Below are 72089 nucleotides of genomic sequence, written 5' to 3'. Positions count from 1 at the left end.
TGATGATGAGCACTGGGTGTTGCATATAAGTAATGAATCACTGCATTCTACTCCTGAAAGGCAATATTGCACCTTATGTTAGCTAATTAGAATTTAAATAAAAATTTGGGGAAAAAATAATCATCTTGTTTTATTAACATAATGCATTTATTGGGCATCTATATATGCCAGGCCACGTGCTGGGTCCATGGATAAGAGAAAAGAATAAGAGAAGAGTCTTTGTCATTTAGAAACTTTCTGTTGAGAAAGGGGAAAGCACTGAGATAAAGAATTTGAACTCACAGTAGCAAAGCAAGAGGGAACAAATAATTGGAGAGAAAAATAAATCTTCAGCCTTAAAGAAATTGTTATTTGAGACATGGTCACTCAAGATAGCAAATGGAGATACGGTAGCTTGGCTGGCTAACGTATCATAAATGTCCAGGATAGAGATGGAAGGAAGCTAAACTGTGAATGGTATGGACTGAAAGAATACACGGGAATGGGAATTTCTCTGCTCTAAGTACAAAACAAAATGGTAGAGGGGAAACTGAGTGGAAGAAAATCTATAGTCTTTAAAATGCAACATTGACAGCAAGCACATTCATTTGTTTTGATTAACAAGTAAATATTGAACACACACTGTGCTAACCCCTGTGAGAGGCCCTGGGCTCACTAAATAGATGGGAACAAACCCAACAGACATGCTCTCCCCCTCCTGCCCCAGCGCGCCCCGCAATAAACTGCTTGCTTCGCCACTGTCTGGCCAAAACCAAATTGGTTTTGGTTTTGGTTTTGTTTGTTTAATTTAGGGAATTTTTCCTCCTGAAAACATATTACTAATGTATAATGTTACACAATATCTTTTCTAGGATGAAGCAGGGATGAATAAATAAAAAATACGATGAAAATCAATGAGAAGTTTTGACTTAGGTACAGTAACTTAACGTGCAACTTCAGAAGCACATGTTATCCTTACAATAAGGGTTGGGGTTTTTAATAGCATTTATTAAGTTTCTTTATTTAATTAAAAATATAATTAAGCAGGGAAAAAATGGCCCACAAGCCTAGGGGCCAGATAACCTCTGAGGTAACGGTTCATTTTCTTAATAATATTACAGAAAACTAACAGGTTTTTGTCACCATGTAATAAATGACCACAAACTTAGCAGCATTTAACAGCACCCATTCATTAGCTCACGGTCCCGCAGGTCAGAAACCCAGCACTGTATGGCTGAGTTCTATGCTTAGTGTATCCAAGGCTAAAATCAAGGTATCAGCTGGACTGAGTCCCTGTCTGGAGGTTCTGGGGAAAATCTGCTGGCTATCAATCAGGGACGGCTCTCAGCTCCTAGTGGCCACATCCCTTACCATGTAGTCCCCCATCTTCCAGCCAGCAATGGCACATTCAGTCCTTCATGTCCTTTGAATCTCTGACTTCATCCTTTTGTTCTTCTTCTCCCCCTCTCCTTCCACTTCTCCTCCACCTCCTCCCCCTCCTTCTCCTCCGTCCCCCTCTCCTTCTCCCTCTCTCTCTTCTTCCTCCAGCCAAAGAAAACTCTCTGCCTTTAAAGGGCTCCTGTGATTAGATCAGGAACACCTGGCTAATCTCTCTTCAAGTAAGTTACATCATATAACATAAATAAAATCACAAGGGTGAAAACCATCACACTCACAGATCTGCAGATTGCATGCATGCCAGGAAAGTGGGAAATCTTGGATCTCTCTTAGGGTTTTGCCTACCACATAATGAAACATGGGGAGGAAATTCAAATGATGTGAAAAGGTCCATATTACATGGAAATTGAAGCTAGCCCTTTCCCACTTCTTCCAACATCATACTCCGCTGCTAACCACGGTCTACGGTTTTCCTACATATCCTTCTAGGAAAAAATATAAGAGATATATATGCATCTCTATATTTGTTCTGTATATTCAAGTATCCAGGATCTTACTGCACCTAGCTGTTCTCACGTACTCTCTCTCAGCACTACTTTCTTAGTGGTAAATGGGGATCTACATTATTCTTTTTCAGCTACATAGGAGATTTTTCTTTCTTTAGTAATTACATAAGATAAGCAAAGGGATCAGCAGTGAATCATCCCTAAGGCCAAGACAGATTATTTATTATCCCAAGGATTTTTAAACCGTAGAGACAGTTTGCGTAAGATCCATTGTTGTGCCTGAAACGCTTTCTTTTCTTAGAGCAGATGGGTTCTCCTGGAGTCCCTGTTTTGGAAGAGAGTCAACTAATTTCTCTCCAAAGTAAATTTAAATAATCACTTCTGGAGGAAATGATCTGTTAAGACACAAAAGAATTTTAACAGAATTTTCTCAAATGTAAAGGAAAGGCCCAAAAAAAGAAGAACAAAGATGAGGAGGGAAAGGAAGGGAAGAGGGAAGGAAGAATGGGGGAGGGAGAGAGGAGAAAGAGGGAGAGAAGGAATAGAAAAGCAGAATAAATCAGTTGATTTTAAACTGAAGTTGGGAGTTCGTCTATGCTTCAGGACAGGAATAGAGTTCCGCCCTCTGACCATTACCTGCTCTTTTCTCCACAGCAACACCAAAGAAAGAAAAGACTGTTGTATTTCTTTTGCCTGCAAAGGATGTATTTCTTTCTAATTATTGTCATTCTAAAGTTCTTAAACTACAATGTTTGATCTATGGCTTTAGAATACCAATTGTTCATATCTGTTTCTTCTAAGTACAAAGAGACAAAGAGACTTCCACTACCTTTCATAGTTCTTTGAATGGGACTAGACATTAAAAAAAGAGATTTACATTACTAGTCATAACTTGCAACTCCTGAAGTGCCCACAAAACTCACATATTCAATTTTTCTACTGAAGTGACAAGTTGCTCTGCTTTCATCAATTTCACTGAAAACGCAGTAAGCAATAATAATGGCCCCAATTTCCATGAGCATTTTCTCTGTGGAGGGAATCCATGAGCTAAAAGTTTCTCTTCAGGGCTTGGCCCACTACTCTGAAATGAAGATGGACCTCTAAACATAATATGAACCCTTGTGAATTTGTGCTAATACTTGGAAAATGTGTGATTTGCTCTTAAAATCAGAATTCCTCATCTCCCCTCGAGAGAGATGTCCTATAAGCACATCACTAAAGGTTGCCTACCAGGACATGGAGGAGGGCACTTTCATAGTAACTTGGCAGCAATTTTCAAACAAGCCCCAAGATTGTCTCAGGCAATTGCTAGTGAGATGAATTACAGCAGAGAAGCTATGAATAAATTCCATACTGCCCTTAGACCCAGGCAAGAAGGGACCCTGTCCTCTGCCTGTTCCTCAGAGAGCCCCATGCCCTAAAGTAACTTCTAAAATCTTTCTAAGTTCCCCTCTGGTGTTTGGGACAAGCCAGGACTGGGGTCATCAGACAAGAAAACTCAGGTAAGATCAGGGCCTTTGTAGGCCCCAGTCTCCATTTTTACCTTTCAGAGTACTAAACCTCTATCCCATACAAGGGGTAAACCAGATGCCCCAAAGGCCTTCAGGAGGGAAATTGGCAGAGCATTTATTTTATGAAGGCGGGAGCGTCCTCTGGAGATTCGTCCTCTGGAATAGTGCTGACATGCTCACTTAAGGAAATTCACATTTCTAAGGGATACAGACAAGTTCAGGGCTCTGGAATACGGATGATACCGCCAATCCCTGGGCCTGAGCCACCTGCGTGACCTGATACAAGAGTTCTTCAAACAGAGATGCCACCTCCAGTCTGTAGCACCAAGAAACCAAGATGGCGGCAGGTGTCCTTTACCCAGAGTCATCATTCCACTTCCTCCTCAGGTTCCACATCATGTATCAGGCTGTTTGTCCAGGGTTGTCTCACTTGTCTCCTCCAAGACCTTTGGAGACCTTTGTTCCCCTGTGTCCAGTGATTCCCCTGAGCCATGTTCTCTCTTGCCTTATATCATGTGTTGGTGTTGTTCCCTGCCAGGCTGGTCTTAAGGCATGCTAAACGAAGGATGGACATTTCCTGTTCAAATGGGACCACTCTCCTTGTCCCTATGGATCTCGCTTCTCCTCTCCATGAGGTGGAAGTGACAGAAGGCAGGAATACAGACAAAATTGAAAGAGATCATACTCTAGGAAAGCTGTGGTCACCTCCTAAGAGTTCAAGATAAGACATAATTGGAAGATGTTTCATTCTATATTTATGCTATAAAATTTTGAACACTAAATTTTTTAAGTTTACTTATTATTTATTTTTGAGAGAGAGTGAGAGTGCAGGGGAGGGGCAGAGAGAGAGGGAGACAGAGAATCACAAGCAGGCTTTGCGCTGTCAGCACAGAGCCCCCTGTGCGACTCGGACCCACAAGCCATGGGGTCATGACCTGAGCTGAAACCAAGAGTCAGATGCTTAACCAGCTGAGCCACCCAGGCATCCCTTGAACACTAAATTTGACATAACCATAAAAAACAACTTATCATTCCCATTTTCCTGCATGTAACCAGATAAAACTTGAATTTGTGGTCATCATCAACAAAGCACAATAACAACCTTTGAGACAGTCAGGGGAAACCGGTGTTCATATCATGATGAATGATATAGAATCATGAGTAATGATGTAACCAGCATTAAATAAACGATATTAGAAAGTACAAAGGCAAGAAGATCTATATTGCTTCAATTCAGACACGATCTGAAGAGTCATGGCATTGTGAATAACAGCTTTACTACCTTTTTCTCAAATGGTGAAAGATATGAAATTAGCCAGGAATCATTCATTTGACAATAAAAAACAAGATACAGCACATAGCTACAATGAAGAATATTTATAGACAATGATTAGACAGAAAAACAAGTGTGTAAATAACTCTACTTCATCCATTATTCTGAAGGTTTATTGAAAATTACTGTCATTTACATAGGCCCATGAATTTTATAACACTTTTTCAAATCAAGTTTTTTTTATATAGACAGAGACCCTACAAAAAAGATTTGCCTGGGGCCTTTTACATCCTAAAGATGGCCTTGAGGAAAATTCCTGAGGAAAGGTAGGAGGTAATTTACCAACATACAATTTCATCTTTTTTCTCAGTACGGATATAGTAGGTTTCACATCACATGGTTTGGGATTCTGCATGTTGTAATTTAGCAAATATTTTATATACACAATGAGATCATTGCCATTAAGCACTACAAAGACTTGGGGATTTTTGCAATTTTTTGTAGCTACATACTTTTGTATTTTTCCTGCTGGAAGGTAATTCTCAATTACCCAGTTTGGGCTTATTCACTTAGTAAATTAACTGCATCAAATAAACGCTTTATTTCTAGATTATCTGATCTCCAACCTTGAGTACTGTTAGATGCCTTCACTATATCATTAGTTGGTAGAAACCCAGAGAACGTAAATTAAACATTTTAACTATGGAAGGAAATTTGCTCTAACAATCAGATAAATGCATGCTAACATATCAGATTATTTCTGAAATATCAATCACTTGGATTATCCTTGCCTTTTTTAATGAACATTTGTAATTGAGGTTTAACCATTTTAAGGCTTACTATATATCAATGGTATGTTTTCCCATACATGCCTCATATTTGTACCTATAAAAAAATTACGTATTCACAGGTGATTAACAGTTAATCTGATCAATTATTTGGCCAAACTACTAAAAGAGGTTGATAGTGGAAGTTCTAGTTACAGTTGAAGAAATCATGGTTTATTTCTAGAAATGGGCAAGAAAAAATTAGGAAGAGAAAATCAAAGGACAACATTAAATTTTAAACCGATATACTAAACCAACTCAAGAGATGACACAGTCATTCCATAAGCATGTGTCTTTTCTCCTACTAATGTTTTACCCCGCCATATTCTGACTTAGAAAAATGCTACTAGATATGCTTTAGTTAGTCAAAGTCAACATTTTATTCTTATGGAATTTTAAAATTTAAAATTCCATTGAATTTCCTTTCAGTGAGTCTTACAAATATATAAAAAGAATAAAACATTCTAAGAACTCAGCACCTTAAAATGTAAAATTTGAAGTTCATTTTTACATTCCAAAGTTGTGTCTAGTATAAAACTTAAAGACATTTTATCGGTGCCGCCATTCTTGTTTTCAAAAATTAAACAGGTTTTTCATTTAGATAGAGATGATTATAAAATGCATGAGAGCCGTGGAGAAAATAGTAGGGCAGAATTCAGATTTTCTGGAGTAATTCTTTTTCTTTTGACTCACCAAGTCTTGCCTCCCTCCTTCTATCAGACAGGATACAAAATACCTAACTTTTGGAGCTCTATCTATCCATTTCAAGCAGCATGACAATCATATGGTGAGTGAGGAAAGAATTTTTAATAAGGACATTAGCGGCCACAATAATTCCATCTACTTTCTTTGTAATGAACAGCAAGTTCCAAGCTTTTTTGTTTGGAAATTCAAAAACAACAAAATGTGTTTATATTTTCTTAAAAAGCAGTGGATTTCGGGGAACGGAATCCCTGGGAAATGGCTTAAAATGTGAAAGTCCGTGATCTTCACAAATAAACCATAAGTCGTCTTGTATTAAAACCAATTACCTGACTTTTCGGTCCTGACCTGCAAGGGGATGCATCCCAAAGATTAAATGCTAATGACTTTCCATCCTCCAAATCCAGCAAAAATCCCCTGTGACCATGAGGAAGTTGAACCAAAATAATGTCTACATAGAAAATAGCAAGCACCTGCTTGCTTTAAAAGACTGTTTTAGATTTAATGAGAAGATATTGATTATAAATAAGCAATAACATCATGGAAACAAAGAGCCAATTTCTTTAGACCAAAATATTGTGTTGAGAATCAATAATATTCAATTGGGTACATCAGTCAGCCTTTTTAGACATTATGTTTGGTTCAAAGCGAACATATGTTTGGGGGTCTGTGAAGGATTGAAACTTCCCCTGTGGAGTCACCTATCTTTGCCCCACCCAACAGAAATAATTCCTTGAAAATATTTCAGTTCCTGGGTCTTTTTTCATCACCTCTATGTACGCTCTGTTTTTCTAAGCAGCAGGGTCAACCTGGCATTTCCTGGAGGACTGCGCCTGTGAGCTAGAGTCACCATTCTTCCAGCTGCTGAATCCGCCCGTCCTGGTACCACTGGCTGGTAGAAATGACAAGGAGACCTTCCAAATTTGCAAGGTTGTTGTCTTGACTGGAACGGGTTCTAGGCCAACTTCTTTAAAACCGGTACAGATTTTCAGACATTTACACAATCACATTTCTAATGACAAAGAACTCTGAAAATGCCTGTCATTTCAGACATGGATGGACTACTTGATTCCAAGTGAAAATCCTTTCTTGTGTCACCCAGATGACGCCCATGCACGAAGGCGCTAATGGCTATTCTTGTTGGGGCTGCATGTGATTCCAACATGAAAAGCCATGCTTTTAGAAGGAGCACTATAAATAGAGTTAATATTAGATGAACCTACCAAAATGGGAAGAAAGGAGTAGGAATAAGTCACTGAGTTCAAATTTCCAACCTCTGTGGCTTTGACGGTCTGCCAACCATGCTTCTTTCGTGTAAGCTAATGGATAAAGGTCACGCAGAAAACAGTGCCAAACTGAAGGAATTTTTCTTCTGCTGCTGCAAAGGCTTATTAAGGGATCAATAGAACAGGCTTCAATAATCTGGAGACAATAGTTTGTTTTCAGAGGAATTCTGGTTAATAATGATATTGGATTGGCTAATTTATCATGACAAAATAAGTTAAATCATATGGGCAAACTCCGTGTCGTAGGTCTGGACGCCCTACAATCAAAGCCTAAGACAGTAGTTCCGGTGCATGTTTATCGAAGGGGTGCTCTTCAAGAAAAACTCTTCAGGCGAGGGTATGATGAGCAGGAGAGGAAAGATGAGAGGGCTGAGCAAGGGTGGGGGTCCCATATACAGGCTAGTCTTGACCTGATTTATGGGATCACACCACAAAGTGGATCAGCGCTCTCTCTTTGATGCAAGGGGGCCAACCATTTGCAGCCCATCTCCGTCATTTATTGGCTGCTCCTGGTTGGAAGATCATAACCCTTTGGGAGATGCAGCTGCCAACAGCAATTCTCAGGAGGTGGGGGTGACAGCTATGGATCATTAGCCGCCAAAACTCACAACAGTGAGAAGGGCGTAAGAGCCTGATAAAGGAATACGGGCGGGGCCCCCATGGCGTCTACTACACTCACTGACTGTGATCCACTCCGAGGTTAGAAAAACACCTAGGACTCTGGCAAATTATACTCAGGCTGGAAAGGGTCACCTCTGGTATCAACAGGTGAAGTCATCAGGATGGAACAGCTGGCAATCTTACCCAGCCCCTTTAATTGTATTATACCCTATGACTTGTGCTTCCTTTGCTTGTTAACAATCTACAGCCTCTGACATAATGTATCCTTAACCGGTTTTGGTGCTCTTAATTCAGAATTATTCCTTCTTCCCGCATGAAAGAAAAGCTGCCAAGTTTTGAGAATATCCATTAAGTTGAGGGCACAAGGCAGAATGTTAACATTCGACTCAAAGAAAAAAGCCATAAGACTCTATAAATCACAAAACACCATTCTTTTTTTTAATGGAAGGATGAAGTTTTCGATTGAGAGATTTGGGAGGAATAGAAAGATGTTTCCTTCCCTCAGGTATAAGTTTTATTTGCATTCCATGAGTCCTGTTAACATGGACATCCTTCACCCAGTAAGAAATGTACACTTTTGCTGTGGTTTGTGACCCCCATTTTTCAATTACAGGCACTAGAAATTCCAAACATGCTGTGAGTCATTTTTACCTTCTTTCTTCCTAGATATTGTGCTGGAGATGGAGTGACTTGCATTTTCATTGTTGCTCTGTGGTATATTGAAACAGTCAAAACAAATCTAAGTCTTTATTATCCAACAAGCAGATAGGAAATAAGAATCCAAAGACCGGATAGCAACACATTTGGCAATCTTTCCTCGGATGGGTTTTTGAAAGCACACATACACACACACACACACACACACACACAAACCCTCAAATGTATTATTTTGTCCTTCCAACTTTTCTCCACTCCGTTTTGAGGTGATTAATTTCATCTGGATGTCTAGAGAACAGACGGCTTTATATTTGAGTCCATTATAAAAAGAGAGAAAGAAAGAAAAGATTTGCCTATCTCTATAGGAAAGTCTATCTCTTTCTCTATTGACCTAATCAATAAGAGAAGGTATTACATATAATAGTTTCAAAATCTTAACTAGAAATGCCGGTTTGGCCACAGAAGTCTTTGTTAAAAGGGCATGTGGGAATTCACGGGGAAGGTCGTCAGTATAATAATCCATCCAGGATGGTTTGCTTTCTGTACCTCTGAGTCTGGATATTTGTCCTGGATTCTGCAGCCAGCCAAGTCAGTGGGAAATTTTTTTCTGAAGCAAACAAATCTCCCTGTTTCATACTGATCCAACCTAATTCTAGCCACCCAGCCTACACATTATATATTTCCTATTTTGAGAAAAACATTCCTGGAACAAGGAGTGGGCAGTGGACTCAATTCTATTTTCCACTAAATTAAGACACCTTACAGATAAGGAAAGTCACATTTTCTGTGGCAGGGAGGAGGCAGAATACTTGCTGCGGTGAAAAAAAAATCACAAACCGAGAATCAGAGGATAAGAGGAAAATGGCAGATTGACTTCCGGTTAAAGGACAGCTGTAAGCTATTGCAAGGCTCTCTCTGGCATCCCTCCCTCATTCCTCGGCTCCACCCATATCCATAAAGAAATAATTTCCCAAAAGTAAAATGAAATTCCAGCTTTACAAGGGCTTCTAACCCTGGCCTCATACCATCAAGACAAGACCCTCAAATTATAATTAGCTTTCATTGACCCTTCTTCAAACATCTTTTAGCCTGGGAGCAACAAACGCGGTCAGTCAGCACGACCCAGTCGCTGCTATTTTTATCAGCGCTCAGTGGCCATTCTTGTGGCCACAATCGTGTTTTCTGACCTTCTCTAGATGGGGAATACTGAGGATCAGCATAGTTTTGTTCATACTCCGATCCAGTTGATATGTGATGTTTGGGGATTCGAATCCAGACTTGAAGAGTAAATGGCAGCCTTTGGCTTTATTATTGGACCACAAGAATAAGATTTTATTTTTAATATTTGTTATTTCATGGGGGATCAGTGACTACATTTATGAAATGTAGTCATAAAATAAGTAACAAGGAGAGGAATATGGAGAAGAAGAAGTAAAGGAGTAAAAACTTCTCATTAAAATTTTGCAGAGTTTACAGGAGGCTAAGATTAGACCAGTTTTCTGAATTAGCACTAAGACAAATTTACCTCTTTAATGAGCCAGAGCTCAGTCTCACAACAGAAAATTTTACCTCTTCGGAAATTCAACTGGGGAAAATGCAAGTTAGGTGGACACAAGTGCTACAGCCAGAGGAACTGCCTCTTTGCTAATAGAATGAACTGACATTTATTTCGTTTTTAAAGGTGTCAGGCAATGTTCAGAGTTCAGTGCTAGTATGAAGTGTTATCACTTCCAGAACAAAAACTAGTCAGTGGAATTAAAGCCCAGCTGGAACATATACTAGCAGTGGGCCCCCAGAAAATGTATTTTTGGGTTTTTCTCCATGTTTTGTTTTTCACTTGTAAAATGGGTGTTGGAAATAATCCCCATGTCACAGGTTGTCATAAGGTTAAAGGAGTTAGTACATGTAAACCATTCGGCATAGAATCTGGCACATGGAAAGAGTTTAAATGAATGTTGGCTATTACGATTAATCACTTACTAAAGACAAAAAAAAAGTGAAAGTTTAAAGGTTCAATAACTGTCTCAAGGTCACACAATGAATACCGAGCAAAACTCCCATTTGAATTCAGATGATCCATCCCCAAAGTCCACGTGTTTATATAATAAACCTTCACACCTCCCTGACAAGCATATTCCCCAGGACCCAGTGTGATTTGAACTCAGCCCTTTCCGACAAGGCAAGAGCCACACAGCCACAAGATGATGATGGATTCTTTTGGCCAAGAGCTTATGGCAGATCGTGAGTCTAAGTATAGAACTATTCGTCACTACAAAGCGGACAATACCACAAATTTGAAGGCAGTGTTAATTCCTCGATGGAGGAAGGGTCAGTGCAGGAAAATTTGTTGGCTGAAACTAGATTTCTCAAGCATTATCATGAAAGTAAAATATATCATGAATTAATAGCTTCAGTGAGGGCATAATGTTTCACCCAAAGTGAATAGAAATTACCTTCTGTGGTAGAAAGGTACGCAAGTTCCAAACTAGGAAATGCGTTGTATATTCATACTGTGCTAGACGCTTTCTCATAAGGTATCTCACTCAGTCTCCGCCAAAACTTCATGAGTTAGAAATTATAAGCTTTGTTTCATGGATGAAAAAATAGAGAGGTTAAATGACAAGGTCCCAAATGGCAGCCCTAGAATTTGGAACCCTGTCTCCAGAACCTAGCGTTTTAACCATGAAACAGACACTGCTTTGTTGCTTGTTCTGTGATGATCTGTTTGTGTCTAAAAGTTGCAAGTAAGGAGTGTTATAAAAGAGGGTCTCTCCTTATACAATAGTATTGCCTCAGCATGGCTTGTCCCACAGCCAAAAGGCTTAAGAAATGTTATTTTTCTTTCTAACCACATACTTGTAGAGTGCTTTGGAATTTTAAAAGACTTGTGCTTCTTTTGTAAAACGTAGAGCTAGGGAAGGCATTACTATACCCACTTTACTGATTGAAATACTAAGACTTGTAAAGAGTAACTCTCTCCACTCAGAAAGTTTTTAAGAGGTGCCAAGGGCCTCGCCCTCTGGGCTTTTTGCTGTACCCCTTCCCTACTTTTGGCAACACTGTCCCAAATATGTGACCAAAGGATCTAAATATACAATTGTTTCTACAGATATAAATGATTTTTATCACAAGGCAAATACTTCAGATGTCTGTACAGCCATACCAAAAACATTTCCGTGGAGACAGAGGTTTGAACGTATGAGTCTCCTAAGATTGGTAGATCTTTGGGATCTAACTAAAGATATTGACTGATATCTCTGGGCTCTCGTTCTCCTAGAGCAACCACAGAAATCATGTGGTTTACAGGATCAAGACACCTTAGTGACGGAAAGTGCCTGTAAGCTCTTGGTGGGACGCCATGAGGCATAAAAGAGTGATGGTGGTTGTAGGAGGTGTGGTAATAGAAACAACGCATTCTTTTTCTCTTGGCTATGAAGAGATTAAAGAAAAAGAAAAAAAAAGAAAGAGAGAAAGGAGAAGAAAAATGAAACAACCAATGTCTGCCGCACAGCACCCAACAGCAATCACCTTAGCAGAGCTAGTTGTACGGACGTCAGCCTTAGCTCCAAATTGAACATTCAAGATCAAGAGAGGGGAAAGACTAGATTGCAGAAAGAAAAGAATAGTTTTGATTGTCCACACACATTTATTTATGCAGGAAGGAAAATGTCTTGGCTGCCATCTCTAGATGGAAGAGGGCCATGTGCCAGTTGAGACCTCCTGTCTCATAATGGGCACTCAAGAAAGGCTTCTTGGATGAGGAGCCTGGGGCTCTCAAAGTGATGGAGATGACATCAGTCCTATCCTGGAGGGACTTGCAATTCAAGACTTCTGACATTAACGCAGACAAAAATGGACAGGCAATCCAGATAATGCACTGAGAACTTGGAGCAATCAAATAAATATGCAGCTTGATGTTTGTTTGTTTTTTTTTTTATTTTTCACATCACGTTGTAGTCGCACACTGCTCAATTCCCAACCACCCCACGAGCAGCCTTAGTTCAGACTATTAAAATGAAGTCACAATCCATTTTGAACAACGGCCTTCAGTAATGTAAATGTGAAGCCATTTTTGACTGGAGAGGAGTAGAATGTTTTTAAAGAACCATTAGAAGACATTTGTGAGCGAATCTTGCATAAGATTTTCCTTTCAATTTTTCTGAAAGGTAAGGAAGAGCTGCAGTTAAACTAGATTTCACTTGGATATAAATTTGATTATTCTGGCTAGCTCAGAAGAGATCTAATGATTCTAATGGGTTCTTAAACTTCCCTAAGTAGTTCTCCACACTTGACTATTTCTAGGGTCACAACAGATTCAATCATGTGCATATGAAAAAGGAGTCAAGTTGGGGGTGGAAATACCCCCATCATTTTGCTTCCTGGCATTCCCCATGAGCTGATGTTATACCTAATACACCTTTATGGCCCTTTCTGTTAACTTTCTGTAATTTCTCATTCTTCTACTACAGCCTTTATATGACACCTTTCAATGGAAACCCACAGCACAATCACTTAAGATTATTCTCTATTGTCTGAAACTCTTCTTGTGAACGTCTTCTGGGACGGCTGCACAGGGCCTACTTACATCTCAGCGCAAAACCCTAAAACATGAGAAGAGAAATGAGCTTGTAAATGCAGCCTGGAGAGGTCAGACTAAATATTTTGTTAAAGGTGGTCTCAGGAGTGATATTTGTTCATGAGGCAGACATGCACATTTCCACTAAGAATCAATAGTGAACCCATTTGTACTACGCTTCGTGTTCAAAGTGTTTCTGTGCGTTTATCCCACCTTGTGCGCTTTCTCTCTATAAATAAATGCCGGTGGCTGTCTGAGTTTCAGGATGCTTCTGCGGGTTGTGTTGTTATCCTTGCCTGAGAGTGGAGCTGAAAAGACCAATGCATCACTACCCATCCTCCACACCCTGTATTCAAGCAAAGGTCTTCCCAGTATGGCAGTACTAACTGCGTTTTGTTTCTCTGCCTTTAACTCCACGGTCTGTCTGCTGCCCTGAAGCCTTTGCTCAGAACAAGCCACCCCATTTCTGTGGGCTAAACCTTCAGGCCATGCCTGCTGATTTTGTTTTCCAGCATTCCAAAGCTCTGCCGACCATGTGATGGGACTCCTCAGGGCCTAATATATTATGCCTTCTGCCTGGCTCCTTTACATCTGTGATGCCCCCAGCACAAATCGTGGGATTGCTGCCTCTCTCTCTCTTCCATCCCTGTTCTAGCCAATGGAACAGTGTTAGAGCAAACAATGCTTCAATAGAGAGGGTGCAGGGCAAAGTGGGAAGATCGCGGACAGACTTTTGTTAAACTCCAGGCTTGGCTATTTACCAGGCACGTTAATCAACCTCTTTAAGCCTCGGTTATCTTATATGTAGAAAGAGTATCAAAATGTCTACCTTGAATAAATGTTATAAAGGTTGAAAGAACACCGGGCCAAAGCCTGGCTCATACTGAGTATACTATGACAGAGTCATTGTTACCCAGTTCTGATAAAAAGGAACAAATTCTAGGAGCAGGTATCACATTACTGAGGAAGCTACAGTAACAAACATTCAGTAGACCCCAGATAATTTGGCAGGGATCTTACACCCATGCTCACTCTGTCCACCCAACATGTGAAAAACAGACTGGCCTTTTTTGTTGGCTTTTGGGGTTTCTCCCTGTCCCTTAGTACATCCTTGGACAGTGTGTTAGCTGCTAGTAGAAGCCAGTGACAGATTTATGACAGTGTGCTGCTGATGGAATTCTTTGACTGGGGCAAGATGGAATATGACCCCTCTCTCCTTCAAGTTTCACATCAATCAGTGGTCCTCTGCCAGCCCTATAAAGAGAATCTTCATTCCTTTTTGCCCTCACGCTTCAAGAAAAGATGAGGCAGCAATCAAGTTTTTGCCCAGAAAGTTCACAAGGACTTTACAGCACCTACAACAAGAGCAGGCACCTGGTAGGCACTCCATAAGCCTTAGATGCAAAGGAGAAGGAAGGATGACTTTGTGTGATACTTTATGTCCTAGTGAAAGAATTTCCTATGGACCTGGAACTTGGGTGGCCCAAAAGTCCCTCTTTGCATTTTCACGTGTTTGAACGTAACTCCACAAGATAATATTGGAACTCAGTCTAGCTCCATTTCACTCCATTGACAGGTCACTGTCGATACTTGCATGAATGATAGCACCTGAGTCAATGTCAAGACACTCGCATTTCAAACTAAATCGGGGCCTTAGTGGTTTGCCCTCACCTATTTTTCCTGCATACCTACAACACTGGCCACGTAGCAAAGCTCACGTCAACTTTTCCACATTTCATTCTAAAGACATATTGTTTCCCATGTGCCTTTAAGGAATCATTCTTGATCTCAGCCATAAAATTGGAAAGCTGCATAACTGACAAGATGATCCCCGAAGGCAGCTGAAACATGGGGTAGATTGAAACCGACAGTTAATTTGTAGCAGTAAAAAATAATGATATCACCATAAAACAAGTTTAAGATTAGACTGGGCTCAAACACTCTGTGCCCACAGAATATATAGATGGGTATGGTCGAGCTTAAATAACAAAGCAAAACAAACCTGAACCTCCCAGCATCACCAAGCCCAATTTATTTGCTTTTTCATGGTACGCTATCACCATCTGCTGGCTGCAGCTGATAAAATGCCCAGCATTCCTTAAGTCCTGGAATATTCTAGTGTGCAGCTACTGTTGTTAATTACTATGCACCAGAAAACATATTTTTTAACCTAACAATATCATTGCAATGGCACAAATAAATCAGATCTTCCTAGCACACCAAACAAATGAAAGAGCCCAGAAAGCTTGTTACTGCCAAAGGCATCCTGGTCCGCTACGCCTAAAAGCTGCATTTGCTGAGTGCGTAAGTCCTAGCACATTCCTTTTTTATTCCAGAGCTTCCTCCTGACACACATTCACTTTCTGACTTCCTCCTCCCCAGCTGCCTTCTCTACCAGGCATCCTACACAGCACTGCAGTGATAGGCAAAGCAGCAGCTCTCAGCTAAAAACAGCCTCCTCCTGGAGATCTCAAAGGAAGAAAACCACTGACACTTGGCTTCTTTAAGGAAAGCAAAGCTCCAGTGGGCCTCGGCAAGAAAGAAAGGATACCGTTGGCTCCCAAGACTCTGAGAGCACTATTTTTAGCATGGTTTCCTTAGGGTTACGTGCCTGTGTTGTGCGCATCTTCCTAACTCAGCAACAAGTTTGGAGGGAGAAAGAACAGAGTCTGTATAAGCGAATAAAATCTAGCAAGCTCTGGGGACCCTGGGTGGCTCAGTCGGTTAAGTGTCCGACTTCGGCTTAGGTCATGATCTCACAGTTCACGAGTTTGATGCTCTGCTCAGGCTGTGCTGACCGCTCGGAGCCTGCAGCCTGCTGCGGATTCTGTGTTTCCCTCTCTCTCTGCCCCTCCCCTGCTCATGCTCTATCTCTCTCTCTCTTTCTCAAAAATAAATAAACATTCAAAAAAAATTTTTTTTAATCTAACAAGCTCTAAAACCCTGCACATTTTATGTGTTCAGTCTTACCATTCCAGGCCCTCTGTTATGTAACATCCCAGGCTTCTGACTTCTCAACCATCCTGAGAATAAAGGCTTTAGGAAATAGTGCTTCTTCATCCTGACTTGTCTCTGTCTTCTTTTATTTGGCTTATCTGAATTTAAAATTTTTATTCAATAAGCAAGCAGGAGTTGTGCATTATAACCACTTACAAAAATCCTTCAAATGTCCATCTACTTACAAAGTTTTTGTGACGCTCTCATTTTTCTAATTATGATGCAATAATTGTTCTCCGACAAAAGAGCCAGTTCTGACCGAGCAATGATGCGACTGCATCACAAGATGCTTTCCTGCAGAGGAGACCACACCCCAGTGCGACAGCAACAAGTGACCCCCTGCAGCTCTGACATGCACCCACGTAGGACCAGGCTATCCCAGGTAAAAGGCCATAACGACTCTCTACATGAGCCACACTGGCCCGAATTAAGTACCTCTTGAACATAATCATCCTTGAATTTATCTAAACAGTTACCTCCCTCTCCTAAACATTCTAAGATGTAAACTTCAACTCAAAGGCATTCTACGTTTTCTTCCCGATGCTGCAATTTCAGAAAGGTACCACTTACGGGTTAGGTGGTTTCTATACAACAAAGTTAAGCCCAAAAGCAATATATCCTTAACAAAATTATCCCCTGAAGTGTTTTTCCTTTGTACACATGACCAGGAAATATATTTTAAAAGGTCCAATGTCATCAAAATATTTAACCTCAAATCACCTTAAAATAAAATTTTAATTTTGTTGTTAACAAATTTCTTTCTTACTAAATAGCAAAGGATTTTTAACAAATAATAATACCCATTGTGGTCAAGGAACAGGAACAGTTACTCTACACACTGTTTTCATGAGTGCAATTTGGTACAACCGTTCCAGAGGGTAACTTGGCATTGGAAAGCCCTTAAAAAAAAATACGTACTCTGTGGTTTACACATTACAACACTAGAAGTTTATCCTGAAAGAATAATCATTTCTGATGACAGTTTTTAGTATTCAGATATGGTAGGCTGTATAATGTCTTTCCCAAAGATGTCCGTGTCTTTATTCCCAGAACCTCTGAATATGTTACTGCACATGGTGAGAAAGATTTTGCAGATATGACTAAGGATCTTGAGATTATCCTGGACTATCTGAATGAGCCCAGTGTAATCATGGGATACCTTATAAAAGGGAGGCAAATTGAGCCAATGATATAGAAGGTAATGGGGTAATGAATGCAGGGGTTGGAGTGATGCTCTTTGAAAATAGAGGAAGGAGCCATGAACTGAGGAAAGTGGTGATCTCTAGAAGCTGGAAAAGCCCGGCAAACAGACTTTTCTCCAGAGCTTGCAAAAGGAATATAGCTGAGCTGACACCATAATTTTAAGACTTTTGATGTCTAATATTACAAGATTTAAAAAATTGTGTTCTTTTAAAACACGAAGTTTGTAGTAATTTGTTATAGCAGCAAACACAAAAAGAATATACCAGATATCAAGCAATAGAGAATATGGCCAACTTAGGTTTCCAAAAGCTTTATATTCGAGGGTCTGAGTTATGAAAGAAGTTTTTTTTTTAAATCTTGTGTTTTTATTTTGGTGGTAATCTAAAAAATGTCAATGTAAAGATATTCTGGACCATCTGGTAGACTAACTTATAACTCACAGCTAAGCTATGATTTCAGTGTCCAAGTGTGTGTTCGTTTTACAGTCACATTGGTAGTGACAGTGAAGGCTAACTCCATGGAGTACTCTAAGAACAAAGATGGCGGGGCAGTTCTGAGAGGAAAGGTGGGAGGGCTGGTTATCACCTGGCAAACAGCCGTCACTATCACACTCACACTGTGAGGAGCTCTCTTTGTGTATAACAGGAATAAGTGTAGTAGCAAAGAATTTTTGTTTAAACTTTTGTTGATATCATATTTTGAGGTGTACCATTAAATTGATTGGCCCATGATAATAATAGATCTCTGGTTTAAAATAGGTTTATTATTAGAAGGAAAAATAACGATGATGATAATCAAGATGATTCAGATGATGGTCCATCAGGCTCAAAATCAAATGAACCATGTCAAGAAAGAAAATATAAAACATTTATCATCCTACTATTAAACATCAACTATCCCCTTAAATGACTGTTGGCATTTTAATTATATTGATTTTATATCTAAATTTAAATGTAAATTTGTGTTGGGTTTATAGGTGTTCGCAAGTGAGGATCATGAAGGCTTAATCCTAGTTTTATATTTCTTCATAGATGACTAACAACATAATAAAAATAATCTAAGTCAACCCTGAGGGGAGCATGAGAATTTATTTTTCTTTTGAAAAGGATCCATATATTTACTCAAGTCTGAGAAATGTATAATTAATTATGGTACCTCCCTCCAATGGAATACTATTCAATCATTAGAAATAATGTAGAATATTGTAGAAATAATGTAGAAATAATGTAGAATCACATTTAACAAAATGGGGAAATGATCAGATGTATTGATGAAATTTAAAAATAGTTATCAACAGTAATAGATTCCAATGGTAAAAAAAAAGAAAGTAATTTCTATACATAGAGAAATGCATAGAAGGATATACAACTAAGTGGAAATACATTGCTAATTGTATTTTCCTTATCCTTTTTGATATTTTCAAATTTTTCTACCGCAAACACTTTTATAGGGAGAAAATAGACCTTTGACTGGTATATCCAGAGTTAAAACACTATTCTCTTGGTCTGACTTCAGAGCGTCTAAAAATTGAAATGACAGATGTTTCTCAACACCTGGAAGACAACTTTGCAGAAGATAGCCTGTGTTCCCCTAAAAGAAGAGAAGAGTGTCAATAAAACAACTCAATGAATCCATCATTTGTCCCCTGAACAACTGTGAGAAATACACACACACACACACACACACACACACATTATCATTCTCCAAGAAACCTGTTTACTTAATGTTTAAAGTACTTAGCGCTAAATCATCTTCCTAGTGAGAAGTCTGGAAAACTTTCATTCCTTGGGCTGCCACACATTCTCTTCTTATTATCAGCTAATTATTTTCAATCCATGAGCTTTTGAGAAGCAGTGTATCCCTTCTCATATTTTTCAGTTGACTTCTAGAACTTTTACTGTAAGTTTATTGCAGAGGACGTATTTACCTACATATTTTACATTGACACATGCTTTAAACATCTATTTGTCAAAACTATGGAGTCAAAATTTAACTTCTTAAATTTATAGAAAATGTCTGCCATAGAACTAATTGGCAAAGGTTGTCCTCACTGTCAAACCAATCTACCAAATCAAACTTGCTTTCTAACAAAAAATGTCTGATTTCCTTGCTTATTTTAATGAACACATGAAATCACATCTATGTCTTACATCTCCTATAAATTCAAATTCATTGTGAAGTAAACTGAGACAGGAAGACATGAGTTTGTTGCTGAAATAATGTGGAAATAGGCTGCAGCATGCATCTGTAATTCTTATCAAAGTCTGCTCTGCTTCTCTCTTACAGAAGCCTTCCTCAGGAGCCAGGCAGTCTCAAATATCACTGTTCTGCAATACAATAAGATTAGAGATGGGTCAGACGCATGCTTTTCTTTATAGAATAAAGGAGAGTGATCGTGAAGGGCAGTGAAGAAGGATAACTGGCTTACCACAGCCATTCTCTCTGGGAGATTCGTTTTAGGAAAGAGGCAATGTGGAGACTGAGGATCAGGAAATTGATTCCCTTAAAGGTTTCCTTGACCTTGTAGCTTCCGCAATGTCTTATGTACTTCCAGGTTGGTATGGACTGTTATTTGAAAACTGCTATTTTAAATCCAAATAAAATAAATAAAAATTTTCAATTCAACCCAAACCAGGAAGGGATTCATTAAGTCAGAACACTGGCCTTGCGACTGGAACATAAGAATGTGTAGGAAGGGTGCCTGGGTGGCTCAGTTGGCTAGGCGACTGACTTCGGCTCAGGTCATGATCTCGTAGTTTGTGAGTTTGAGCCCCCACGTCAGGCTCTGTGCTGACAGCTCAGAGCCTGGAGCCTACTTCAGATTCTGTTCTCCCCCTCTCTCTACCCCTCCCCTGCTCACACTCTGTGTCTCTCTGTCTCTCAATAATAATAAATAAACGTTAAAAACAATTTTTAAAAAAGAGAATGTGTAGGAGCACCTCTTTAGTGACTTTGAAGTGTTTTTCAGATGAGATGCACCTTTTGAAGGTAAATCATGCAGACAAAATTCTTACAATCATAAAGTCTTAGGGTTTAACATCAAAAAATGCTTCCAGGGGCGCCTGGGTGGCGCAGTCGGTTAAGCGTCCGACTTCAGCCAGGTCACGATCTCGCGGTCCGTGAGTTCGAGCCCCGCGTCAGGCTCTGGGCTGATGGCTCAGAGCCTGGAGCCTGTTTCCGATTCTGTGTCTCCCTCTCTGTCTGCCCCTCCCCCATTCATGCTCTGTCTCTCTCTGTCCCAAAAATTAATAAACGTTGAAAAAAAAAAAAAAAAAAAAAAAAAAAAATGCTTCTGAACTATCCCAAAATTCCAGTAATTCTTAAAAAAAAAAAAATTGCATTGAATGTGTAAATTGCTTTGGATAGTATTGACATTTTAACAATATTTATTCTTCCAGTCCATGATCAGAGAATATTTTTACATTTTTTTTCATGTCGTAAGTTTATTTACAAACATATTGAGTATGCGGAATTCAAGACTTTGATCCATTTTTCAAAGAGACTGCACCTCTTAAAATGCTCCTTTTCACATCTGTTTAATGGATTAATTAAAACATCCTTATTTCTTCAGCAGTTGGTGCCTTACTATAAAAAAAAGGTGCAGCAAATCCAGAGCCAAAGTACATAGTCATCATAATTAGTAACCGCCACTTGTTTTCCACTGAAAACGGCAAATTCTTCCCTGGGCCCTCCTCATGGTGGCTCCTATGGACCACAGAGGTTGTGAACTTCTGGATGCTCTGTCCCAACACAGCACTGTTGGAAGTTCTGTGAAAGGCGCAGAGACCCCAGACTGTAGAAACGACAGCACCACGCCAAGTCCTCCTCTTTTCATGACCTTGTTCCCTGGTCAATCCCAATCAAAATTGCACCAGCATTCTTCTCAAAGCTAGAACAAACAATCCTAAAATTTCTGTGGAACCACAAAAGACCCTGAATAGCCAAAGTTATGTAGGAAAAGAAAACAAAAGCAGGAGGCATCACAATCCCGGACTTTAGCCTTTACTACAAGGCTGTAATCATCAAGACAGTATGGTATTGGCACAAGAACAGACACATAGACCAATGGAATAGAATAGAGAACGTGGAATTGGACCCACACATGTAGGGCCAGCTAATCTTTGGCAAAGCAGGAAAGAGTAGCCACTGGAAAAAAGACAGTCTCTTTAGCAAATCGTGCTGGGAGAACTGGAGGGCAAAATGCAGAAGAATGAAACTGGACCCCTTTCTCACACCATACACAAAAATAAACTCAAAATAAATGAAAGACCTACATGTGAGACAGGAAACCATCAAAACCCTAGAGGAGGAAACAGGTAACAACCTCGTTGACCTCAACTGCAGCAATTTCTTGCTCGACACATCTCCAAAGGCAAGGGAAGTAAAAGCAAAAATGAACTATTGGGAGACCTCATCAAAATACAAAGCACTGCAAAGGAAACAATCAAGAAAACTAAAAGGCAACTAACAGAATGGGAGAAGATATTTGTAAATGACATATCGGTTAAAGGGTTAGTATACAAAATCTACAAAGAACTTACCAAACTCAACACCCGAAAAACAAATAATCCAGTGAAGAAATGGGCAGAAGACATTAATAGACACTTTTCCAAAGAAGACATCCAGATGGCCAACAGACACATGAAGAGATGCTCAACATCAGTCATCACCAAGGAAATACAAAGCAAAACCACATTGAGATACCACCTCACACCGGTCAGAGTGGCTAAAATTAACAAGTCAGGAAACAACAGATGTTGGTGAAGATGTGGAGAAATGGGAACCCTCTTACACTGTTGGTGGGAATGCAAACTGGTGCAGCTACTCTGGAAAACAGTGTGGAGGTTCCTCAAAAAATTAAAAATAGAACTACCCTATGACCCAGCAATAGTGCTACTAGGAATTTATGCAAAGGATACAGGAGTGCTGATGCATAGGGGCACATGTACCCCAGTGTTTACAGCAGCACTCTCAACAATAGCCAAATTATGGAAAAAGCCCAAATTTCCATCAACCGATAAATAGATAAAGAAGACGTGGTTCATATATACAATGAAATACTACTTGGCAATGACAAAGAATGAAGTCCTGCCATTTGCAACAACGTGGATAGAACTGGAGGGTATTATGCTAAGTGAAATAAGTCAGTCAGAGAAAGACGGATATCATATGTTTTCCCTCATAAGTGGAACTTGAGAAACTTCGCAGAAGACCATGGGGGGAGGGAAGGGGAAAAAATAGTTTCAAACAGAGAGGGAGGCAACCCATAAGAGATTCTTAAATACAGAGAACAAACTGAGAGTTGATGGGGGAGGGGGCGGGAAATGGGTGATAGGCATTGAGAAGGGCACTTGTTGGGATGAGCGCTGGGTGTTGTATGTAAGCGACGAATCATGGGAGTCTACCCCCAAAACCAAGAGCACACCATATACACTGTATGTTAGCTAACTTGACAATAAATTAGATATAGATAGATAGATAGATAGATAGATAGATATAAAGGTCATCATAAATTTGAATTAGTGAAGCTTTATGATAAGTTATGAAAAAAATAACTCTGCAATATCTTCCTAAAATATTATGACATGTAATGGGAATTTGGGGGGAATTAGAGAATGAGTAGAAATAAATGCAAGAGTTACAAAAGAAAAAAGAAAAAAAAGTGTTCTCCAGGACTTAGGCAACTCATCTTTTGAGATGCACATGTAAGTTATGCAGTTATGACCCCCATTTGTCTCCTCCATCCCTGTGCTTAGATTTCCATCACGTATGTAAGGTCTTCATTTGGTTGTAGTCTATAGGGTAGTAATTATGGTGATTAAACTAGTCTTAATTTACCAGCAATTTTTTTAGTGCATACTCCAGGCCCGCATTGTGCTAAATTGTAAGAAATACATTATCTAATCACTCCTTATGCTCATGAAATAGAGAAAGTAACTGGATGTGGGGAAACCAATGGTGCATTGGTATTTCATGATAGCGTGTTACTTCATTTGAACTTAGAATGTTATAACAAACTACTCTCATTCCGTAAATTTGTCTAATGTTAGCCTAACTTCGAAAAACATTTATCTAATGCTTCCTCCCACCCTCCGCCCCACTCTTTAGACTAGAAGCAGAGAGTGTCTCTCTGAATTTGGTAGAAACCACCAGAGGATTCTCTCTCTCTGTCTCTTTGTACCTGCCTTTCTCGACTACCCTGCCTATAATCTTATCACTCTTGCTACTCTCGACACTCTCTGTAGTCCAGCCAAAATGGCCTTCTTCCTCCCCAGTCCCAGATATTCTCACAGACTGATCACTTTCTGGAATGAGCCTCTCCCTCCCATTCCCCTCCAACATTCTCCTCTCCCCTCAGATCCCAGCACTGACGAAAAGAGCCCCGCCCCCCATCCTGTGCTCTTGCAGAGCCTTGGACTTCCAATCTCAGTTTGTAATCATATTATTGTCTCTTCTATTATTTATGTCTGCCTCTCTCACTAGCCTCGAAACTACACGAGGGCAGAGTCTTTGGATACTTTGCCTCCATAGTCTCTTCGGTTCTGGAAGCTAGAAGAAGCTAAAAAAAAAAAAAAAAACAGTTAGCAATTTGTATGAATGGTCTAACCCTGCTTGAGATACTCCAGACCTGGATCCTCAAAATATATTCAAAAGGACAAATCTCTGGAGTATGGTCTTCAGCCCCAACCCTTGCCTTGCTAGGTCCAGGGAACATATGAGGTATCTACAAGGTTCTGGAGACTTTTTCAGACACCTGCCTGGTATAGGGAGCCAATGAAACAGAAACTAAGAACTGGGCTTCCCTAGTGGTTAGTGCTACCCCTGCACTCTCCTGGCCTCAAGGTGATCCTCTCTCTGGGTCCTCTCCAGCTGGGTCTGAGTTTCGCCCACCTGGTTCACTCCTGAACCTCCAGCACCTAGCAGACTGACGGTCACACCGCTGGTCACCAGTAGATATTTATGGAATAAATCAGTGAACGAATCCGTCCTTGACCTAAGCTTCCCCTGAAGCGCAAAGCCCCCTGAAACTGCCCAGTAGCATACGTGTTTGGCACCTACACGCTGCTGGACATCTTTCTGTATTAATCTCACTCCCTTGTTTAAAACGTGCCCATTTAGTTTTCTCTCTGATTCGTCAATTTCCGCACACAAACTGCCAATTCACTCGGAGAGGCAGGCAGCAAAATAACTGAAGTTGACCAAAAAAACTGTCTTTTTCTCATAACCCAAAAAAGCAAGGATGAAACCAGTTGTCCCACTCTTTTCTCAGCCAAATGTGCCTTGAGAGATTTGATTTTTGAGCTCAGAAGCCAGCTCTCTAATTATCTAAACAATTCTAAAAGTACAAAACACCATATTTACATATGCAAAGCAAGAAAGAGGAATTAGAATACTTAATTTATTCACCCAGTTGAATGTTGAAACAACTACTGATTCAGATGCTGGGATCTTTTTTTTACAAATTCGAAACTCCAAAGTGGCTTTATAGTCTGCTTTTTTACGTGGCATCAGGGTCCTCAATACCTCATCTCGGAACAATTGATATGCTAAGAATTTAAGTTTTTAGGTAAATATTTGGAACATGTTTGCAAATTAAGGCTCCATAAGCAAGATTGTTGGCCTACAGGCCTCTCTTGAAAATGAGGTCCTTGGTCTGCAAACATTTTGTTTTAATACCTAGGTGAAGAACAGGGAGGAGGCTGCATTGATGGCTTAATAGCTTTTTCTTCCTGGGTAGACTCATTTAGGATGAAAGTGATTATTTTGAAATCCATTTCATTCTAAGCAAATGTCTCTACCCTGGAAAAATAAAACAGAGCCACTGCTGGCTAGCTCCTGAGAAACTGGTGCCATTTTATTCAGTGTTCTTCCTTATTACTCCCAGTTGTTTAAATGAACACCTATAATGGCCCCATCCCCCTTGTGGTCCCATATAAAAGTGAACTCGCTCAAGGGAAAAAAAAAAAAAAAAGATATTCTAATGAAATTATAACCTTACATAAGTCTTTCTAGGTCAACAATAATGCCCTCCTTTTCTAATTTTATTCCAGTTCACAGCAGAGTTAAGGTCCAGCTCCATCCCGGAATGACACATTTTCCTCTCGGTGGTCTTCCTGCTGTTTCATGCTGAGCATCATTCCTGGAAGGATGTCTCCTGTGGGAGCACCTCTCAGTCCATAAACACTCTAATGAGTACTCCAGCCCGTCCTGATCTACCTTCTCATGGCACGTGAAGTGAAATTATCTGTAAAATAAGTAGAGAGAAGGAATTGAGAGCTGAGAAAGTTTCACTAAATGGAAACATTAACATATAATAATTAACATAATGCTTGGACCTTTGAGTTCTCTTATTTTCCCCAGTTTCACTTTTCCCTGACTATCTAAGAATCAAAGCTTCTTTATTTCACTAAGATTGGCTTAAGAGTTTTGGGGCGCCTGGGTGGCGCAGTCGGTTAAGCCTCCGACTTCAGCCAGGTCATGATCTCGCGGTCCGTGAGTTCGAGCCCCGCGTCGGGCTCTGGGCTGATGGCTCAGAGCCTGGAGCCTGTTTCCGATTCTGTGTCTCCCTCTCTCTCTGCCCCTCCCCCATTCATGCTCTGTCTCTCTCTGTCCCAAAAATAAATAAACGTTGAAAAAAAAAATTAAAAAAAAAAGAGCTTAAATTCTCCTTTCTGCTAGTTATCTAGGGAACCCAAGAAATAGCTAATTGAAAGATTTCACATTCTTTTTTATTCTTTCTTTTTCCAGCTGGTTGCATCATTTTACCCTTGTTCAAGGACTAGCCTCTGAGAGCACAAAGTCAGATGCGACCGCGTGTTGTGTAGCACAACCAGACAAAGGCAGTATTCCATATGGGTTTGGGGGAAGGAAGAGGCAGAAGTCATTATTTACCTGGCCTGCATAGTCTGAGGCAGGAATTTTGAATACAGTTCTCAAGTGTGTCAACTTTGACAAGATACCTAGCTATAAAAATATCTGGAAAATTAAAAAAAAATAAGTCGCAGCAACTTCCTACTTGATATGTCTCTAGAGGCAAAGGAAACAAAAGCAAAAATGAACTGTTGGGACCTCATCAAGACGAAAAGCTTTTACACAGAAAAGGGAACAATCAGCAAAACTAAAAATCAACCAATGGAAGGGGGGAAGGTATTTGCAAATGACATATCAGATAAAGGGTTAGTATCTCAAATGTATAAAGAAGTTATCAAAATCAACACCCCAAAACAAATAATCCAGGGAAGAAATGGGCAGAAGACATGACTAGACACTTTTCCAAAGAAGACATCCAGATGGCTAACAGACACATGAAAAAATTCTCGCCTCTCATCATCAGGGAAATAGAAATCAAAACCACAATGAGATATCACCTCACACCAGTCAGAATAGCTAAAATTAATAACTCAGGAAACAACAGATGTTGGTGAGGATGTGGAGAAAGAGGAACACTTTTGCACTGCTGGTGGGAATGCAAACTGATGAGACACTCTGGAAAATAGTATGGAATTTCCAGAAAAAAATTAAAACTAGAACTACCCTATGACCCAGCAATTGCACTACTAAGCATTTATCCAAGGGACACAGGTATGCTGTTTCGAAGGGGCATGTGCCTCCCAATGTTTACAGCAGCACTATCTACAATAACCAAAGAATGGAAAGAGCCCAAATGTCCATTGATGGATGAATGGACAAAAAAGATGTGGTATGTATATGCGATGGAATATTACTCAGTGATCAAAAAGAATGAAATCTTGCCATTTGCAACTACATGGATGGAACTGGAGGGCGTTATGCTAAGCGAAATAAGTCAGTCAGAGAAAAACAAACATCATATGACTTCACTCACATGTGGAATTTAAGATACAAAACAGATGAACATAGGGGAAAGGCAGGAAAAATAACAAACTGAGGGTTGATGGAAGGGTGTTGGGTAGAGGGATCGGCTAGATGACCAAGGGGCATTACACTTGTCGGGATGAGCACTGAGTGTTCCATGTAAGTGATGAATCATTAAATTCTATTCCTGAAATCATTCTTACATTATATGTTACCTAGCTTGGATTTAAATTTAAAAACATAATAAGAATAAGTAAAAAATTCAAAAAATAAAAAACAAATAAAGATACCTGAAGATATTCATTATTGTAACCCTCAGGAAGATAACAACAAGTTTTATTGGGAATCACTCAGCCTGCCCTAAAGAAGAAGATCAACAGGTTGGTGATCATGCAGCTGATTACAAATAGCATATTCAAAATAATAGAAGTGGTCCCAACACATATTTCAAATTCTCTTTTGCTAAGAATTAGCAAGCACCTGAACCATGGCACCAAATGAAGCATTTCTTCTCCCTCCTCAAAATACCTTCTTGTACTTTGAAAATTGTGCTGATTGCCCTGTGAGGCCCCATCCCAAGATGGCCACTGTCCTCTACAGGTCCTACGTGCATAAATTGTCACTCTTTTTTTTTTTTTTCAACGTTTATTTATTTTTGGGACAGAGAGAGACAGAGCATGAACGGGGGAGGGGCAGAGAGAGAGGGAGACACAGAATCGGAAACAGGCTCCAGGCTCTGAGCCATCAGCCCAGAGCCCGACGTGGGGCTCGAACTCACGGACCGCGAGATCGTGACCTGGCTGAAGTCGGACGCTTAACCGACTGCGCCACCCAGGCGCCCCATAAATTGTCACTCTTAAATGTATTTGAAGGAGATGTGGTTTCAACCAGAAGCTCTACTAAACTCTGGACCTTCCATCAGTTACCTGTTTCCCAGGTTAATGATGTCACTCTACAGCTGTCCACACCTGAGTCATCCATAAGACGGTCACCCAGATTTTCAGAATTTGCCTGATTCTTGCTTTTTGGGTTATCACCTCCGTGGGTAACTGAGGGAATTGGTAAAGGAGGCAGGGGTCTATTTACTCAGTCCTTTCGAGTCACTTTGATAAAATACGAGATTCCAAAATGTGAATTCTGAGATCTTCCTCCCCCTTTCCTCACAACCATCATGCCCTAAAAATGCTGCTACACTTTAACACATTAATTCCATTTTCGTGAATGTACCCTAGAGAAATAAATTTAAAGTATACAAAAACCTTTACGCCCAAAGACACTAGTAAAAATTCATTGTAATAGAAAAAAATAGAAATATTCTAAATAGCCAACAATAAAAGAATGATTAAATAAACTATGAGGTATCCGTTACAAATTTGTTTGCAAAAGTTGAAAACAACATGTAGGTGTGTATTATAACATCGGATATAACATAAGAAATTTTAAAATCTGGGTGTGCATACTGTATTAACTTCCCATTGCTGCTGTAAAAAGTCACCATGAATTTAACGGCTTAGACAATATGAGTGGATTATCTCAGTTGGAGAGGTCGAATGCCTGAGATGCATCTCCGTGGCCTCCACTCAAGGCATCTGCAGGACTGCATTCCTCCGGGGTGTTCCAGGGGAGGATCCATTCCCTGCTTTTTCCAGCTTCTAGAGGCCATCTGCAGGCCTTGGCACAGGGTCCTCTTCTCCAGTAAGCTACCATTTTTCTGGCCTTCTTTTCTGCCCCCTTCTTCTACTTTTAAGGACCCGCATTGGGCACACTTAAATAATCTAGGAGAGTCTACCTTCTTTAAGGTCTGCTGATTGGCAACTCAATTACATCTGCGGTTTTAATTCCCCTTTGTCATGTAATTTCACATATTAGAAGTAAGATGTGGATACCTTCGGGCTGGGTTTGGGCAAGGATATTATTCGACCAACACACACTGTGCAAGAGAAACAAACCAGACAACCAAACAAAACTAAAAACAAAGACGAACAATGACACAACTAAGCGTAGAAACTCCAGATGAAAATATACCAAAATGTTTGCATTGCTCGGTGCGGTGTGGGTTATTGTTTTAGTCTCCTTGCTTTTCTATGATTTCCCGTTTTTCCTGTGATTTATTATTTTCTAAATATTAATAAAATTCTTATTTTGATCATGGGAAAAATAAGTCTCATCAAAAAAAAATTTTTTTTAAGCCCTGTGGCTATAGCGGCCTGGAATTTTACTCTTTTATCTTTTCACATGAATTTTCTGACTTGCAAATCAACTAGTTAAAGGGAATGAAAGAATGGTAAGTGCAAATAGTTATTGATCAGTACAATTCACCCTGAAAATATATAGTAACACCAACCCCATCGACTTAGAGAGGTCAGAATTGCCCGTCGACTTGTGGTTATGTCTTATCTCTACAATTAAAAACCAAACAATTTAAGAGCAAGTATCAATCACATTTTTTATTGTCAAACTGCTAAAGAGACTGTTTAAAAGAGGGTATAATCTGATCCTCATACAAATATAAAATAAACCCGTCAAAGATTTTAACTCGATAATTAATGAGGGGACCAGTAAGATGTTACAACCTGTCCAGAGGAGAATTTAAAGGACCATACATATATGTAATCAGATAAGGAATTCTGAAATAAATTCACAACGGGATGCCAAACAGGTATATTCACAGGGTTATAATCAATTTCTTTCCACCAGACACAATTAACTTAAATTTCCATGGACAAGACCGGTATTACATTATTATTTACATTATTATCAATTCTCTACAACTTAGAGAGTTGCTAAAATAGCCAAAAGACAATGAAAATCAGAGATAACCCAGAAGGTCATGCTAGACAAGACATTCAAAATTCCTGGGTTTTTTTTTTTTTTTTTTCTTTTCCTTTTTCTTTTCTGTTTCTGGCCCATTTCAGTATTCTTCCTCAATTTTTTCTGACAATACAATACCTCACATCGTACCTTGTATGTAGTGGGCACTTGCTATAAATTTGGGTTTTGAATGTTTGATTGAAAGTTCAATTCTGCACTTATTGTCCTAATTGTACTTGGAATGCCAATCATCCTATTCTTTTTTTTCTTTGTCTGAGGCCCCTAGATCATTGCTCTTCTTGCCTAGCTATGCTTAACATAAGAAGAAAAACGTTTCTGCCCTCAGGGTTTAGCTGGACCTATTAGGGCAATATCGCAGAAGGAGAACGAGCACCTGATATTGAGTCTCACCATTAGTTTTGTACAACTATGACAAGAAGTGATCTCAGGCCTTGTTAGGACTGGAAGCGATAGACTCTCTCCCCTATCTTGAGCAGGAACTTATGTGGCCCTGAAAAAGAAAACACTCCAGAGATGGCCAGGTGGCAGTCAGCATTCTGGTCTGGGTTGTGTATCTAGAAGATCACAGCAAGATTTCCCTCCAGTCTTCCAAAGCTAAAATAAGCTATGTGTTTCTCAACGAGCATTAAAGTTTTCTTGAAAAGGCTTCGTTTTTAAAGAATCCCTTCCCATAACGTCGGCAAAAAGCCATAAACATAGATGGACTTTTCCTTCAGGAACTAGAGAAACCAAACAGCTTCAGAACATGGTCTAAGTCCATGACGTTCACCGGATGGGTAAAGAGGCAGAAATTAAGCACAATTAGAATTCCAACTGAAGTCATCAAAATCGGAAGGCTGAAAAGAAATTTTAAAAAATCTATGAAAGATTCCAGCTACTCACACCAACAACTTCAAAAATAATAACAATTGTATTTTAAAAGGCGATGTATTTTAAAAAGGTGATGTATAGAGAGATATCAATGCAATCTTATAACCAGTATCAGTCCTCTAGTACCCTTGGATGCACGGAAAACCAGATCAAACCAAACAAGGTGAGATACCCTACATCTTTCCAATTAAGACCCTGAACAATTTAGGGGCACCTTGGTGGCTCAGTCGGTTAAGCTTCCAACTCTTGATTTCAGCTCAGGTCATGATCTCAGGGTTCGAGATCCCAGGGAGAAAGCCCTGGGTTGGGCTCTGGGCTGACAGTGTAGTGCGTAGCCTAATTAAGTTTCTCTCTCTCCCTCTCTCTCGGCCCCTCCCTCACTCATGCATTCTCTCTCTCTCTCTCAAAATAAACTTAAAAAAAAATAAAACCCTGAACAGTTTAAAGTACAGAATGATCTATCCACATTCAAAACAAAACAAAACTCTTCCATAATCATTTATAATTGCCCCTCAATCAAATCAATCTGTGATTTGAAAGAATACATACAAGGAAGAAACAAGTTTGGCATGGCACCAACAATCGGCCAACACCTTGGCATCCGTTCGTATAGAATCCACCACTAACGGTCATAGTAATTCTTCTCATTACGGTGTTTGCATGCACATAAATCAGATTCAGGTGAATTTACAACGTGCCATGAACTGTCAGACTTAGAGCAGCCAGCAGATTGTCTTAAGTGATACAGGATTCATGCCTTTGAGCAGCACATCGCTCTCAGAGCTATTGGACTACATTCCAGATGTACCTTCCTCAGTATTTTTCCATTTCCATAAACTGATGAGTTTATGTGTGACATTTTAAACTTTGATTTTTTTTGCTGTTGCCTGATTTTCATTCTAAGTGAATCTTGAAACTTAGATCGGGGGAGGAAACCACATGCAGTCTTTTTAAATGAGATCTGATTTTTTTTTCTTTTAAGACCAAAGCACCCTTGGTGCAGAGGCAGCATGTGGCCATGTTCCCTTAGAGTGTCGCCCATTTAACACTTCAAGCTGCCGTCTCTGCAGGCATTTGAGCTTTTTCTCTTCCTCCTGAGCTTACAATTTCCAGGTGCACTTCAAACAGACTGAGAAAGATAGCCCCTTGACTGCATGCATTTCAAGCCTATCTTTCACATAGGATCTAAGCAGCTGCCACATTAAACAGGAAACCCATGGGTCAAAATCCAAACTGAGAGGGAAGAGGTAACAAGCAGACCTGAGCCAGAGGTAATTTATGATTAAGTTAATGAAATTCTAATTAGCCTTTTAAAGCCCCGAAGTGTTTCCTGCAATGGCTTGTCATGAAGCCTTTATTCAAGGAAAGCCAGAGTGCGTTAGATGTGGGTCATGTAGCATATCGTCACATAGATTCATTGTTTATATTCTCTCTTTAACACCCAAGCAAACTCTTAAAGGCAGAAAGGTAATATGAAGCACTGAAGGGAAAAAAAAAAAAAAAAAAGCAGCAATCTGTTCAGACCCAATGTGACCCTTGCTCGGGGGACATCTGGGTAATTGTTCAATTTCTCCTGATTTACAAAACAGATTGTTATCAGCCTAAATAATGTTTAATAAATTCACCAAAGAGCACTTCTGGCCTGCTGTCCAGGTCCTTTTAAGAGTGGAATTGTCATTAGAATTAAGAACATCTCAGAATCAAAAATAGAATGTTATTAACAGTAAGAACCCTTACTTAATTAAGCATGTCTACTCACAGGCATTGAGCAGTGCCCTCTGCAGAGCAGAGGGAGGGATGAAGATCTTCTAGCAAGTTGCCTGTGTGGGAGTGAGTCCCCGTTAATCAGGCGTGCCCAGATCAGGCCTGCGCCAGCGATGGGAGGCGTTGCAGTGTTAATGGAGGGAGCCTGCGCAATCTAGTCTGAAGTGTTATAGCTGGGAAATATATCTCAAGAGAGAGAGGAACAGAGAGTAACTGTGCTTATTTAAAAAAGAAGACAAGAGTCAAAGACAAGCCCATGTTCAGACTCACTTTCACACTTTTAGATTTAATTAGCTTATTAGGATAAAATCATATTCAAAAGGCAACAGCTGAAAAAATCGTTGGAGGCCAACATTCAGAATCCTAGCTCTCCAACTTGGACCTTCCTTGATCTGATTTACTGGCGTCCCATTACTTTGATAATTATCCAAACAGTTTATGCAGGACCTGTGCAGGTAGGCTGATATGCCCGCCTGCAAAAACTGACCCTTGAGATCTTGGGTTTCGTGTCCTTTGCCACTCTGGCCTACATCCAACTGCTTTCCTTTGATTCTGTCATTGGAGAAGATTTCCAGGGTCATCGATTCCCTCCTATTTCTCGGCTCTAGTGCAGTGGTTGCAACATGAGTTTGTTGCAGAGAAAAACAATTTCCTCTGTCCAAATTTCTTCTAGATGGACTAAGAATTAAATTTACATGAGACAGATTAACCAGAGAACATCAAACTTAGTTTTATATGTACAGGGAATCCACACGGACATGAAATTCCAAAGACAGGCAAAATGAGGTATATATATGTCATCCAGAGCTAAGGAGCAGGGTAGGAGTCCGGGATACAAAAGGGAAGAAGGTCATTAGCAAGCAGGTGAGGAGAGATGTTTGGAAAACCAAGGTGCCCTGCTGTGCAGATCAGTTTCTTAGGTAAAAGGTAATCTCTGAATAGCTGTCTTCCTGGTACACTTCTTCTTCTAATCTTTTTAGGCAGTTAGGAGGGGAAGGTCAAAGTTTCTTCCTGAGTCTTTTGGTCCTTGATTGGTTTCAGCGCAAAATAATCTACATGCCTTTGAGACCGTGCATGTTGGGGTGGTCTGCCCTTGGCCCCCAGAAATTAAACTTGAAAAAAAAAAACCTTTCATAATGATACCTAGTAATATTTATCTTTCATGCAGCACTACATAAAACATAATTACTTCTAATACATTGTTTCATTTAATTCTTTTAGGTATCCTTTGAGGAAAGTATCGTTTGTACCTCCATTTTCCAGACGGGAACACTGAAGCATAGAGACTAATAATTTTTCAGGGCTATGTAGTGGGACCAACATTTAAACAAAGGTATTTTGTTTTTTGTTTTATTTTTTTTTTCAACGTTTATTTATTTTTGGGACAGAGAGAGACACAGCATGAACGGGGGAGGGGCAGAGAGAGAGGGAGACACAGAATCGGAAACAGGCTCCAGGCTCTGAGCCATCAGCCCAGAGCCTGACGCGGGGCTCGAACTCACGGACCGCGAGATCGTGACCTGGCTGAAGTCGGACGCTTAACCGACTGTGCCACCCAGGCGCCCCCAAAGGTATTTTGTTTTTAACGTCTTCACTGACGCCCCATAACTCACTATGCTATGTCTGCCTCTCCATTTTCTATGAATTTGAGATGCTCATTTAACTGTTGAACAATAAATAATTTTTACACACCCTGCCCTGGAAATATTACTATCGCCCAGGATCCCCAAGTGCTTAATGTATTTATAACAAGAACAATGACAAATGATGATAATGCAGACTTGCATAGAAAGGACAAATTGTTCTAAGTTGCAGGATGCGTTCATCAACCAGCATGATTAAACTGTCCCCACTTAAAATAATTCAAGTTTTCATTCCTTCATACTCATGCCCACTGTCCCCAACTGTAACCAACATCTGAAAGAGCACCTCCAGTTTAACAAACTCAGGGTTTCCCTGGAAGAAAACTTCCCATGAAAATACATTACAGGAAGTCAAAGAAAACACACGCTATTTTTTAGGACCATGACTGGTCTTTTTCAAATCACGGGGGCATGTGTTCATCTGTTCTATCAAGTGTCCTGAAAAATAGATGGTAAGGTATTAGTAAAAAAAATGTGTGTGTGTGTGTGTGTGTGTGATATGCACACACATATGGGTAAGAGTACTACTTCAACTGTGATTGATAAATTAAAATCATTGTTAATCACTTAAATCTAAATTGCATTGGAGCTGTCAGAATAAATACCCTGGATTGAAGCTAAGAAATCTAGAGCATGTTTAAATTGGGATTTTATTTTTGTTATTTGGGCTTTGAGTTCTTTTGTAGAGCAGAGAGGATCACTCTCCACGAATGTCACTAGCGAAAAACAAAAGGCAAAGTGAAAACCAAGAAATAGATTATCCCTAGACAATATGTTACATCCCAACTCCACCATTTCCTGGACAATTCCCTGAGGCGTGATTAGCCTCGTTTCACAGACGAAGGGATTCAGACTTGGACAGGTTAAGCAATTTCCCAAGGATACTCAGACAGAAGGAAATGAGTAAGGATTTCAACCACACTGTTCTTGCTTCCTCTTCTGTACCTGCTAGCACTTCTCCCCAGAAAGATCATGATGCCTTCTCCCCATCTCTCCCTTTGCCTGATTCATTCTTACTGGTCCTTCAGGACTCATCTTAGATGTTACTTTCTATAGGAAGCCTTCCCTGGAACCCGTGTCTGGATTGAGCACCTCTTGTGTGTGTTCCCATAATACTCTAGGCACACCATCCCCATCACCTCATCTGCATGGTGTAATGTAGCTGCCTATTTTTTTACGGGACTTTCCCCTTCCATCCCCAACCACTGACTAAAGGTACCTTAATTACTACGGACTATGGTTTCTTCAGTGTTCCAACCTCTGGGTTTAGCACAATGTCTAGCACACCACAGGCACCCCGGTGTTTACTTCAGAATAAAAACATCCGTGGTCAGGGGCACCTTGGTTGGCTGAGTCAGTTAAGCGTGCAGCTTCTGCTGAGGTCATTATCTTGCAGTTTGTGAGTTCCAGCCCCCCATCAGGCTCTGCACTGACATCTCGGAGCCTGCTTAGAACTCTCTTTCTCTTCTCTCTTTCTGCCCTTCCCCCATTTGCTCTCCCTAAATAAATACATAAAATTTAAAAAAAAAATCAATAGTTAAATGAATGGAGGTAGACTCCCAAGCCACATACCTTGCTGCCACGGGTTAAGTGGCTTCTCAGCCAGCAATGCGCTGCCTCGCAGATCAAGCGTGTGGCAGCACTGAGCAGAGGGCCCGAGGGGAAGTCGGCACTCAGTAAGCATTCTCAATAGTTAAATCCAGGTAGAGCACCCAAGGGCCTAAGCCAATTATATCAGAGAAGGGCATGAGCTTTCTCATATTTCAAATCAATTAAGACTTTGTCAATAGCCCAGCAGTTTCGTCCTGGTATTGAAAACACAATTATTTCCTCATTATTTAAGTGGTGGCAAAGGATGAACTGCATGTGGCTCACTTAGCAGAAGTACAACTACGATGCTGTTTTGTAAAATTCAGGCTGAGTAGACAGGACTAAAGACCGCAAAGACTAAACAAATGAAAATAAGCTCTCCTTTGGCTTTTTTTTTTTTTTTTTAAATCCCAGTGCTTTGCAAGGCCACAGGTGAGAACAAACAAGGAAATAAAATCACTTTGTTTTCTGTGAGCAATGCCACCAGAGTTCAAGTCTTGTTTGAGAAGACACGCAAGAGTGGTTAAAAGGGGGAGGAAAGCATGGTATTCCAAGGGAATTAGCCCTGATACGGAGAAGAGAATGAACAGAAAGGGGAACATGGGAGAGGAAAACAAGATGATAGAAACTAAGAAAATCTTACTTTTCAGTCCTCTGGGCTTACTCTCTCTCTCTCTCTCTCTCTGTCTCTCTCTCTGTCCTTCTGTGTGGGTGTGTGTGGGTGTGTCTCATTCTCTCTTTCCTCCCCCCCTCCCCTTCTAAAAGAAGAAATAGAATTACTACCTCTAGGTGAACACACAGGTGGTAGGCAGAGTAATGCACCCCCCCCCCCCCACCAAAAGATGCCTATGTCTTAATCACCAGAACCAAGAATAGATCACTTACGTGGCTAAAGGGATTTTCCAGCATGTGGATCTTCTGGGTGGATACAATGTATTTGCAAGGATCCTTGTAAGTAAAAGAGGGTGACAGGAGAGTAACAGAACTATTTGAAGATGCTACGCTTCTTGCTTTGAACACGGTAGAAGGGTCCACAAAGGATGCAGGTAGCATCTAGCAACTCGAAAAAGCAAGCAAACAGATTATTCCTCCACAGGTCTGCCAGCACTTGATTTTGGCCTAGTGAGACCCATTTCAGACTTCTGACTTCTAGAGCTGTAAGAGAATAAGTTTGTGTTGCTTGATGCCACTGAGTTTGGAGTAATTTTTTACAGCAGCTAGAGGAGACGAATACATCTCCCAAATTTGCTTCATGAACCTGAGCCTCTGACATCTGGGATTGTTTGCCCCTGACAATCCTAATTCAACGTGTCCAAAACTAAATTTAGCATCTTCTCCCCAACTACCCTGCATCTCCCAAACTATCCTGCACGGTCTGGTACCCTGCCTTTCTTCCAGGTTGGGGCTAGATGCCTCTGATGCTTTTATTTCCTTCTCCCCTGTTTCTTTTCTTTCTTTTTTTTTTTTTCAACGTTTATTTATTTTTGGGACAGAGAGAGACAGAGCATGAATGGGGGAGGGGCAGAGAGAGAGGGAGACACAGAATCAGAAACAGGCTCCAGGCTCTGAGCCATCAGCCCAGAGCCTGACGCGGTCTCGAACTCACAGACTGCGAGATCGTGACCTGGCTGAAGTCGGACGCTTAACCGACTGCGCCACCCAGGCGCCCCCTTCTCCCCTGTTTCTAATCTGTTTCCGCTCTCGTCAATTCCTCTTGATAAAAGTCTACCAAATAACAACGTTTTCTATCCCCATTGTCATAATTCTAAAGAGGATTCTAATTCCTTAAACAATTATATTCTCAAAAGAATTTCATGTGAATTGTATAGGAAGACGTAGGAATTTATATATCATATATACTTATATATCATCATATATATTCACAATGGGAATAATGAAAGAAGAAAAGAAGAGAAAAGAATCGGGGGGAGAAAAGAAAAGAATTGGGGGGAGAAGAGAAAAGAATCGGGGTAAGAGAGAAAAGAATCGGGGGAGGACCCTTAATGTCTCCCTCATTAACAGTCCCTGACTCAATCATCAGGCAGAAAGAAGGGATTTTCCCACAAGCAGTGAGTGTTCATCAGATAAACTACTCTAAGAATCTTCCAAATCTGAAAATACATGGTTCTTATGGTTAAAGAAAGTGAGGAGGACTTGTAGAGACAAGGGAGTGAAACAAAGTCCTTCCAAAACTATTCCCTAAATGCAGTTTTACTTCATGTCGCCTCAAGCTTTTACTTGAGACACAACCATGATTTTCACAAGGCCCCTATCCAGGATGTGAGCGTGCCATACCTGAGGATTCTCCATCATTCCATAGCATTCAGAACCAGGTTCCTGGATCCCATCAACCCCTAAGATAAAAGGACTCAGCATGTAAGAGTCAGTTCATGGACAGACCAGCTGACCTAGTTAAGGTAATATTTTACCTTGTGAAAGTGGGAGGGAGAATAAAATATTTCACCAAAAGTTTAGTTAGATACAGAAACTCTCTAAAAAGCCCAACTCTCAGAAACCAATAAAAGAGAACAGTTCACTTTCTAATGACAGCTTGTCACTTTCCAAGAGAAATGAGAGGACACTACATCCTGAGTCTGTCCTGACATGTCCTCTAAGTTACTCAATTCAGGGTTTTAGAAAACTGTATATGTAGAGACATATATTCTCTTGTGATCTTTGTAAATATTTTGTTATTTACGAAAGCCGTCTGGATATGTGGTTTCCCAAGACAGATGAAAACAACCAACCATCTCCCAAGAGTCGATCTCCAATAGAAGACCACTGCAGTGGGCATCCCCCAAACCTTGGAAGCACTACCCAAATTTACGCTGTAGTCACTGGATCCTGATGAGCATCCACAGCCCCAGAAGGCAGTAACAATGCCGTGCTACAGTCGGTTAAGCGTCCGACTTCAGCCAGGTCACGATCTCGCGGTCCGTGAGTTCGAGCCCCACGTCAGGCTCTGGGCTGATGGCTCAGAGCCTGGAGCCTGTTTCCGATTCTGTGTCTCCCTCTCTCTCTGCCCCTCCCCCGTTCATGCTCTGTCTCTCTCTGTCCCAAAAATAAATAAAAGTTGAAAAAAATTTTTTTTTAAATAATAAAAACAAAACAAAACAAAACAAAAAAAACAATGCTGTGCTACAGTTCTGGGCCCCAAGCCTTATGGGAAGCCCCAAGCCTTATGGGAAAACCTGGTGAGGACCTGCCCACCGGAACATCACTCATCCTAGATTAGATTCTACCTTGAGCCCGCTTCTCTTGCCATTTTAGCAACGGCAATGTACAACACTTTCTGAAGCCAAGTAATATTTGGAATTTGATCGTATAAATCATAGTTCAGCTTTATAAATTTAACTGTTGGAAAAGCGTGCAAATTAACGTTCTAATAGTAAAATATCTGCCTTTCTCCACCTTCCTTGCCCTTTCCTTCTTGTTCTTTGTAAGAAAGAATAGGAAACAAACTAAGAAATGGATCTAACCATGCTTGTTACTGTCCTGCCCAGGCAAACATTAGGTGAACACAAATTTAAGCAACTCAGCAGGATTGTTATCCAAAATTTCAGTGCCCTTATCCCCTCTAAATGGCTATCCAGAAAGTGGTCCCATCTCAGCCCAAGATGGGGTGTTCTTTCTGCTTCTGCAACTAAAACTACTTCAATAAATAAAAAACACTAATGAAGAATACCGCTGACATTCTATATATTATACCCAGTAACATTTGAAAAACAGGACCCACGCTGATTATAGGAATTATGGGAAGAACTCTTCCCTTCTTGTAAGAAAATCAAAACCAAAGAAAATATTTCATTAACTAAACCCCATTCAGGAGATTTTCTTTCTTGAGAGTATACTTCTGATTGCTTCTATCCCAATCTTAATTTTAATTGTTGAGATTAAAGTCTTTGGAAAATCAGGACAGCAGAAATTATCATTTCAAAAACATAATGTTCACTTGTAGATGAAATGTCTGAAACTAGGGCAGTGAGCGAGTTTGCTAAGACATAAGAGAAGATAGGCTACCATCAGGCTGAAGCAGACAGAATACAGAAATCCTCAGGGACTCACCCGGTGCAATCTTGGTTTGTAAACAGCCATTAAAATGACCAAATAAAGAGTTGTCAAAGACATACCCTCAGCTAAATATTCTGTAAAAACATGACTCTCGGGGTTGGCCTGTGTACATGGATCATAGACATTTAAAGAGATATAAATAACTTCCAGTTATACCATGTGTGGCTGATTCATTTTGTTTCGTTTTGCTGAAAAATGTTATACTCCATTTTATGGGCTTTTTCCTCCTTTGAGGCAGTTTTTTCCTGGTGAGAAAAAGTGGTCTTCTTCTTCCTTAATTCCTGACCATTCTTCTCTCCATGTGGTTTTTATCTTGCGGGCTATTAATATAGCAGTTCACATTAATTCATTGTCTCGTGTTAAAACAATGTCATGGACGCATGCATTGTTACTTTTTAAACGAAGGTAATTTGAAATTGGGTCTAGTCTATGAACATAGGGAAATATTCACAGCATCCTTTAGATAGCTGCCTTAATTAAAACAAACAAAAACAGTAAGGCAATTAAAGAAGAAATGTTTGACCTAATCAACATTTGGGGGTTTTCTGTTTTGTTTTGGGTTTTGGTTTTGGTTTTAAGTACAACTTAAAGAGATGCTCCTGTGTGTCACAGAACTTGACATCACTGGGTGCCACAGTTGCTTTCCTGACCTGAAATTGAGACCTTATTGAGACTATCCACTAGACAAATAGTCTCAGCATAATATAATTGCAGCCAGTCTATGGGCACCTACAGGAACCGAGTCTATAACCCACACCAACAGAAGCGGGAAAAATAAGACAACATCTTTCTAAATACAAGCAAATACACTTGAAATGTCAAGGGTTGAGAAAATACTTCACGGTGAGCCAGATTCTTTGCAGGCATTAAGTCACTCTCACAGAGTGTAATGGGTAGACCCTGAGAAGACCCCAGGTATATGAATGCTATCGGAAGACCAGGGTACATTTTCCAAACTTTGCACCAAAGAGCGATAGTCCCTCTAAGATATTACAGGTGTTTCTTAAAAATTCATCTCAGTAGTCATAGAATAGAACCTCAGGAAATTCTTGCTTGACTAAAGGACTTTGCCTTGACTATGCTGATGTGTGCTGGGGCGAAGAGTGAATCATATTATATACAGCCCTCTCCAGACTTATTCGACCCCAAGGAAGCTTTTCACAGAATATCTATTAGCATCTCACGGGGTCTCTAGTGCTTCGACGAACATGGTTTGGAAACTGTTGCATTTGTATAATGTGACAAAGCCCTTGGAGCTATAGCTATAAATTAAGAGCGGAGAGATGGTCATTCTAAGGCAGTCCCAGTACCGGTGATATCGCCACAGGTAATATATGCCACACGACGACATTAGGTATTTTATTACAGCAACTCTCAGACTTCTAGCAGTCATCAGAAGTGGCAGGTTCGAGCCAAGTGACAAACAATTGTATTCTGTAACACCATTCGGGAGTATTTCTCAAGATCCCTTCACGTCCTGTTCCTCAAATTTTATGCAATTGTACATTCTTGGTGCCAGGACTCTCTGGCTGTACATTTAATTTTTGGTTTTGTTTCAGAGCCTTGTCATTTCATCAATCAGAGCTATTCCATCTGCTGAAATGCTGACAAATCCAGCTGCTTTGTCACTTCTAATCAATTTCATTAATGTTTCCACGTTCTATTTCAATTAGCAGCCTATTCTTTGGACTGTTTGATGACTTGATATTACCTACTGTCTGCAGATTAAAAATCAAATTACAAATTGCTTTGTCCTTGACATGAAAAATCCTTCCTTCTTTACTGAATCATTTCTCTTTGGCACATTTACCCCTCTTAAGTTAAATTACACTCTCCCATGCTGTGAAGTAAGGAGTTCAATAGTTATACAAGGAATGGATCCATACTGGGATGTTCATCTTGACATTCACTTAATCCTTATGCCCTCGTTCAGAATTCAATCTTCTTTCATCTAAAGCTTTTCATTGTTGTGAATTTTTCCAGCCCATTAAACACCTACTTGAAATGTTATTTACTTGGCCAAAACCCTCATGCATTTTTTAATTCATCAGACACAATACCTGTATTGTCTGCTGTCTACAATTCTTGACTTTGAAAACCATTGAAGAGGACCAGTTGGACAGATTCATCCTTGTTACCGATTCCACTACCACATAAGCCCAAGCAATGATGAAGGAGTCATTTGAATGCGTTTCTTCAAGGAGATCTAACTTATCTTCCCTGCCTTTCTCCTCTTTCTTAACGTCGTGAAAATCCTTCTGCGCTGACTTCTTTTAATTGTATAGAAACGTACAGACTTTTATTTTTGTAACCAAATGCAGAAATAGCACAGAATTTTGACTGTCCTTCCCCATGCCTCATGTCACAACTAACAGCATGGAGATTTAGTAGCCTAAAGCTATACAGCAACAGCGCTGTGGGTCATATTTTTAACTTTAATGACAATCTGTAATTGCCTGCAGCCTGCCTTATTTCTGGCCCTGCTGATTTCTTGAGGACCTGTGATAACACAGCTCCAACTTGGCCCTCTAATCTGGCTCGTGCCCTCTTTTATGTGTTTTTTTTTATATTTTTTCAGGGTTATCGGGTCTTACAGGAAAGTAGTCAAGAGTCTACAGCTCACCTTCCTTCTTCAGGGCATTCCAAGGAATTAGAATTTCCTTCCAGCCTGCAAGCTTTCATAACTGTCTGCCTTTTCCTGTGGCTGGAGTGGTGAAGGCTTGAATAGCAGAAGCTTTGCTTCAAATTGAACTGCCCGATACCGGCCTTGAAATCCCCTTTAGCTTTAATCTTTTTTAGACATTTGAAATTTTCAAAATACCACTTGTCAGGATAAGTTCTCTTTTCCTCTAGCATAACTGAATCACCTTTTGATTGTACTTAAGAGATGTTGTTATTTCATTCCTCCTAGAAATGTTACCTTCATTAAATGTTTGCAATGAACATCCATGCGTCCGTTTATTAGACAAACACGGACTGAATACCAATCGAGTGTTAAGCACTGTCTTGGAAGTTACTAGAATTCAACAGGAAACAAAGAAGACATTGTCCCTGTCCTTCCCAAGGAGCTTACACTCTAGTGGGGGCCTACAATGGTTAATGAGAGAGACATGATTGCTAGAGAGAAAGAGAGAGAGAGAGAGGAGGGGGCTGTGATATTACCATCGAACGAAGAATGACAATAAAGAGAGAGGCAGCATATCACCATGGTAAAGAGGATAGACACAAGAGCCAGAACATGGGGTTCAAATCCTGCCATCCCAATGAAGAGCTGTGACCCTGAGCAAGTGATTTAACTCATTGTGCCTCGTTTGTCTCATCCGTGCACTGGGGCAGTCATAGTTCTGCCTCAAAGGTTTGTTGTGAAAATCAAATAAGTTTTGGGGCGCCTGGGTGGCGCAGTCGGTTAAGCGTCCGACTTCAGCCAGGTCGCGATCTCGCGGTCCGTGAGTTCGAGCCCCGCGTCGGGCTCTGGGCTGATGGCTCAGAGCCTGGAGCCTGTTTCCGATTCTGTGTCTCCCTCTCTCTCTGCCCCTCCCCCGTTCATGCTCTGTCTCTCTCTGTCCCAAAAATAAATAAACGTTGAAAAAAAAAAAAATCAAATAAGTTGCTACTGTAAGGCGTTTAAAACAGTGTCCAGCACATACAAAATTGCCACCGGCTTACTTGTCAAATTAAAATTAAGTAGGAAAACACTATGATCTGGGAAGTGTATATTGCTCTGAGAGCCCACTGCAGGGCTGCCTAAGTTAGTCTGGGAGAAGTCATGGAAGGCTTCTTAGAGCAAGTTGAGATCTGAAGCCGGACAGAAGTAGCACCACAAGGGTGGAAGAAAAGGGAACAGAGCGGTATCTATACAGCGAGAACCTGCCTGTCCATTAAGGACAGCTAAAAATAGCAAAGTGACAGTTTAGGGGCCAACTTGAAAAACTTTGGACTTAAAGTTGCAGAAAGCCAGAGGCCAAGAAGGTATATAATAATTATAACGGAGAAAAGTATAAGCATTGTGAGTAAAACAGGACAATAGCCCCAAATGCTAAAATTCAGAAGGTCCTTTAGATACTTGAAAGAGTAAACATAGAGCCAATCAAAGGTAGCGCCGCTGCTTCCCTGATTGTGAACCTCGGGGGCTAATTTCCCCACGAAGTGACACAGATTCAAAAGAAACAGCGGCTTCTTGGGGAAAAGCTGGGACATTCTGGAGCGACATCCCTACTTCCAACGCTGGGGCCACCTCCCCCAGCCCCACAAACACAACACAAAACAAACACAGCGTCGGGGCTAGCTGGAGCAAGGGCTCATTCTTGGGTCAGTAACTCTTTCCATCAAGCCCTCCTTTGCAGGTTCCGGGAACTGACCACGACTTTGCGGTTCACGCAAGCCACGCTCCCCGCAGGGAGATGGATGTCGATGGCTTAAACGCTGCCCTTCCCGTGACCCGAAATAGACTTCAGGTTCCACCTCAGCGCATTACTCTACTTCGACCACGCAGAATCATATGAAGTAACCATTTATGTAAGTCCAAAATGATGGAGTACCTGCAGTTTCATATGGTTAAACCCAATATATGTTACGGGGAATTCTTAGTTCGTTTCAGCGTTTCGCTGAAGGCTAAGCCACCAGGACCGCAAGTGGCTTCTTGGGCTCTCGGTGAACAGTTAAGTAGTACAGAGCCTTCCCTGCATAGTGAAAGTCTCTTTATACACATCCTCCAGGTGTTGGAAAAATTTGTCTTCTTTTAGAGAGCCAAATGTACCTTTTTGTAAATTCCACACGTCGGTACCCGTTCTTTTCCTCTGAAGCTACCTGGAACAAATCATCTTCGCCTCCCACCAGAAAGTCCCGGACATCCCACGCATTCTCCAGTCTTCCTAGCTGCGTATCATCAGCGGGTTTGCCTAGGATGTCTCCCCTACTTTAACTTTAATCCACAAAACAGCACTCTGGATACCGTGTTTCAGCTTGTTGAGAGCTTCCCCCCCCCCGCCAGCTATGCCCTGAGACGGTCTATATAGCTTCTTCTAACTCCTTAGCCCTGAGATACCATACCCAGAGGTGGAGTGTTTACCAAAAAAAGTCTTCTGGTTTCAAGAAAGGCATTATGGTTTTAGCGCCATGATTCTGTGATGACATTGTTGTAAGTCCCTGTCACCGTTGAATCAAGCGGTTGATGGCATAGTGATTTGGGAGGAGTAGTCACTGTGTCTGTGACTGCCAACAACAGAAAACAAGACAGAGGGTGGCTGGACAATAAAGATTTTTTTATTATTATTATTTGAGAGAGAGAGAGAGCAGGGGAGAGGGGCAGAGGGAGAGAGAGAGAATCTTCAGCAGGCTCCATGCTCAGTGTGGAGTCCCACACAGGGCTTAATCCCAAGACCCCGACCCCGGGGATCCTGACCTGAGCCAAGATCAAGAGTCAGATGCCTCATGAAAAGATGCTCAACGTCGCTCCTCATCAGGGAAATACAAATCAAAACCACACTCAGATATCACCTCACGCCAGTCAGGGTGGCTAAAATGAACAAATCAGGAGACTATAGATGCTGGCGAGGATGTGGAGAAACGGGAACCCTCTTGCACTGTTGGAATGCAAACTGGTGCAGCTGCTCTGGAAAACAGTGTGGAGGTTCCTCAAAAAATTAAAAATAGACCTACCCTATGACCCAGCAGTAGCACTGCTAGGAATTTACCCAAGGGATACAGGAGTACTGATGCATAGGGGCACTTGTACCCCAATGTTTATAGCAGCACTCTCAACAATAGCCAAATTGTGGAAAGAGCCTAAATGTCCATCAACTGATGAATGGATAAAAAATTGTGGTTTATATACACAATGGAGTACTACAGGGCAATGAGAAAGAATGAAATATGGCCCTTTGTAGCAACATGGATGGAACTGGAGAGTGTGATGCTAAGTGAAATAAGCCATACAGAGAAAGACAGATACCATATGTTTTCACTCTTATGTGGATCCTGAGAAACTTAACAGAAACCCATGGGGGAGGGGAAGGAAAAAAAAAGAAAAGAGATTAGAGTGGGAGAGAGCCAAAGCATAAGAGACTCTTAAAAACTGAGAACAAACTGAGGGCTGATGGGGGTGGGAGGGAGGGGAGGGTGGGTGATGAGCATTGAGGAGGGCACCTTTTGGGATGAGCACTGGGTGTTGTATGGAAACCAATTTGACAATAAATTTCATATATTGAAAAAAAAATAAAAAATAAAAATAAATAAAAAATAGAGTCAACACAGAAAAAAAAAAAAAAAAAAAAGTCAGATGCCTAACCAGCTGAGCCACCCAAGCGCCCCTTGGCAATAAAGACTTTAAAAATTATTTTACACAACAAGACCACGGAGATAGGTGTTTCGGGGGCTTTGTAATTCAGAATATGGAAAGGCATCTCTGAAATTTTCCTGTTTTCCTTTGTCACCAGATGGCAAGCTCCGACAACCTTGACCTTCCGTGACAGCATCCAAAGGAGAAAGTAAGGAGATGGAGGAGGGAGAGAAACAAATAATGCTTTTTTACCTAATGGCTGCTTATCGGGAAGGACCAGCTTTCCCAGGTGTCCTTATAGCTTACTGATCAAAACAGGTCACACGCCTATCACGCTATGCCACTGCTTCTCCGAGCAGTGGAAACTGCTTCTCCAAGCAGTGGAAACTGCTTCTCAAAGTGTGGTCTTCAGACCAGCAGCATTGGCATCACCTGGACACGTAAAAAATACGAACTCTCAGACCCCATGCCACGCCTGCTAAATCAGAAATTCCAGAGTCAGGGCCTGAGATTCTGGGTTATAACAAGCTCTCCAGGTGATTTTGATTCATGCTAGGGTTTGACAGCCCCGGCCCCAGTCACTGGCAAAGGAAAACCAGATGCTTCACCAACCACTTTTCATCCATTAAAACTGGGCACATCGGGGCCTGAATTAAAACTGGGCTTGTGGTGGCCGAAAGGGAGGAGAGGAGGGCAGAGGTGAGGAGTGAAAGTGGAGAAAAACTGGGAGGAGGAGGAAAACTGGGAAGAAAGCCCCTGAAAAACTGGGAAGAGAGCCCCAGTCCTCACGGAAATGGGGACTAGAGGTAGATCTCAACTCAAACTGAGCCTGTTGCTGGAAAAGCGTGTAAAATCATTGATTTTTGCAGTTTACAGGGAGCCAATGCAACTAATACAAAGCTGGAGGAAATCAGTTTTCTAATGAAAAATAGACTTGATTACTCTACTTCAAATGTAATTTGGGAGAGTGATAAGTACTACACCATGCGCATTTGCCAAGAAGTGATACACGCTGCAAAATCAGTAGTTAATTAGAACTTCAGTGAAGTGCCAGTTTTCATAGGGAGTACGAGATAGGGGAAGGGATGCCATTTAGCAAAATGAAAATTAATGGCTTTGTGCCTCTTCCTACTTTTGAAGAACTGGCTTTACATCTACCAAACGGTATTAGAAAATGTGCAAAGTAGGGGCGCCTGGGTGGCTCCATCGGTTAAACGTCTGACCGGCTCAGGTCATGATCTCACGGTCCATGAGTTCAAGCCCCGCGTCGGGCTCTGTGCTGATGGCTTGGAGCCTGCTTCGGATTCTGTGTCTCCCTCTCTCTCTGCCCCTCCCCCATTCACAGGCTGTCTCCCTCTCAAAATTAAATAAACATTTTTTAAAATTTTAATAAAGAAGAAAATGTGCAAAGTTTACTTTCCAATCATCTGTGGCCACACTGCCCGTATGGTAGCCACTAGGAACATGTGGCTGTTGAGTACATGAAATGTGACTAGTGCTGAGACGTTCTGTAAGTATGAAAGGCACCCCGGATTTCAAACACTTAAAACAAAAGTAAGAATGCAAAAAAAAAATCTCATTAACAGTTTTTATATTGATAGCATGTTGAAATGATAATATGATATATTGGGTTTGATAAAATACATTAAAATTAACTTTACCATTGTTTCTTTTCCCTTTTTTTTGTGCAACTGCTATAACACTGAGAATTAAATATGTTGTCTGCCTTACATTTGGATTAAGTAGTAGCACTGAGAGTTTACATATTTGATGTAGTAAATCTACTTCAGTCAAACTCATGGAAACTTTTTTCTTTTTTTTTTTTTTTTTTAACGTTTATTCATTTTTGGGACAGAGAGAGACAGAGCATGAACGGGGGAGGGGCAGAGAGAGAGGGAGACACAGAATCGGAAACAGGCTCCAGGCTCTGAGCCAGCAGCCCAGAGCCTGATGCGGGGCTTGAACTCACAGACCGGCGAGATCGTGACCTGGCTGAAGTCGGATGCTTAACCGACTGCGCCACCCAGGCGCCCCGGAAACTTTTTTTCAAATATCAACCAAGCAAGTCAAAAGGAAATAGGGGGAATTTGTAGTTGCCCATGACATAGGATCTGAGAAACTCCAGTCAAAAAAACATTCCCATCCACAAGTCCTTTATTACCTCCAAGAGTTCATGTCTTCCAATTAACCACGTTTTCCTTTTTCCTTAACTGTCTTCACTTACTACATAAATATACTTATGAGAGGACTAATATATTAAATATACATAAACTGGGAATGAGAAAAGACTTTCGGAGATCTTCAATTTCCATTTCTTCCCTTTCCTAAAAAAGAAAAAAAATCATCTGCTCAAGATCAAGTGCAGTCAAGATGTTGACCCAGTTCTGGGTTCTCACTTCTCCTACTTCGTTTCACTTTAAAGTAAATAAATAAATAAAAATGTACTTCTCACCCACCACAGATATTCCAATGGTGCATTTCCTGGGGTGGCATTCAGGGGAGATCTAACAGTGGATCTATCTGGTGTGAGTTTTGAGAAAGTGAATGATTCAGTGAATGAATAAGAAATTCTTTTCCAAGTTACTCAGGTAGTTTTTTTGTTTCCAACAATATTGAAGGAAGAATTGAATCCAGTTTTCCACTGATATTTATTAATGTTTCTAAGAAGAAATTGCTGAGTACTTTACTTTTTGCATACAATTCAGAAGCAGTTAAAAAAACGTGATTGACATTGTGATAACAGCATTCTTTCTTTTTTTAAAGTTTATTTATTTATATTGGGGGGGGGGGGAGAGAGAATCCCAGGCAGACTCCAAGCTATCAGCACAGAGCCCGATGCAGAGCTTGAACCCATGAACATTGAGATCATGACCTGAGCTGAAATCAAAAGTCTGATGCTTAACCAACTGAGCCACCCAGGTGCCCAACAATATCTTTCTAATAGCAATTGCTTTATTCACGTGAACAAGGTTTGTCAGCATTTGCATCTATAAAACTAACAAATGGGCTGTTACTGGTGCTGAACCCTGTTTCATTTTTATCACTAAACATTCTACATTAAAGGATACTAAAGTGTCCCTTGGTGGCTCAGTGAGTTGAGCGTCCGACTTCGGCTCAGGTCATGATCGCACGGTCTGTGGGTTCGAGCCCTGTGTCAGGTTCTGTGCTGACAGCTCAGAGCCTGGGGTCTGCTTCAGATTCTGTGTCTCCCTCTCTTTCTACCCCTCCTCTGCTCATGCTCTATCTCTCAAAACTAAATAAACATTAAAAAAAAAAAAAAGGATACTAAGCTAACTGACTTCTTCAAAGCTCCATACATCCCATTTAAAAATTCATTTCTGATAAAATTATATTTTAAAGTTTAATAATTATCCAAATTTATAATATATTTATGTAAACTCCATGCTAATAGTATTTTTAAAGGTAATTCAGCAGTGGGGAAGGATAATTTCAACTTGAAGCCTTTTGAAATTTTTTAAATGTTAAATTTCAGTTGACAACTATTTTCTTGTTGCAGAGAATTATGATGAAATAATCTATAAGCCTAAATTTCTGTGACAGAAATAGAATGGAAGTCAGAGTTCAAGGAAGCAAAGGAAAAAATTGGAATTTCCAACTTTTAAAAGAGGGCTTGTTCATCTGTTTCTTAAATGGATAATGGTAGATAGGAATCAAAGCCCATAGTCTTTGGTTTCATTGGACTCATGGAATAATTTCTTCTCTTTATTTTAAAATAATCAATGTTTGTAATATATACAAAAGTACGTTATTTGAAACTACTGTTTAAACTTATGCCAAAACAGTTTAGATATCAACTTTAAAATGTGCAAAGTGAAACAGAATTTTTCAAAATTATGTTCAAGGGTATAAGGGAGAAAGTTTGAAGACCACTCAGCTCTCAACCCTGCCTGCATCAAAGCCATAAATGGCCAGACTCCACCCAGGAAAAATGAAGTCAGAATCTCTGGGAGCATCCTCCCTACCCTGCCTAAACTCATTATAGTCACTTGAGCCAGAGTTGAAAACCACTGTCATGGAGTGAATTAGCTTTTCCTCTCACCTTCCTCTGGGACAGAAAGGGTCTGGAAAAGCACATGGAATGGGTACAGAACAAGGAAAGGAGAAAATCAAAAGAGGAGAAAGGGACACCTAGGTGGCTCAGTTGGTTGGGGTCCAACTCTTGATTTCAGCTCAGGTCATGATCTCACAGCTCATGAGTCCAAGCCCTGCATTGGGGCCTGCCCTGCATTGGGGCCTGCTTGGGATTCTCTCTCTCTCTCTCTCTCTCTCTCTCTCTCTCTTTCCCTGCCCCTCCTCCACTCATTCTCTCCCTCTCTCTCTCTCTCTTTCCCTCTCTCAAAATAAATAAATAAACTTAAAAAAAAAAGAGGGGAAAGAACCGGGGGGGGGGGGGGAAGCAGGAAACAGAAAGCATTGAAAGTCATCCCATCCCACTCCATCCAACTTTGCCAAAGAATAACCCCGCCTCTTATCAATAATGATTGAGTCAGTACCAGTGACTCTTGGGAAGTACATTTGTCCTTTTTTATTTTTTTGTATCATTGTAATATTTTACAAAATTAATGTTCAATAAGTCATTTAGATGAATTCTTGTTGTTTATCTGATAATGAAACCTCTTTTATCTAATGAATATTGATTCTCACCCATCTTATGCCAGTTCCTTCTCCATCGTCTTCTCAATATTCAGTCCAAAAAGAATGGCCTCATCCTTATTTGGGGTTTAATGTTGCAAACACCAAGGACTTGGGAATAAACACTGTTCTCTAGCTGTTAGAAAATGCCTACTACTTTGCTATGGGATATTTCATTTGAGAAGTCCTCCGTGATGCTTCTCGTACATATGGTTTAATCTTTCTTTTTTTTTTTTAACCATCTTGTAAGCGATAAATTCCACACCTCCTCTGTTCTGACATCACTGGATTCTGACTGTCCACAGGTAATCGGTACTGTTTTGATGCCTCGGCTGTTGACACTCGTGGCGATTTCTTTAAACAGTAGTCACCTGTGGGAACCAAATTATTCTACATGATCTTCAAAGGCTGTCAGAAGATGCTTTCTTGAAATTTTATCACTTCGTGAACAAATGTGAAATCCGTGGTAAAGCCATGGGTTTCTTTATATTTATGATGTTGGAAGCCCTTCTCAACCTGACTACCTACAGTACATATTTGCTGTGAGTGTTTTCTTTCAGTTCATATAAGCACAATGCTGGACAGCAGCCAAATTATTTCCTCACTCGGGGAAAACAATGTATTGTTACGCACATTTTATTGATTTCATACAACATTTTTCAAGTCAAGAAAGAAGTAGGATTCCCAAAAAGCGAACACCATAGTCCTCCTCCTCATCACAACCCCCAGCTAGGCAAATGCTTGAAAGAAATGCCTTAAATATTTTAAATCCAGCTGTGTGAACTTGTCACATGGAAGGCCCCTCCAAATCATTACGCAAACTGTCTGAGGCATAGCTGACACTTTTAGCCCTTACCTGACAAATCTGACAGGAGTCACTGTGTTAACTAACCCCTAACTCATCCTCTGGAGCCCTTCCTCTTCTCTATGAATGGCTCCTGCATTCAAGGCTCCTGGAAAGTTTTCTTCAACCACGATAATCTGGGGATAATCTCAAGCTGTTGGCTTTGTCCGGCTTTTGCTTGTAAAGGCTAACATTTTATGCTGGACTTCACCAGTGAGGGATAAATTAAACAGAAGTAGCAAATTGTTGAAAGCTTTTTAAGGACCCTGAGTTTGATAGGTAACTGTGACCCCAGGCCCCTCACGTCCATCTTCTGCATTCTCTACGTCAAACTGTGGCCAAATCTAATTGAGTTTATTTGTCTCCTTCTACTCCCATGGCCACTGCCCCCTCAGCCCAGGCTCTGCCTCCCTCACCTAGGTTTTTGTGACAACTGCTAACAGATCTCTTTACCCTGGGCTTTTCCTCTCTCTAATTTGATCTCCATATGGTTGCTTATGTTATCTTCAGAAAGCACAGCTCTGATCACAAACTTCCTTTTTCACAACGTTTTGAAGGCTCCTCGTTGCACACAGAACCAAACCCAAAACTTTCTCACTTGGCTTTTAAAACCGTGCACGCTCACCAGATCCAACATTTCTAAAGGGCCTCGTTTTCCAGGCACTCATGCAAATACCAAAGGTTATAAAAAGCAACAAGAATATTAAGCATTTGTTGGTAGTAAGAGATAAAAAAGAATCAAACACGGTTCTTACCAGCAGAAGTTCTCTTCTACCTGGGACACAAGCAAATCCTAAGAGAGAGGCTTATTGTATTCCACTGCTAATTCCCACACACAGTTCCACCCGTTTGTCCCCCACACACCGTTGGCAGGAATCCTCTCCTCCAGCCATTCAGGAAAACGCCTAATCCTTAAAGACACACAACACTCCACTACCTCTGCACGTTCGCTCATTTGGTCCTCTCCATCTGGAAGCCTTCTGCCTCCACATCCTTCCCGGGGGGCATCCATCGTGCCAGCTCTCCTCCAATTCAAACGATTCCTCAGGGCTCTCTCAGAGCCCCTCAGCCAGATTGATACCCCCTCGCCTTTCCCCACGGTGTGTCTGGTGACATTAAACATATATCGTAATAGGGCACCTGGGTGGCTCAGTCAGTTAAGCGTCCAACTCTTGATTTTGGCTCACGTCCTGATCTCACAACTGTGGGGTGGAGCCCTGAGTTGGGTCCCTGCCTGGGCAGGGAGCCTGCTTATGATTCTTTCCCTCTCCCTCTGCCCCTGTTCAGCTCTCACGTGCAGCTGCTCTCTCTTTTAAATAAACAAATAAACAAACAAACAAACAAATAAATAAAGTGTTATATTACTACTTCTTGTCCACTAAATTTGAAAGACCTTAAAAGCATGGATTTTATCTTTTTTTTTCCCCCACTATGTCTCCCAAGGTACCCAGAGCCTTACATATAGATAATCCCCAACAAATAGTTGATAATCGGCAGTAAATTCTTTAGCAAGGGTCCTTGACAAGGTTGTACTTGATATATCGCTTCCTTTTGTTGAAATTCGACGCCATTGTTTTCTACGTCGTATTAAGATTTAGCTGCAAATACCCACTAAAGTTTTTTATAGCTTCTTTAACCAGATTGCGAGGCAATTCTTTTTTAGCCAGCAACATAATGTGGGGAAAGACAATGTTCCTTTTCCTTAATGAGTTCTGCAATCACAGATTTCCTTGGCTATGCCTTTCTTTCGTGATCCTTGATCCACATGGTGATGCTGTAACCATGGTAGACACTGAGCCACAAAGCGGTCCCAATTCTAAACATTGGTTGGCCAAAACAAAACAAAACAAAAGTTCTCATCAAATTAAAAGTTCTAATTAAATGGCGTGGGTAAATTCCAGGTTTATGAACTGTTACCATCTTCTGCTTTGGATAGAGTTACTCTTGGGCTCCATAACACAAAAGCCATGCCTGTGCAATGACAAAATAGTCATCAATGACATTTTTAAAAAATCAATTCTCGGGGCGCCTGGGTGGCGCAGTCACTTAAGCGTCCGACTTCAGCCAGGTCATGATCTCGCGGTCCGTGAGTTCGAGCCCCAAGTCGGGCTCTGGGCTGATGGCTTAGAGCCTGGAGCCTGTTTCCGATTCTGTGTCTCCCTCTCTCTCTGCCCCTCCCCCCGTTCATGCTCTGTCTCTCTCTGTCCCAAAAATGAATAAACGTTGAAAAAAAAAATTTTTTTTAAATAAAAAAATAAAAATCAATTCTCAAACCTGGCGGGGGGGGGGGGGGGGGGCGGTGGTGATGAAATAACCGGAGAAGTTTTTCTTATCTCATAGAGACAGTATGGTTGGCTAAGTGTGATTTTCTGGTCTTCACCTCACTATTTTGTTACCTTGTACATAAGAAACATTTTTTGGATAAAAAAGTACCATATTAAGCTTTGCTCTGTGGCAGTATCGTAGCCAATGAGGTTTATCCGAGGCGCGATTATTGCTAATTGAAAAAAGCACCATATTAAACTCTCTGGTGGGTATAAGAAAGATAAGCTGAGATCTTCAGCCTTCAAAATTACTCATTATTGGGAAGACAAGATAAATACATGCAAAAAAAGTGAGTTCATTGTTGTCAAATATTACAACAAAGCAAAGAGGTCACAAAAGAGCATCAGACTGATTGATTTCTAGGTATGCTCCATAATTAGGACTGTATACTCAGCTAATGGGAAGGTCACTAAGAATTGGGGTGGCCCAGAGGGCTAATGGGAAGGCTAGTTTCAGTGAACAAGAAACTTTAAATGGGATACTAATTTTAAGAATGAAAATAAGCTTATATCTATAATTATTGAAAATGAAGTCACAGATGCTAAGGGTCTAGGTTACTTCAAGATTCCGTAAGCCCCATAGAGTCTGGAAAGACATGCAGGTACAGTCTGTAGCTACAAAGGAAATAGTCTTAACTGTCCTATGATCACAAACACTCGTGGGGTACCGATGATGGCACGCATGATGTTTCTTTGTTTTTCCCAGCTGTTGCCATCAGACCACACCGGCCGCCTCACTGAGCATCCCCTTTACTCTTCCGCTTCCTCTTCCCGTTCAGCCTCTCCCACCACACACACAGGCTTTTTTTCCTCTATTTCCTCCCCATCAGGTGTCAGTTTTCAAAGTACTGAGTTTTGTTTCTAGCTGCATCGTGGATGAGCCAGAGCAGAGCTGTTTAATGGGCCTTGGAGGAGACTTCACTTAGGAAGTTACAAAGTATGCCCACCCCCAGCCTGAAACAAACCTACAAATACATTTCACTTTGGACTGCGCAGTGTAGTAATTTCTTTTAATTAATTTCTATCCTTTCTTTAAAATTTTTTTTTAATGTTTATTTATTTTTGAGACAGAGAGAGACAGAGCATGAACGGGGGAGGGTCAGAGAGAGAGGGAGACAGAATCTGAAACAGGCTCCAGGCTCTGAGCAGTCAGCACAGAGCCGTCGCGGGGCTCGAACTCACGGACCGCGAGATCGTGACCTGAACCAAAGTCGGACGCTTAACCGACTGACCCCCCCAGGCGACCCAATTTCTATCTTTTTAAAATTAGGAAATTTTTAGATTTTTCCCTTAAAAAAACCCAGAATATCCACAATGCCGCAGTTGAGGAATGACTGCTCGCTTTTAGGTGGAGATAAGCTTTTTAGTTTTCCCTGTTCCTCAAAGCTCCCCACTATTTACATTTCCTGTGGTCTTATAAACCTTTTTCTTGGGCATCCCTGCTTCTCAGAGGAGAGCATCTATGTGAACAACAAAACTTTCTTTTGTTATTATCAACCACTTTTAATATTATAATGTAGACTCATTATGCTAAAAAAAAAAAAAAAAATCTGTGTCTCTATTCTGTGTATCTGAAGATGTTCCCAAGATCTGATTCCACGGCAGTTATAAAGTGGACAACTTTCTAAGAGGCACTTATCTGTCAAATCACGAGGGTACCACAGAGTGCTCATTATGTAAGGTACTAATCAATTACCAAAGGTGTGTTAAAAAAAAAAAAAAAAAAGTATCTTCCACAGGAAAAAAACAAATCAAAGCATAGACACTGGAAAATTCTAAATCCATAAATAATTTTACTCTTCTGTTACCTCCAGAATAAATTTCAAATTCTCAGACTGAGAGAATGTGAAGCCCTGTACTCTGTGACTCCCTGTCTTTCCAGAATTAGCTCGCATCTCCCCACTGCCTCCCCAGTCTGAGGCCGCATCATCTGCTGCCTGTTTGCTGCAATAAACTCCCAGAGATTTCTCTCCTTTCCGTCCTGACCCCCCCATACTCCACAGTCCTTCTCCACACAGCAGCCTTAGTGTTCTTCACCACTGGTCATGACTCTTTAGCCACCCTGGCCTTCGTGTTCATCAAACAAGCCTCCCTAGGCCTTCAAAAGGCTTTTCGTTATTCTGGTCTCACATCAAATTTCCCCTCTTCAGAGAAGCCTTCCTGTCCGACCCCCTCTAGAGTAACTTCTCCTCCCAACACTGTCACTTGTCATTTTATTATTTTATTTTGATTGTATAGAATCTCTCCCGTTAGATTACCTCATTCGTTTACTTAGATACATTCTGTTTTGACCCGCTAGTGCGCATGTTCCATTGAGCTTGGCCACCCCATCAGCTCATTCAGCTTTTATCTTCAGGGTCTAGAGCAGCCCTGGGGTGCTGGATAATATGTTTTCTCCCTAAAAATGCCTCCTACTCTTTCCCATCTCTCCATTTTACCTTTGCCAATTTCTCTTATTGTCTAAATTCTACCTGTCCTTCAATATCCAACTCAAATATTATTTAATTCATGAAAATGGTGCTAACTTTGCTGCTTCTCTCCTCCAAATCTTTGTGGGACTCTTTCCGATATGCCATTTAGGAAATTGTCATATATTCGAATTATCCTTATGTCGTCTTATCCCTTCCACAAAATGGCGAGCTCCCGAAGGCCCAGAATCCTGTTTAATCTATTTTTGCACCTCTGGCACCTAGGACAGTGTTTTGCCTTCCATGAAGTAGACACCCAATACAGGTTTTAGAAAAAATAAATTGAACGAATTGATAACGTTTCCGTGAATTCCTACCACTAGAAACATACTATGAGAAATGGAAAAGAAACCCAAGCACCAAGTTCCTTTTCAAGCAAATGGGCCCTCCTCAGCATTTTCTTGGAAGATTGAGAGTATAAATAATTCCCTCCAGATTTTTCTATCACTGACTTTAGTCACCTTGTTTGTAATTTTGAGGGCTTAGAAGCCAGGAAGCTTTTGTGTTCTAGTTCCAAAAAAGAAATTCCTTTTTAAAAAAAATTAGCAAATGACTCATTCAAATGTCATTTAAAAAAATAAAAAAGAAAAAACTCACAGAGCTGTCTCAGTGGATGGAGCCAATAGCAATTCACTGAACTAAATCAACTGAGCTATATTGAAGTAGTCAGTCAAAGATCTGCATTTTATCTTGGCACGAGAACAAAAATATGGAACGCAATATCCAGATGGTAAGTAAACAACATTATTGCCATTTTCAAGCAGGAGAAGTATGATTTGGTTTCTATAAAACAAGGGAAATATCTGGGAGGAAGGAAACTTTATAGATAACTTTGACCTCAAACCATAACCCACATGTTACAGAAAACATAAGATATTGGATCAGTCTCTAACACTGAATTCATCATTTACTAATAACAACAACTAAATTACAAAGTGGGGCACCTGGCTGGCTCAGTGGGTAGAGCCTGTGACTCTTGATCTTGGGGTTGTGAGTTTGAGCCCCACATCGGGTGTAGACATTACTTAAAAATAAAATCTTTAGGGGCGCCTGGGTGGCTCTGTCAGTTGGACGTTCGACTTCGGCTCAGGTTATGATCTCGCGGTCCGTGAGTTCGAGCCCGGCGTCGGGCTCTGTGCTGACAGCTCAGAGCCTGAAGCCTGCTTCGGATTCTGTGTCTCCCCGTCTCTCGGCCCCTCCCCTGCTCATGCTCTGTCTCTCTCTGTCTCTCAATGATAAATAAATGTTAAAAAAATTTTTTTAATAAAATAAAAAAATAGAATCTTTAAAAGCATGAAAAATTTTAAAGATAAATTACAAAGTACTTCATATGTGCCAAGGGGAGTTCTAAGCCCATTACATATACCAACTAATTTTATCAGTACAACCTTGTATTATTACTGTCATTATTGTTTTAGTATTATCATCGTATGCTATATCGTTAGATAGCTATTGTCACATTACCATCATCTCCATTTAGTGGATGAAGAAATGAGGCACCGAAAGGTTCAGCCCCTGCCCAAGATCACCTAGCTGGCCACCAGTGGCTCTGGGATGTGAATCTAGTCAACCTGGCCCCAGAGTCCATACCCCTAACAAGTTCACTGTCCTTCTTCTCCAGGTTGTTCTTTTTTCCCAAAAATATCCTGTTCATGTGAAGTAAACCAAACTCTTTTGATAGGATAATGGATTTGCTAAATCCACCGAAGAAAGTTCTCTATAGAAAACGTCTTTCCCTTCTGACTCAAGACACTATCGGAACCACCCTGGGCAGCAAATCTCAGCACCACGATTCGCTTGAGAACATCCCAGAAGCAGGGGAGCAGCACATATACCTCAGGTTCCCTCCCCCCGCCTCCAGTTTTACTCTGACCAACTTTCCAGCAGCATAAGAAGAGTCTGTGAATATGAACAGAGCCCAGTGATATCATTCTCTTCTGTAGGGCCTTTTTCCAGAAGGGAGAGCAAACGTAAGCCTAATAAGAAAGGTTTTTGGAGAAAAAATATAATACTGTGTCTTAGAGGAACTACATTTCTACCTGAAGAAAGAATGTTTCTTTGGCAACTGCAGAGAGATGCTGACTTCGGCCTGGTGGGTCTTTAGCCCTTTAACAGACTAGCAGCCCTAAAGGTGAGGCCTTGGGCTTCAGAGGCGGGGGTTTCGTACAAAAGAACACAGTCAAACTAGTTTAGGGGGCTCCTGCGGACTTTTTCTAGGCCCCATCTCTTTCTTCCTCGCCAGCCCTTCTCCATTTTCATCTAGACACCCCCACACACTCTGATCTTTGCGCTGGCCTCCCGCGGGATGACCCCATTTCCAAGCACCCTGGCCTTGCTTCTAACTTCAATCCCCCAGCTCCTCGCTTGCTTCCCTCCTCTTCAGCATAAGCAAGGGCAAGGTCTTTTAAATCACACTTGACATGTACATCTTTATCTTCTTCTCTTTGATCAGAAATAAGAATGCTTTTCTACTTTGTTTCTCCAGGGTTTTCTACTCCTTCTCTCTTAAAAAAAGAAAGAAAGAAAACAAGAAAAGGGAAAGAAGGAAAGGAAAGAAGACACTATGTACCTGGTTATTTTCTTGTAGTTTTCAGCCACAAGTATATCACCACTCTGAGAAATATTTTCTTAAACTTAAGAGTTTAACAAAGTGTAAGTGGCTGCCTTGAACTTTAGATGAAATTTTATTACTCTGAGAGAAGTATGCAAATTTCAGTAACAACTCAAGAGAAAAGAAAAATGAAAAAAAAAGCCAGTATTTTTTCAATTATTCCAAAGCAGCTCATATCAAAGTCACTTTGATTTATAAACTTCAAAGACACGTAGATTCCATTTATTGAAGGGCCAAACAGCAACATTGATAAAACCATCCAGTTATTCTTGAGAACAGATTAACCCTGGATTTTAACTACCCTACAATTTCTTAGCATGAACTTGGTTCATATTTGTCATCAATTGGCAATTCCTTTGCTCTTGGATATTATATGCTAACTAATATGAATAGCGCTTTATTCTGACTTGAACATATCATTCTGAGAGTAGGTTCCATCTAGTTTAATTGATCTGAACCTCTCCTAACATAACCATATTCTGTTCAATTTGATGAATGTACATAGGTCAGTATAGTTAATATTTTTCAGAGAAAGTCTAAAATTTGCCCCTCTCCTTAAACCTCTTTCCCTGTATAACTTCTTTTTGCCTTTCCCTACACACCTTCAAGCATAATCCAATGTTTATACTAAACAAAAGCTTTCCTAGCATTACCGTCATTATCTTTACCGGCATTAATGTTATTGTTCATTAACATTATTCATTGTTCATTAACATTACCCTGTTCATTAACCCTGTTTTCCTTCTTTCGAGCAGCACATGTTTCTCTTTTTGCTGCCCCACCAATCCAACGTGCCGTTTTATACCTACTGGCTTCGATTCCCAGATACCACGTCCCATCTCCGTTGTCGCTCACACGCTTTGAATTTATTCTCCAATCATCTCTAAAACTCTGCTGGAGCTCCACAGGCCCCTGTCCTCTGCTCTTCTCTATCTGCAGTTAACTTCCTCATAGATTCATCCAAGCCCATTGCTCTGGTCCCAAACCTCTATATCCCCTACTGCTCTGCACCCCAGCCAACCACAGCCACTCTCTGAGTGGATGTCCAGCCACACCCTCAAACTCGAGAAGTCTAAAATTCCAGTATACATCACATTACTTCTCAAATAGGGTCCCTGTGTGACCACCCTGTCTCAAATATTGGAGAACCAATACTGAGAGACGTTTTTAGTCTTTCCCTGTCTTTCTCTGATTTTCCATCTGTCACCTCTCAGGACCACCCTTTCATTTGGTATTCTATTAGTCACTAAATTCACATACCTCAACACCTATGACTTCTTCCCTGATTTTCAGATTCAATCCCGCCTGAATACTACTGCCAACCTGACCTCGTGAAAAGGATGCTTTCACCAGGCACTCCTTCTTCAAGAAGCTTCAATCGCTCCCCCATCATTTACTGCACTAAGGAACCAACTGTGCTGCCTTATGAAGATTCTCCATAAGCCTGACATGCTGGGGGAGATGATCAACACATTCTCTACTTATCCACAACCTACACTCTCATCGCCGTTAGGCTCTCTCCACACTGCACTCCAAATTAGTGAGGTTTATTGCTGACCCCTTCACCTTTTTCTCCTTTCAGACTCAGCTTACCTTCTGCCATTTCTGAAAGTCTTCTTTGTGTATTCCAGACCCTGACTATGATCTTTCTCCTTTGAATGGCTACTACAAACTTAGTTTGCTTTTGCAACGACACGCTCAAAAGTGGCACAGCTCCTGTTGTGTGTTTCGTGTTGCCCCTTGGACAGCGCTCCACATGTAGCGCTCATGGTGGACCCTCCACAAAGATCTTATAACCAAGGAATGAGTTAATCAGCACAGATTGTCTTTACAAGACAGTGCATTCTGGGCAGACTGTAGAGTAAAACTGTCCACAGTTTTCCTAGCGTTTTCCTAGCTCTACAAGCCACTAACACCCAGTGATAGCTATTCAAAATAAAGTCTGTTTTTGCATTGATGGCCCACCCTTATCCTAACTATAACAGCCTTTGGAGCTGAGATCTCTACCTATCCCTGCCCCATCCTTCACCTTAGCCATTCAGCTCCAGTGTTCTTATTCTCCCCTTTGAAATGAGTTAGCTACTCAAATCAAATCCTTAAGAAGAGTCCAACAAAAGAAACCTAATAAAATCTGATGAAAGGAAACAGTAAAGCTGAAAGCGTATATGACCAAATTAATAAACAGAATCATATTAAAATCATAAATAAAATCCAAGAGCTGGCTCTTTGGGGAAAAAAATTAAAACAAATCTAAAAAGCTTTAATCCACATGTAAGTAAATATAAGAAGGAGAGATAGACTGTAAAAACAGATGAGGAGGTTCTTACAGTTATTTTAATGTGTTATGTTAACTCTATTCCAGCCCTTTGCAACCAGTTTCCAGGAAAGAATTAAGCTGTAAGGCATCCAATGCCGATCATAAATTCACTTCTCTCCTTGGCATCTGGAATGGTAGACATTATGCGCCACCTTGGGAGAACTGAACACGGTCATCCAAATCATTCTTTGGAAGCCCAATTCATTGAGATCTCCATGAAAGGACAATTCTGTGAAAAGCAATATAAGTTACTGAAAATGACTAATGCAGAAGGAAATCATAAAAGATTATGGAACAACTTTAAAAAATTTACCTCCAAAGTGATCCAGAGCAGTTAGTTTTATGGGTGACGTCTTTCAAATCCTTATGCAATATATGCTTCAGGAAATAGGAAAAAAAAAAAAACTGTAATACACCAACAATACTTTTGGAAAGCTATCTGCTGCCCCAGTGCCAAAATCTGATCGAGGAACATATTAAAACCGCAGCCTTGTCTCGTTTGTAACTTTAGATTCCAATAATCCTAACCAACAAACCATCTAGTCAACTAAAGTCTATAGTATAATACAAGGAATGTCCAATAAGCAAAATAGCATATCCTAGAAACACAAATCGAGCTTATTATGCAGTAAACAACTCATCTAATATATTAGTTCAATAGATCGAGTTGGAAAAATGAACACTCAGAAATGTAAATCCATGTTTTAACCAAGAAAGGGAATAGGTCCTTATCATGAAAAAGAAGGCCATTCTTAAGCTAATAGCCAGAGCCATACTAAATGTGAACTACTTGAGACATTAAGGTTTAAAGGATGAATAAAATGACGACACATCATGTTACTGTGAACAGTTGACACAGATCCGGAAGTTCTAGTTAATGCTTTAAAAATTTGAAATCAAAAAAAGGTAAACTTTTAGGATGTAGGAGATAAAATCAGCAGCATTCTCCTGTGATACAATTATATACATAAAAACCCAAAGAGAATCAACTGAAAGAGTCATAATTAGTAAAGTTCAGCAAAGCTGAAGATATGTATACAAAAATAGAGAGCTTTCCAAGACATCAGCTAAAATTGGTTAGTAAATACTGTGGGAAAACATTCCAATTCCCATAGTAACAAAACATACAAAATGCCTAAAACTAATCTTATTGAATAACATCTAAGATTACATCAATAAATCTATAATACTGTATACCAATATATATTTTTAAGGTGCCTGGGTGGCTCAGTCAGTTCAGCTTCCAACTTCAGCTCAGGTCATGATCTCCAGGTTTGTGAATTCAAGACCCACATAGGGCTCTGTGCTGACAGCTCAGAGCCTGGAGCCTGCTTCAGATTCTGTGTCTCCCTCTCTCTCTGCCACTGCAGTGCTCACACTCTCTTTCTCTGTCTCTCTCTCTCAAATATAAGTAAACATTAATATGCATATATATATATATATATATATATTTTTTTTATAGATTAAAAAAATAGCATGTTCTTCCCTGATAAGAGCTTACGGAAGCATTAGCAGCATGCTGTTCTTTCCAAATTAATTTACAGATTTATTGCAAACTTCAAATCCAAACACCCATGAAATTTTTTAACTTGTCTAAACGATTCTAAGAGTCATCTTGAAAAGTGACATGTTGAGACCAGCTTTAAAAAAATGTTAAGAAAAAGAGTAATGAATGAGTACTTGGCTTACTAGATATAAAAACTTTTATGAAACTACAATAATTTAGATGGTGTGGTAATAGCACAGAACTTGACAGATTAATGAAACAGTCAAGATAGCCCTGAAATAGGATGAAAAATATATAAAAACTTAATGAAGAATGATAAATGAAAAATCACATACCATAAAAATGCTGGAGGTAACATTGGTGAATATAAAACTGATTTAAAAGCAATAGAATATATCACCCAGGAAAAGATACATAGATTTGACTGCATAATTTTTAAAATTTGTATACCACTGAAATAAAGCTTATCCTATGTAACATCAATAATATTTTAAAAGTTAAGAACAAAACTCTATCAGAAAATACTATAAAAATATTTACAAGCAAACTGCACCCTGGGAAAAATATTTGTAACATATATGACAAGTTAAGAACTTTATTGTATAAAAGAGAATTTACATATCAATAAGAAAAATGAGAACACACTGTGTATTCCTTCCCTGCTGCTCCAACAGACTACTGCAAACTTAGTAGCTGGAAACAACCCAGATTTATTTTCTTACGTTTCTGGAGGCCAGACGTCCAAAGTCAGTTTCACTGGGCTGAAGTCAAGATGTCCTAACAGCTCATTCTTTCTAGACGCTCTAGAAGAGAACCCCTCCTCTGCCTTTTCCAGCTTCTGGAGGCCACCTGCATTCCTTGTCTCATGGCCCCTACCTCCACTTTCAAAGCCTGCAATGTGATATCTTCAAGTTTCTCTTTTTTGCTGACCTCTTCTTCCATGATCATGCCTACTTTGACTCCAATCCTTTGTCTCCTACCTGGATAATCCAAAATAATCTGCCCAGCTCAGGGCCATTAATTTGATCATATCATCAAACATTCCTTTTGCCATGTAAGATAACATACCCATACGTTTTGTAAATTAGATTATGGGCATCCTTGGAAGGCCATTATCAGTGTATTACACGTCAAGAGAAAAATAGATAAAGAAGCAGAGACAATATGCAGAATAAAAAAGCCAATGGCGACAAAGCACGTGAAACACATATTCAATCTCACTAGAATTCTAACAACTGGAAAATAAGACAATAATGAGATCCTTCTTTTGCCTAACACAGTGACAGATTTTTCTAAATCATGGGTACATGATTCTAGTGCAAGTACAGGTTCTGAGTCATTCTGGACAATAATCAGGTGATATGTATGAGGAGCCTTAAAATGTTCATGTCATTTAATCCGGTAACTTTACTTCTCGAAATTTTTCTTATGAACTTACTTCAGGTAGGTATTTTAAATGTACAATGAGTCTATTACTCACAATATTGTAAAAGAGTAATAAATTAGAAACTGTGTCCAACAATAAGGCATGGTTAAATAAATTATGGTAAAGCTACACAATTAAAGATTATGCAGCCATTAAATGAAATCTTAAGAGATTTTCAATAACATCCTGGATATTCCCACAATATACTGCTGAGAACAAAAACAGAATACAAAACTGCGTATGTTACAAAATATATGCAAAAGAGGAGGTTGATAATGGTTAACTCAGAGTCATAGGATTATAGGATATTTTTATTTTCTTCATTATACTTTATTTTAATAATAAATATTATTACTGTTATAATCATAAAAAAAGACAATTTAAAATTCCAAAGTGAACGATGACAGATGTTGGACATTGAGCCTCAGAATTCTAAGCAGGATGGAAAATAGAGTGTTATACGCCCCCAAATGGCAGTCCCCACACATCACTGGAGACCAGCCATGCACATTATTCCTTTCAGAAACAAAGCCAGCCAGCACCATGTGCAAATCAGCACCTCACAGATAGGCACGGTTGCCAGTAGAGGAGCGAAACAGAACAAGTTCAAGCACAGACCCCAGATTCCGGGTAGAAACGGGTCTTCGCCCCTGCAGTTGGGCCTATAAAGGATTATGGGCCTATTGCAGAATCCACCAGAGTCAGAGGGAAGAATTAAGCAATATGAGTTGTAATTCGATTCTAACATAGGAAGAAGAAACTAATTGGAATTGCTGAAGATTGCATCAGACAGACACATTAGACAGAGCACAGTTCACCATATCCCTTTTTTTCACTTGGCAAAAAAATATAAAATTTTGTGATAGGCTCTTAGAAGGAATATTCATTTCAAAGGGTGAGTTAGGGCTGCCTGATGCTAACTTGTCAAGCAGCTCACGGAAAGTTAGCTTTACGACAGCAAAGATGTTTTGTTCATTGCTATGTGTCTGGTGCCTAAAACGGCACCTGGTACCCAGTAGGTATTCAATAGATCATTGTTAGATTACATTTGGAGCGGTAGAATTACTATAAACCTTTATATTCTACCTTTAGGTTAAACGGCTTATCACTTTTACAGGACTTGAACTCCCTGACCAGCGCCAGTATTGGGGAATTAATAAATACACCCTATACACACCTTAGACAGGGGTATTTATTATTTTATGGGAAATCCTATTCAGCATCTGGAACGGAACGGAAACCTCTTCAAATTCAGGCCCTTCCACTTACCACGAGAGAATAAACAGCTCTCTATTGGAAGGACACACTTCTGACAGCAGAACACAAGTGGAAGGGTCATTCTTCTCCCTTGTCCACCCTCAACGCAAGCTTCAGATGCTGCCACATGAGTGATTTGGCAAGTGGAGGCATGTTCCATTGGGCCAGCTCTATGGCTCCTACTTCTCTTCCCACAAAATATGACCACCCGCCATATTACCCCACGCTGTCTACACCCAGCACCCGCCATTTTTATATTACTAACTCTAAAACTCACTGTGGGGTGACATTACTTCTCTCAAGACTAATGGCAGAGATCCTTTTTCAAATCAGTCGCCAAGCGATTTTGAAATCGGCTCGAGGAACGTCACGTCTGAGGACGCCGAACACTGCAAGCCCAATAGACTTCCTGCTCCTTGTAATTGTGCTGTTCATCCTTGAAGTTTCCGTATTTGACATTTTGCCATTGTCGGCTCATTAAATAAATTACTTATTAAAATAAAAGAGCATCCCTGCAGTAAGTGCCTGGCCTGCTGACATCCAGCTGAAGAACGATGCCCACAGGTTTTCAGCTTTGTCTGATTGTAGCAAGTCAGCTAGACTGAAGTCGCCATCCCCTGAGCAAAGAGGTTGGGGGCGCCCAGAAGAGGGACACACAGAACCACGGCCCGGGGTGCATGGCAAGGCCATCTGTGTTTACAGCGAAGGGAGGTACTTTTACACACCGGGGGCCAAAATCATACCGTGATGGCATTGCAGGCCACGTACTCTTCTCAGTGAACCTCTGTGATTTACGGATTACTTTTTTTATATTCAATAAGAAGAGTGAGGCAGGAAGATTGCTCAGGTCGCTCACAGAAGGATGTTGACAGTAGACCCCCAGAGGCGGACACAGGGACAACGCCATTGTGAACAAACCTCAAGGCAAAAGACAGCCCTGGATTCTCCCACCTCAAAACTTTCTTCCGAAACTAAAATTCAAGCAGTAAACATAATACATGAAAAATGAGATCCCTCCCAGTTAGCCTCCCTTCAGACTTTCGCCTGTTGCCCTGGAAAGTGAAGCAGCAAATGTAGATTTCTGTGATTCTGCGCGAGGAAAATTGGAGCAGATAAGGTCTTAGCTGAGCTGGGAAGATGATAAATATTTTCATGGACTGTTGAGCCCCACTAATTGGATACTTTAATGAAACTTGAGCTTTCTCTTCAGAACTTCTAACACCCCTTTAACCCTTAACAACTGGTATGGGCAATTTTTTAAACAAAAGGAAGTATGACCCTGGAGAATCCTTTCTTTTTCTTTTCAAGCAGATGACCCAGTGGTAATTGACAATGGCTTCTAATAGAGGAAGGACCACTGTTTTTTTTTGTTGTTGTTGTTGTTTTTGTTTTTTTTGTTTTTTTTTACCTGCTGCCTTCAGAACCGCTAATGAAGAGAATTTCTTTCCAGTATTCATCCCAAGTGAAATTAACATTAATTGAACATTGAGTACTAAGGAAACTCCCACTAGAACTTTCAGGCTTCTCCCCCACCATCCTCATTCAAACAATTCTTCTGCTAACATACTAGGTGGAAAGATGTCTCTTCCTATTGTACCTAAACAAATCAGTGTACAGGGAAGTGATTTATCATTCATGAAAAGCAATCAAATTGCTTGGGGCTGACAGCTGTTCCCAAAATGCAGCTGAGAAACAGACCTTTGGCAAAGTGTAAAATTTGGAGCAAAACCATATTACTGTACTTCAGCTGGCAACAAAAGAGGCTGATAGTGAGCTTAATAAACAAAATACCATGCAGCCTAAAATGCATTAGCTAGTCTACATTTATGGACAAAAATGATCATTTTTCCCATTTTTCCTAAGTCCCTTTCAATCACACAAAACACCTAATAAAAGTAAAATATTCTCTTTAGGATTTTTTTTTAGGATTTAGACACATTTTTGGTAAAGACTATTTTTTTTCGCACAGTTCATTATGGGAAATGAACCAGAAAAAAATGCTGAAACATGTACAGAGGTTAAAGAGGGACACAGCTTTTACTAGAAAAGGAAGAATTCCAGTACATTCTGGCCTCTGAGCCATAACTCATTTCATTTCCCATGTCGAGAATGCTTTCCCATATCCCTCTGCTTGTCTAAGATCTAACTGTCCTTTCAAACAAAATCCTCATCAAACCTCCAAAATGCTACAATTCTTACATGATTTTCCTCACTGTTCTGGTCCTCGGTGGTGTCACCTTCCACCCACCCTTTCTTCTCTCCTTCCCGTGTCGTGTCCCCTCATCCCCTCTAACTTCTTTCTTGCCCTGTCCCACCCCCCATTCAATTGCTCCGAACCCCTTGCCCTATCTAAAGCAAAATATGTTCATTTCATACCTCCGTGTTTCCCTTAGCTCAGAGCCTAGAGCAAGCTTCCGATTCTGTGTCTCCCTCTTTCTCTGCCTCTCCCCCACTTGTATTCTGTCTGTCTCTCAAAAATAAATAAAACATTAAAAAAAAATTAAACAAACATTGAATAAGAGCCTATGATGATTCTTGCTCTAAACTAGTGGCTAAGGGTAAAGCCATGAAAAACAACAACAACCACCTCCATCCTAAAGACACAAATTCTTGGTATTAGAAACCCACGTCCCTAACCTCTTCTAAAAGTCACCATGAAATGTGACCCCTGATCTGTCACTCATCCCTTATGTCCTTGGGCTCCAGCTACATCAGCTTTCTCTCAGTTGCTCAAACTTCCCATGCTCTTTCCAAACTCAGGACTTTACACATCTCATTTCCTCCTGTCATGCACTTATCTTTGACCAGCTAAGCCCTGCTCTGTTTTGTGTCTCAGCCCCCACGTCCCTTTCTCAGGGACATCTTCTTCAAGTCTGTTGAAAGGCCTGATTCTCCTATAAAATGCTCCTAGAGCACTGTATGTCTTCTGCAAAACCATGATAACAGTCCGAGTTTTACAATTGATGTTTTTCTTCTTTGTTTAATGCTTGCTTCTTCCACAAGGCTGTAAGCCCCATTTGGTACAAACATTGTGTCATTTTACCAGTAAATTCTCAGGAGTTATAACAGTTTCTGTACATGTTAATATTCAATAGGTGTTTCTGGAATAAATGACAAAAAAATGGATGTGTGAAATAAAAAATCCAGTTGGTAAGTGAACAACAAAGTCCTTGATCACGCAATAGAATGCATGATGGAGGGAGTACCCATGATACAGGACCCCAAAGAGGGTCAGAAATAGGAGGAGGCTGTTGATCATTCTCATGAAAACTATTTCTTTTTTTTTTTTAATTTTTTTAATGTTTATTTATTTCTGAGAGAGAAAGTGAGAGAGAAACAGAGCATGAGTGGGGGAGGGGGAGAGAGCGAGAGAGAGAGAGAGAGAGAGAGAGAGACAGAGACAGAGAGAGAGAGAGAGACAGAATCCAAAGCTGGCTCCGGGCTCTGAGCTGTTAGCAAAGAGCCCGACGTGAGGCTCCAACTTGTGAACTATGAGATCATGACCCTAGCCGAAGTCGGACGCCCAACCGACTAAGCCACCAAGGTGCCCCTGAAAATGATTTCTTCTGACCATAAGACAGTGAAGTAAGATTGAAATCAAGGGGTGAATGGCCAGTGAAGCAGTCCACACAGTAAGTGCAGGATCTCCTTTCAAGAAGTTTAGTTGTAGGCTGGCTATCCAAGATCTTGGATAAAGAGGATGATAGTTTTTTAACGAGAGACTAAAAAATATGTATGTGCTGATAGAAAAGAGTTAGATGTAAAGACTGGAAAATGGGAAATCTAGGTTCCTGAAGAAGTGGAGAGGAGAGGAATTGGAATGGAGGTAAGAGGAACATCCTTAGCAGGAACAAGGACCTCTTTTTTATCAGATAGGAGAGAAGGATGTTAAAAAGGTGTAGGAACGTAGCATTCATTCCACAAGTATTTATTGAGCATGCACAGGTAAGGGGAATAAAGTATTTCTGCGGAGGGAGTGGAAAGGGATTCTACATAGGGCAACCCTTATAGAGGTGACAAATACACAAAAACATTAAAACAACCAGAAATTGATGGTCTTGCATACGAATGGTTTCTAAATTTTCTTTGGAGGCAAAGAAAGTTATCTGCTGGCAGAGGAGCTGAGGCTGGGTTGAGAAGAGTAGTAAAAGTTGGTATCAGCTGCTACTGAGAATAGAAGAGGGAGCTTATGTGGGATCTGGCAGCACTGGAGATCAAAGAACAGAGTTGGAAGTCCATGCATTTGCCCTGGCACCACTCCTGTCCCGTGGTCCAGTCCTAAGAGCTAATAAGGCAAAAAGGTAAAAGTGATCCAAAGAGACGACAAAAATCCCAATAAATTGGTGAAAGGATGACTCCTGTGAGTGATGCCAAAAATAGAACAGATGAACTTAGTAAAACGGGGAAAATCTTCTTGCTTCCACAAAATCTCCCGAAGAGCTAGTCACTCCCCCTTCTGCTTCCATGGCAAGGTCCACGTACCTTCAACTGCAATGTTAATTACTTTGCACTAGAGTATACAGAGTATATAGAGAGTATATAGAGAGAGAGTATATGTGTAAGAACGTCTTACTTTGCTTTGTACCTGCCCCACGGCTTTGCCCGATGCCTGACCAAGAATAGGAGCCTAGTATGCATTCATTGACTTCAATAATTAATTACATAATATATATCCATGTTTTGCTACCTTTTATAATTAATTATCTCCCCACATATAGGATCGATTTTCTTTCCTTTATTATGTGGGTTAAGAGCAGGAGTTATGCCTGTGCCTTTTGTTTACCTAGGAGTGTGCCCTAGAAATAGAAGTAAGTCAATAATTTTTTTTTGTTATTGCTGTTGAAGGGAAAAAATGAAAAAGATGGTAAAACAAGGTCAATTTCTAGATTTCTCTCTCCCTGAAGCAGTCATAAAGTTGTAGTTGAGTAATTGTAAAATTTTGAGACTAGAGCAGAAAAAATGACGTGATCAGAAGAGCTGTGGTGACAAGTGTTGAAAAAGATGACTCCTTGTGTCTCCAACACCACCAAGTACTTCTACAAACTTATTTTCTGGGATAAAATCATCCCCAGGGTTAAGAATGGTATTTTACAAAATTATCACAGTTTGATGGAGCTACCCTTCACAACAATGATTCTCCAGTCATGGTATGAATACCCTCAGGAGAACTGAAGATGATACTGTAGATATGAGGAGCCCGAGGTAGGCATGGTGCCTCTAAATAGGACAAAATAGGACTAAATGTCAAATTAAAACATCCTATTAAAAAAGAGAGAATCGCAGGTATGCCATGAGATAAAATGTAAATTTTGAGGGAATTTTAATAAATATGAACGTAATTTGCATTCTCCTCCTAGACCCAGTACACGACAGTCAGATCAGAATTGGAGGGGTAGGAGATGATATTTACGTTCCTTGGCTATTCCAGCATTCGGGTGAATTTAGGAAGTGTTGCACTGTTGTTACCAGCTCCTTGCTGATCTCATGAAACATCAAGGAACTTCTTAATCGCTTGAATTTTTAGTGGGTCTTCTAACCAGAGAGAAAGTGCCTGTGAAGATAACTTTCTCATTCCCAGGCCAACCATATCCCTCTTGAGAAATTCACGAATTGTCCCCCCAGGTACAATACAATCTTAGGCGGGTACAAGCAGCGATAATCAAATAAATACACAAAAACATTCATTTGCCTTAAAAAAAAAAAAAGTTATTTCCATTCAGTTGGATTCCCCCCCCCCCACCAAAAGCTTTAAGTAAAATGTTCATTTTTTTGACACAGTGTAGATCTATCCCTCCAACCACAAATTCACCCAACTGAAAAAGAATGGCTAGATTTCATGCTCTAGCATGAATATTGCCAGGGTATTAACCCAAGTTTTCCGTAGCCTTCTTCTCTCCTTCACTCATTGATTTTCCACTTCTGTGTTTACAGTCTTATGGTAAATGTGCCCTCTGTTGTAATCTTAAATCGTACTCAGCAGCAGGTATTTATAAATTATGAATTAAAATAGAAATTGAAAAGTTGGATCTTTGAGGTGGTGAATAAAAGGGGACATGGACAGTTCTCTTCCTTGTCTCTCTCTCTCTTTTTAACATTTATTCATTTTTGAGAGACAGAGACAAAGCATGAGTGAGAAAGGGGCAGAGAGAGGGAGGCACAGAATGCCGAAGCAGACTCCAGGCTCTGAGCTGTCAGCATAGAGCCCAATGCAGGGCTCGAACCCATGAACCGTGAGATCATGACCTGAGCCCAAGGTAGGCCCTCA

General features: G+C 40.4%; 2 pseudogenes; one reads left to right on the top strand and one right to left on the bottom strand.

Annotated features, from left to right (window-relative positions):
* Positions 1–20959: 20959 nt before the first annotated feature.
* On the bottom strand, positions 20960–23409 carry LOC123596922 (annotated as a pseudogene).
* Positions 23410–54354: 30945 nt separating this feature from the next.
* On the top strand, positions 54355–54508 carry LOC123600087 (annotated as a pseudogene).
* Positions 54509–72089: the final 17581 nt, after the last annotated feature.

The sequence above is a fragment of the Leopardus geoffroyi genome, chromosome C1 (genome assembly GCF_018350155.1).
Source record: "Leopardus geoffroyi isolate Oge1 chromosome C1, O.geoffroyi_Oge1_pat1.0, whole genome shotgun sequence".
Classification (NCBI taxonomy): Eukaryota; Metazoa; Chordata; class Mammalia; order Carnivora; family Felidae; genus Leopardus; species Leopardus geoffroyi.
This window is presented reverse-complemented; position numbering and strand designations above follow the sequence as displayed.